This window comes from Grampus griseus (assembly GCF_964374135.1).
Source record: "Grampus griseus genome assembly, chromosome: 20".
Taxonomy (NCBI): domain Eukaryota; kingdom Metazoa; phylum Chordata; class Mammalia; order Artiodactyla; family Delphinidae; genus Grampus; species Grampus griseus.
In genome coordinates, this window is record NC_139014.1 from 57,622,928 (window position 1) to 57,693,378 (window position 70,451).

General features: G+C 55.3%; 1 protein-coding gene across 1 annotated transcript; it reads left to right on the forward strand.

Annotated features, from left to right (window-relative positions):
• Window positions 1-8,961: 8,961 nt before the first annotated feature.
• On the forward strand, window positions 8,962-59,605 carry TMEM132E (transmembrane protein 132E; the record flags this gene model as incomplete). Its single annotated transcript, XM_082679803.1, has 9 exons — window positions 8,962-9,028; window positions 47,941-48,871; window positions 50,357-50,503; window positions 50,765-50,957; window positions 51,616-51,759; window positions 54,226-54,431; window positions 56,250-56,535; window positions 57,484-57,675; window positions 58,550-59,605. 9 exons carry the CDS (start codon window positions 8,962-8,964, stop codon window positions 59,603-59,605), a joined length of 3,222 nt encoding a protein of 1,073 aa, XP_082535929.1.
• Between the last annotated feature and the right edge of the window lie 10,846 nt (window positions 59,606-70,451).

Genomic DNA, 70,451 nt, shown 5'->3' on the forward strand with positions numbered 1-70,451 from the left:
TGCTGCCCACCCCCACCTCTCCCTTAACCCCTGGGACAGGACCATGTGGGGTAGAAAGGGATGTTCATGATTTGGCACCAAACCCAGCTCCCTGCCTCAGTTTCCCCACAAGGAAGTGACCTCAGTCTCTGGAAGCGATGAGATGAGTTCCCTGCCCAGCACAGGTGAGGGTCAATGGCTTCTAAACTCAGTTGCCACTCTGCCAGTCCTCAGCAGGCTGGAGCCAGTGGGGTGATGGGAGGCTGTAGGATGGACTGTGTCCTGTGTCCTGGGACAACCATGCCCTCTCCCATGGCCCTCCTCTCAGCACAGGGAAGGGACCAGAAGGGATGGAGAGCAGGACAGAAACAGAGCTGTCAGCCAGAAATGAAGGCTGAGGTTTGAAGCTCTGGCATCTTCATCTCCATAATGCCTCCCACCATGTCACCCTCTCTCCTTGTGCCTCAGTTTCCCCTTTGCAGTAGGCAGAAGCCCATTGGGTGTCCTCCCTGAAGATACAGACAGGGGCTGGCAGCTTCCCACCACCCTGGCCTCCCCAGGGTCACTGGCAGACTCCCCCGCACCTCCTTCCCCGCCATGGCTGCTCCTTTGACAAGTACCACCGGGAAATCAATCATCCCAGCAGAGCCAGGCCACGGCCCCAGACGTTCCAATTAAACACTTCACTCTGACCCTGGTTGCATCATCTCGGCTTGGAATAACGTCATCTATCTTCCCTAGATGGACGGAGCCTACAGGCCAGGCAGGGGGGGACCAGAAGTGCCCCACCCCCTGGAGACAGCCTCATCACGACAGGGACACATTTCAATCAAGAGGAACTGCGGCCCTTTCAGGAAGAAAAGCTGTCAGCCTTCCCAGGGACAAGCATTCATCTCCCCAGGAGGAGAAAAACATCTTGGCCCCTGCCAAGGGGAGCCCCATGTTTATGCCTCTGCCCTTCCCATTTGTTGGGCTGTCACCAGCCAGCCGGCCAGCCGGGAACTCTGGAATCTCAGGGAAGTGGCAAGTGGGGGGATGGGAGACCAAGGACAGAGTCTGATGGGACTTAATTTGAGGAGGGTGGGGTCCCTGGGTGGGGTGCTCTTGCCTCATGGGGCAGCTTCAGCCCTTCTATAAAGCAGCCCCCAATTCGAGAGGGGAAAGAGGGGTCCTGCCCCAGGGCCTCTCCCGGACTGATGACAGTCTTGTTGGGGCAAGTCCCAGACTAAGCAGGGAGGCCTGCCCTTGGGAACCTCCTTTCTGATGGGGGCGGGGGGACATACCCCTGCCTCGTGGAAAGCCCAGTCTGAGAGATACAGTCCCTGCCCAGGGGACCTGCCCTCCACCCCCCGACCCCTGCTCCCAGACTTAAAGGGCAGACACAGCACCTGCCTTGGGAAACTCATTCTAAAGGGCAAATGCAGTTTCTGTCACATGAACATCCCCCCGGGACCTCCACCTTGTGGGCCCTGGGAATGGAGAGCCCCTCAATTCAGGGCTGCCCAAAGGATCTTTGGCATCAGGCAGACTTGACCTGAGTTCAAATTCTAACTCTATGCTTTCCTTCCTGTGCGTCCTTGAACCAGTGACTCAGCCTCTCTGAGCCTCCTTTCTTTACCTGGAAAACAGGACCTGCCTTGAGGAGAAGGTGGGGAGGCTGTGTATGTAAAGCACCCAGCAGAGTGTCTGGCACTCGGGGACCCACAGCGGAGGGCAGCGGCCTCCAGGGCAGGCTAACTCCCAGGACCGGGCAGAGAAGCAGCCCAGGGAGCTCAGGAAGCCTGGCCCTCGAGAGGGGAAAGGAGCCCAGGTCCCACAGGGTAGTAACCGAGCCAGCGGTGGGACCAGGAGGGGGGCCCCAACCTACTGCAGCCCTCCTTGGGCACCAGCAGATGGCGCAAGGCCGGATGCCCAGGAAGTTTACTGAATATGACCTAGAGGCTTAGACTGCGGGGTCGGGGGCCAGGACCCATCACCCAAAGCAACTCCAGATTTAAAATTAGAATCTATTACCCCAGAAGCAACGGAAGAGTTTCCTTGGACGCCCCCAACTCCAAGGGACTGCTTCTGTGCTGGCACTGCTTCCTTTGGGGTTATTTTTAGCTTGTTTTCTCAGTAATGATTCTTTTGGGTGGATTTCAGGGTTGTAGCTGTGTGCTCTCTGGGAGACGGGGAGCGGTATTCGTACAAAAAAAAAAAGAGGGTTTTTATTCATAGTAATTCAACTGGATTTGTAAAGTTATTATTAAGCATTTGTCACCACAAAAGTCACTTTGATTTGGCTTTCCTTGGAGCTGTTCTCCCTGCCCAGTTTTGCTTGCTTATCTTACATAGGACCCCTAGGAAGTTTAGGGGGCCCATCAAGGACACACAGAAAAAACCAGAGACCACTCTTCACAGAAGGAGAAAGGAGAAGGCAAACCGTTTGGGGTTTGCCTCCCAGGGAGGAACATGATACTGATAATAATGATACAAAACACGCACAGAGTACTCGCCAGTTACTGCTCCCAGGTACTTTGCAACACTGCCAGGTAGGTACTATCACTATCCTCATTTTAGAGCTAAGGAACCGGACAGGAGACGTTAAGTAAGTTGCCCAAGGTCACAGAGATAGTAGACAGCAGAGCTGGGATTTGAACTCAGGAAGTTTGGCTCCAGGAATTAGACTCCGAACCACCTATAGACAGCCCGTGGTACCTGTCCGTGAGATTCTGAGAGACAGATGGGGAGGTGGAAACAAAAATGCTTTCACTTAGCCTGAGGATGGGGTGGGGGGTGGAATCTCCAAGTGAGGAAAACACTGCGGTGGGCCCAGACTCTCTTTGAGTGTCCCCTGCTGTTGGATTCCAAGGTGGACTTAAGGAGTCCTCGGGATATCATCTTGAGAGGGCATTTTTAATCCTACGTGCTCTGAGCAGGTGAAACGAACACAGGCTTTACAGGCAGACAGAATCAAATCCCAGCTGTCTCACTTTCAAGCTGTGTGACTTTGAGCAAGTTGCTTTGCCTCTCTGAACCTCAGCTTCCTCATCACTAAATGGAGATAATATTTACATACTGCTCAGGATTATAGTGAAGATTCAAAAAGGTAATGGATAGGGAGACACTGCAGGACACTGGTGTCCAAACTATTGCCTTTTCTGCCGTTCATTCATTCGTTCGTTCGTTTGTTCATTTGTTCGTTCATTCAGTAAACATTTATTAAACACTTAAGGTATGTATGGGACTGTGTTCAATGTTGTGGGAGACTGAAAGATGAATAAGACATAATCTTCGTCCTTAAGGATTTTATAAGGAGAAGCTAAGAGAGCGGGTGAATTCCAACTACAAGGCAGACAGTGATTAATTCCCTCTGGAGTGATGAGTAAGGCTTTGCAGAAAAGGCCCCATAAGGAAGCAAGGAAGGAGGAACAGGTACTCCAAGCAGAGGCAACCACAGGCAAAAGGCACGAAGGCACAAAAATGTACAGCCTGTTTGGGGGAGAGTGGCCAAGGGGGGAGAAGGTATGTATCAAGCAATAAATGCAGATCTGAAGAATTGGGGATTAATCCTATAGGCAGTGGGTAGCCATAGATGGTTTTATAGCAAGAGTGAGACAGGAGGAAGCTGAGAATCAGATTTGGGAGGTGGGGTGGGAAATTAAAGCAAGGATTCCCATGTTAAGGGAGCAGGAAGGAGAACCTGAGTTTTGATCCCAGCTCTGAAATGAGTTCCCTCTGTGAAGTCAAGCAAATCACCCATTGCTCTGGTCTCATTCCCCCCTGTAACGCTCATGGATTTCCTGGATGGCCTCTGAAAATCATACAAATCTGTGGTGTAAGGGCTTCCTCCCCCTTCGTGGCTCCCCTCTCATCTTCCCCAGCAGCTTTGGGCAGTCTCTACCCAAAGCAAGAATCCTGGGCACTGCCAACCCCAGGAGCCAGGCGGAGCTGGCTCGAAGGCTCTGTGGCCTTGCAGGCGACAGCTGGGGAGGCTCTGGGGAGAAGTTGGGCCCCTGCTTCTTCCTCTTCCACCTGCACCTGGCAGCCAAGTTGGCTAATGAGAGAGGAGTTGAGTAAGTTGTAGGAACGTCATGAGTTGACTGCCATTTAGCTGCTGGGCTGTGGCAAAAAACGCACGCTTGTTCACTTTGTATTTTTCTCTCTCTCTGGCTCTGGCTCTCTACTTCTCTGCTTCACGTTTGATCAAAGCTCTGCCCTGGAATTAAGTGAAGCTCTGTTGGGGGTGGGGAGGAAAGGATGGGAGAGCACAGCACAGCCAGCATGGCCTGAGTCCAAATCCTCCCTTGGCTGCGTGCCCGGGGGTGGTCCTAGCTTACTGTCCCTGTGTGCCAGAGGGAGGAGGGATGGGGGACGCCTAGATCAGAGTTTGGCAGAGGGTGAGGGTTGGAGAGAACGTGCTGCCTGCCGAGGAACTCAAGGTGGAGTGCTCTAGGGAAATGAGAGTAGAAACCCTAAACAGTTCAGGGGCCAACTCATCTTGCAAAGAGTTTGTGTGCGTGTGTCTGTGCGCACGCATAAGCTGATAAGATGCTTTACAAGCATCTCCGAGTCTGCGACCATGTACATGTGAAGTTGTGTGTAACTGAACATAATAGCCCTGGGAGTGCATGTCATCACAGGCATATACCTTTGTGGGCAGAGGCCATGTGCCCACTTGCCTCTCCAGCATCCCTCCCCAGTGCCCCCCCTTCCCAGCTCTCCATGCTCCAGCCTTCCGTTTCCTGATCACACTGTATCCCCCCTGATGCCGCGCCCTTATAAAAGCTGCTCCCTCTTTCTGTAACAGCCTCCTCTCCTCTCTCTTCTCCCCTGGCCCACACCAACTGGTCTTTCCTTCAGCGCAGCTCAAAGCTCACCTCCTCCAGGAAGGCCTCCCTTTTCCTCTGCCAGGAACCTTAAGAATCTCTGAACCCCTCCCCAGCTGAGCCAGACTAGGATTCCAGGGGGATCCCAGGAGCACCCCACACACACACAAACAGTGAGCTCCCCTTAGTGAAGGCCCACATTGACCTGTCCTATCTTCTTCTGTGGGCAGGGGTCCTGAAAAACAGGGGCACATGTCACCAGGTCCACCGTCGTGGCAGGTCAGGCAGTTTCTGTGTGGGTCCCTGATGGACATCCATGCAGGGAACAGGGCCCAACTTCTGCCCGGCTGCCTGGCAGAAGGCTGGGGTTGTTCTAGGGTCCATGAAGGTGGGTCCACATAGAAGGTACCGGAAGAATCTGAGGCTGAAATTACATATTCCCTAATGATAGCAGGCTGCCCCCACCCCCAACCCTTCCTGACTCTGGGTCTCAGTCTTCTCCATAAGATGAGCAAAAATGCTTGCATGTTTATGCCACATACTTATCACAGCTTGTAATCAATCACAAGCTTAGTGTCTGTCTTCCCCTCTAGAATGGAAGTTCCACGAGGACAGGCTACGTCGGTCTTGTTCACGGTTGTGAGCAGTGGCTGTGATATCAGAAATATTCACCATATTGTGAAAGGGAGGGAGGGGGAAGAGAGGGAGGGAGGGAGGAGGGGAAACTGAGTGGGCAGAGGGAGATTGAATTCCTATTATCTAAGGGCTCTGGGTTACGGGGTAGGGCTAGAGAGAAGAACCGGAACACTGTGCCCAGTCTGCGGAGGAAGCTGGGAGAGTGGACTGAAATCTCTGACCCACATCACCGGAGCAGTGGGTCCTCAGCTCAGAAAAGCAAACTTGTGTCTGTCCTCTGGACTTACTCTTTACAAGCCCCGTGCCCCTTCCTTGTGGGGAGGTGGGCAGCGGTAGGAGACCTCCCTGCTTCCGTCCTCCTCCTCCTGGACCCCCACCCCCACCCCAGGCCAGTCTCAGGAGGTGGTTCCTTTCCCCCTTTCTCCCACACAGAGGCTGGCTCGCCTCTCAGTGGGATGGTGAATAAGCCCTTGGGTGACGCTAGTTGCCATCAGACATTAGGGGCCTAATGAGAATCATCTTCCTTGACGACTCCAGCACCTTCCATCCCCAGGGCCGCCAACAGCCCGGCCAGCCCTCCCCACACTGCACCTCCGAGCTCCAGACAGACGTGGGATATGGGGAGGGGCGAGAGCCGCTCTCCGCAGGCCCCTGTGCCAAGCTGAGGCGGCAACAGCCAGCAGCCCGGGAGGAGGGAGGCTTCCGGGAAGGCTCCAAGCCCATTTTCCAAAAAGAAAATGTCACTTTTCTAGATGAAAAGGAAACTCACAGTGTCGAGAGTTCTAGGACTGAGACAGGCAGATGAGGGACAGAGACGAAGCGCCCCAGCTGGCCTTGCTCTGACCTACCTCTTCCCACACTCTGTCTGGCTGAGTGAAGAGATATGAGGGGCGGGGGGGGGGGTGACCCTGAAGATACACACACACCCCCGGCATACGAGCTATGTCCATAGGATTGAAGACCCTCTTCCTCCAGAGTAGAGTGGGATTGAGAGCCGGTCCTTGGGGGTTGGGGCGTGATACCCAACGATGCTATAAAATCATTTCTATTGATCCAGTGCCTGGCTGACAGTGGACGGTTGACTCGTCTGGTCTGATCTGGGTTGCGCTCGAATGGAACGGGCCTGACGGTGGGAAAGAACGCCACCCCCACCCCTCCCCCTCGGCAGCAGGTGCCTGGGTGAGTGTGCAAGAGGACAGTTCCCCACCCCCATCCCCATGTCCCTTTAAAGGCTGGCAAAACAACTTGTAGGAAGGCATGTCCCCTCCTCTTCGTGTCCCTCCACCCCCAGCAGCGGACAGGTTTTGCAGGAGCTGCGTCCCGGACCCATCCCCAAACGGAGCTGAGCCGGCGAGCTCCGGCGCGGCCCGAGAGGGGCTGGGCGCGACAGCGCGGCTGATTGATTCCCACCCAGGGCTCCGAATAGCCACACGCAGACTCTGGGGGTGGGGATAGGGTACCCTCTATGCGCGCCTCTGTCCGAGAGGCCGTAAAACACCTCTGGCCACCAGCGAGGAGAGAGCATCCTTTGAAAAGGGACAACAGTGGCTGCGGTGGCGTCTTCCCCGGGGGAAATGTGGCCGCCGCAGCCGGCCGGCCCCACTGGGGCCCCAGCGCTAGCCTGCTCTGGGGAGGAAAAATAAAACATGAAACAGGGGTTAGCGGAATCGTGAGGTCGGCCCTTGCCCAAGTCTCATTAAGGAGACGCGCGCGCTCCCAGGCTGGGAATGCGGAATGGACACGTGGACAGGGGAGGGGAAGCTGGGGCGCGAGGCAGAGGTGGGGGGGCGTCTCCGTGGTGCGCGAGTCGTGGGCCGCGCGCTCCGGGGCCACGTGACCACGGGGAATCGGGGAGGGGAGGGGAAGGGAGCGAGCGCGCCAGGCTCCGCACCCGCTACTGCCGGGGTGGGCGCTGAATCCCGGACGAGGGAGGAGGGAGGGCGAGCGCGAGTGTGTGTGTTTCTCTCGAGTCATTTACGGCGGAGCAGCCGGCGCGATCGCCGAGGAGGCGGCGGCAGCGGCGGCGGCGGCGGCGGCGGCTTCGTGCAACTGTGGCTCCCCCCACCTCCTCTTCCTTTTTGCTCCTTGATTCTTCTTCTCCCCTCACACTCGTCCATGGGGAGCCGGCCCCCCTGCTGGCACCTCCTCTCCACTCGGCCCTGTAGGCACCAGCTGCCGCCTCCCTGGCCACGGGCTGCGCGGGCGCCCGGTGCCCCGGCCCCTGGCGTGGCGCCGGGGTCTCGCCGCCCGCAGCACAGGCAGGCGCGGCGCTCCGCTCACCCAAAGTGACTCCGAGAGAGAGAGAGAGAGAGAGAGAGAGAGAGAGAGAGAGAGAGATAGAGAGAGAGAGAGAGAGAGGGAGAGAGAGAGAGAGCGAGCAGATGCCCGGCTGCACCGAGACATCGGGCATCCGGGGGCAGGGCGGGGGCGGCGGGGAGGAGGAGACATCGGAGACTCTGAACCCCGGAAAAGTTCAAGGTTTGTGCAGGTTCCCCCGGGGAAGGCGGAGCAGCGTGGCCCTCTCCTGAGACAGCGAGACCAGGGAGGAGAGGGGGGCGACCCGGGGCTGCCGCGGGCTGGCCGAGCCCCTCTCCATCCTACGACGCTCACGGCCAGGAGGCTGGAGTCGGCGCACGGGGCAGGAAGGTCTGGGGTCAGGCGCAATAGCCGGGTTTCCCGCTCACTCGCTTCTCCAAACCCCATCTCCATGGGGCAGCCCGTTCCAGCCGCGCCACCCTCGCGCCAGCCGCGGTGCCGCTGCCCAGGCAGGCGGCGCTGAGCCTGCCTGTGTGGAGCCCGGGCCCTGATCGAGACTGGAGATAGCGCGCTGGAGCCAAGCAGGGAGCTCGGCGAGGGGACAAGCCGCGGGCTGCCCATCTCGGGCATTCGGTCCGGGCGTTGCCTCGGGTCGTGGCGACCCGCGTCGCCGGTCTCATCACTGCACGGAAACTTTTCCTTCTCCAGATGGATTAAAGTTGCCTGGATTTTCTCTTTCTCTGCGAAAGAAATCATTCATTTGCACCTAACCTGGGATTTTTATGCTGGAGGTGCTGCTGCAGGGCGTTCAGAGGAAGGAAGCCGCGATATCCATGTGGGGTTACTACCGAAACCGAAGAAACTGAGGTTTGCATCGGAAATCTGCACCCTCGAACGAGTTCGGATTCGAGCGGGACCGCGGGGCTGTGGAAACCGACACTTGGCCCTAGGCAACCCGCGAGACGCCAGTGGCCACCCGGCCCCAGGAGCGCAAGTGCGGCTCCCCCCTAGCCGCACAGATCCTGCAGGGGGCACCAGCCGGGAGGTGGAGGCTCCTCCCGCCTGGTGCTGCGACCCCACCAGTTCCGAGGGTGTAGCCGGCGGCGCCCGGGACGCCCCCTCCCCTCAAAGTGTCCCCGAATTTCACTCCCTGGCCCCCAGAGCCTCAGCAGAGACAGCCGGGCGCCACGGCCACCAGAAGTTGGATGTGACCAAGCCCAGCCTGGGGCCAAGTCGTCGTCGACCGTTGCCCCCTCGGCCCCTTCCCGCTCCTTCCTCGGCCATGGCCCCAGGGATGCCGGGCCGCGGCGGCGCCGCCCTGCTCTGCCTCTCGGCGCTGCTCGCCCACGGTGAGTATCGCGGCGCGGACTCGGGAGTGAAGATGCGGCGGGAGCCGCTGGAGGGGGCAGAGAGGAGCCTGGAGAAGGAGAACCTCCACCCCCGGGCTCGCAGCCGCCGTTGCCAGCTTAGCATCTCGGGCGGCAGCTCGAGTTACCTCCAGCCCCCAAACCCTTTGGCGGGAGCGGAGGCTGCGAGGCCCGCCCTGGGGACCGAATCCGGCCCCGGAAAAGGACGAGAGGGGGTATCACTGCAACCTCCTCCTGGTTAGAGAGCAGAGTCCAAACCCGGGAGTCTGGGGGCGTGTCCGCCCACGGAAATCTAAAGGGACCCGAGGGATCCGCTGGATCGCGTCCGGGCCGCCCCTCCTGCCACTCCCAGACCGGCAGCCGGCGGGGCTGAGGGCTGCTGGGACCGCGGTGATCGTGTCTACCCCCACCCCTGGCGCGCAGGCCGGTGCGGGGTCGCGCCGCCCGCTGCCTCGCTTCCTGCGGCGGTCCTGGAGAAGGGAAGTGGACAGGGGCCCGGGGATCGCCTGCCCGCCGTCCTGTGAGCTGCATCTAAATGGCCGGCTTAGCCGAGCCAGAGGGCGGGGGTCTGGGCTGCGGGCGGAGGGAACGGGCTCTACGCTCTTGCGTTCTGCAATCTGTTGCGTCTGCTCCCCAGGCTCGCCCCGGGCTCCGCGGTAAAGGGGGTGGGAGCCGGGGTTGGCGCTCTTTGGCAGTGGGACAGCAGGGGTATGGGTGGGGGACCTAGGGTCGCGGAACAGCCCCCCAGAGTGGGAACTCCGATCCGACGGGAGGAGGCTGCAGCGGGCCTTCCGCAAGCTGGAGGCTTTCCAGGAGGCGAGGGGCGCTGACCGACGGGGGAGAGAGAGAGCTGGGGGGGGGGGAGGGGAGAATGGAGAAAGAGAGGCTCTCTGCCCCCTCCCAACGGGAAACGAGCGGAGCGGGCACATAGTTCCCCAGCCAGCAAGGGATGGGGGACTTGGCTGCCCCACGCCGAGGGGTGAGCCTGGACAGCCTGGAGAGGGGCTAGGATGGAGGGGGCAGTGGGCTCTCCGCGTTGGCGGAGGACCTTCCATGTACCCTGCTCAGCTTTTGCCCACGTCTGCCTGGTCCCTAGGAGCCTGCCCAGGCGGACCGTGAGCGCGCCCAAGGTCTCTAACCAGCGGCTTCTCTCACCCAGACCAAGGCTCCTTCTCAAGGTTGAAAGAATAAGGAGAAGAATGGGCTCTGGGAAGCTAGGGTCCTGAGGCTAGGATGGAGTGGGGAACAGGCTGACCTCCCTCTACGAGTAGATTGGTTCTCCCCGGCTTCAGCGAGGGGGTGGCTCGGGGTTGGGGGGCTGTTTTGCGTTCATTTCACCAGGCACAGCCAACCTCAGTTCTTTATCAGAAGAATGGGCAGGGGGAATGCTGCTGGGACCCAGAAATCTCGGGCTCCGTGTGCAAGACTGAGGGTGGGGAGGAGGTGGGGAGAGGGGACTCTGGATGTCTGCACGCTGGAACTGCAGGGGCTAGGCTTGTGACCTGGACCCAGTGAGCAGGGAGTTTGGGGGCGCAGCAGGAGGAAACCCAGGTCAGGCCTGGGTCTAGGCGTGGTTCTGCCCCCATCCCCTGCGTCTTGCTCCCAGAGTTCCCTTCCAAAAGCCCAGCCATGGCCTCACCTCCAGGCAGCTCAGACACTCTTATTGGATTCCGACGGCCCACCTTTCTGACCCCTCAGCCTCCGATTAAGGATCCTTTCCCCTCCCTCACCTTCCAGAATCTTGTCGACGTCCTAAAACCCAGCCCCAGTAGGGCCTTGCTGTCCTTGCATTGCTTCTCTTGGAATAAATCTGCCTCCTCTTCTCCTTAGATATCGGTGTCTTCTCTGTACCCATTTAGTCCTGGAGTGGTGGAGGCAGGTGGTGGGCTTATTCTGCTCTGTCCCCCACACAGCCAGTGCTTAGCACAGTGCGCGGGACACCCAGGGCCCAGGATTGGCTGGCGATTAGAAGGAAGCTATTTGAGGAGGTGGAGCCTGGGTCCCCCACTGGGCAGGCATTTCCCCCCGCTGATTATCTGTCTCCCTTTCCAAGTTTCTTCCCTGAATCCCCAGCCCATGCCTCAGACTCCCCTTCCTTAGGGAAGGGTACCAGCAGATGCTCAAAGCTTGGGGACCCCACCCCAGATGGATAAGGCCAAAGAAGTTCCTCCCACAAAAATACATCTCGCCTGGGTTTCCCCTTCAGGAATACCAACACCCACCCACCCAAACGATGCCTTTATCAGGAAAAGGGTACATGGATTTAGTCTCATTTCAAGCTAACTCTTGGTAGGGTTTTCTGGGCTCTTCAAAGATGCTGGAGCGGGGGTACAGTTGCACTTTTTCATGCCTGGCAGGCTACCGAGGCCACAGGGCTCTGACCACACAGCCAGACGGGGAGCCAAATAGCCTGGGTTTCTGACTCTGGCGCCATCGGGCAGGGTGACCTCGGGCTGCCTCCCTCATGTTCCCCATCTTCCCCAACAGTGTGGCCCCTGGCCCATCCCTCCCCTTCTCACTCTCTGCCAGGACAACTGGGCAGATACCATGTGTGAACGGAGCCCCACTACCTTTCAGGGCCCAGCTCAGCCTCTGGGGTGGCAGCCCCTACACTGCTGTCAGTCTCAAGGCTTCTGTCAGAAACCATCTGAGAAGGCCACTTTCCTGCATCTGGTCTCTGGGGAGGTGTTCTGCTCCATTTTTAGTTTGGATAGGAGTTTAGCAAGGCATGGTGGTTGTTTAACCTGTTAGAGGACTGATTGTGTCAGCTTCCTACTCAGTATCCTTCACTGGCTCCCCACTGCCTGTAGGATCAAGGATATACTCTTTGCCCCCTCAACATACAAGGCCCTCTGTAATCTTGTCTCAATCTACATCTTCACTTCTGCGGTACTGCCCCCTCTCTATCCTCCGTGCATCTTATGAGATATCACTCTTTTCAACTTCCTGCCTTTCTGCTTTTGCACCCACCAACCCCTTCATCTGGATTACCTTGCCTCCGGAAATCCCTACCTTGCCTTCAAAGCCCAACTGAAACATCACCTCCTCCAGGGAGTCTGCCTAGATTACCCTTTGGCTGCTCATCAGCAGCTCCTAACCCCCAACAGAAGTAATTGGTCTTTTTCCTGTGCTGCCTTGGCCCTTCATGCTGCCTTCCCAGCACTCCTCAGGGACGGCAGTGTGTGTGTGAAGGGTATGTGTGGGCATATTTTTGGGCATATCTATACATGTACCCCTCCTGATCCCCACACACTTGCATTTAGGGCAAGAGCCATGTCTTCTTCGGTTTTGCCCCACTCTCCAGTGCTTGGCACATAGTAGGCACTCAAAAGAAATGAATGGGGTGTGAAGATAACTCTGTTGGGGGCCCTCGCAGTGTCAGTTGAAAAGGGAGCTCTGGGGTGTGAGGCAGAAGAGGGGAGTGGGAGGAGACAGACAGAGACACCAGGAAGAGAGCATGGGGATGGGGCAGAGTTGTGCCATACCCCTTGAGTGGCCCGTATAGGATATACGTGTCTAGGGTGACGTGTTGTAACACGGATGTGAATGTAGTGTCCCATGATGCTCCGAATACGTGATCTCAAATGCACGTGTCCTCACCGTTGTGGTCACCAGCCTGACTTCTCTTCCGGGTTGTGTCCGTGCTGTCCCCACCCCACCAATTACCCAAGTTCTGGGCTCCTTTGGAGATGGAGGGAGGACACAGCAGGAGGACAGGGTCAGTGCTGGCCTTGGGAGGCTCCCTCACTACTGGGAGTGAGGAATGCTGCTTCCCGCTCCCCCCTCTACACACACCCATTTTCCTGGCCACATGGAGCCTTATGCCACAACACAGCCTTGTTAATGTTTAAGACCAGTAGGTGGGGATGTGTTATAAACTTGGTGGCAGAAAATGAGCTGTATTGGAAATCCATTCTGAGGATAGTGCTTGGCTGAAGGAGGGAAGGCCACTTTGCAACACCAGGACGGGACCCGGGCATCTCCTGGCCCTCCCTCGGGGCTTGTCTGAAAGTGATAGACCCCAGGCCTGAGATCGGTAGTGAGTGCTTGTGATGCTGCAGAATCTGAGAACCAGAGAGGCACCAACTCCAACCTGGGGCAGAAGGGATAGGGGGCGGGGTGGTCTCTCTTTGTTGCCCTACCCACAGTGATGGCCATTCACAACACCGAAACTAAAAGAGATCACAGAACCTCCAAATCCAACCTTTGTGTGGATGTGGAAATGGACACTCGGAGAAGGAAAGGGACCGGCCAAGGTCATCCTACTAGTTCATTCTGGAACCAGGACCAGCACCAGAGCCCAAAGGGGTTTGCTAGATTGGCAGTCTGCCCCAGGCCCCTCGGCAGAGATTCCACCACCTCTGTCATCCCCTCTGTCTGAGGCTTCGGCTTCATACAAAGATCTCTGGCCTCAAACTAGCCTCGGGTCCCAAGCAGTCAAAGTAATCAATCACCAGTAGTGTTAATAAACCTTGCCAAGCGCTACAGAGGGCACATGGAGGGGCTCAAGACCTGATCTTCGACTCCTTTTCATGAGCTTGAAGTCCAGTTGGGGGGATGAGAAAAAGGCCCGCATTCTGAAATTCCAGGCGGTCTGGATCCCTGGGATCCATCATTTAGAGGTTCAAATCCTGACTTTGTCATCAGCTTGCTGCGTAGCCACAGGACGGTCACCTCCCTCTCCAAGTCTTGTTTTCCTCCTCTGCAGAGTGAGAGGAGGCGATGCCCGCCGAGCCCCCTTCCAGCTCACTTGTTCTGCCACAGAGAAGCCTCTTGTCGCCTCCCTTGTCTCTCCGCCCCACACCCATGCTCCTTCCACAGAGGCCAGCCACAGACGCTAGCAAATGGATGTGATTCTTCCTCCCCGTTCCCTCCCCGGGGTCTTCCTTACTTCTTCCTTGACAGTGCTCAGCACAGAATTTTAATAAGAGATTAATGAACCAGTTGTGGGGTGGCTTTTTTGTTTTTTTGAAAATAAATTAATTTTTCTATTTTCCTGCTCTGTCTTTTTAAATGAAAAGTGGGCCTCCTTATCATCAATTCAGCTGGCGGTGCCATAATCCAGCAGTCCCCAAGGATGGGACAGTGTATCCGGGAGCACCGACTCTCTGCCAACTACGGCATCAGTCTCTGGAGGACCAATGGGCTGCCGGGGAGGGGGCGGGGCACGCACTAAGACAGGTGAGGCCGGTGTGGTAACAGAGGGGACAAGCCACTCTTGGGAGATAGGCTGAGCGTCCAGAAGTCATTATCTCCTTTCCTCTGCCAAGTTTGCCCCTCTCTGCTCCTCCCCCACCGCCTCCCCCCCAGGTCCCCCCCTCCACTCCACTGCCCCAGGCCCTGCTGGCTGCCAGACAACCCAGCAGGATGAAGTGGAAAATGGAAGCAATTACCTGGATTATTCAATGCTTGTTGCACAAATGAATGAACGCAAGAATGAATAATTCAGTGCAGAAGAAAAAAAGGGTAGAAAAGGTAATTGAATAAAACCCTTTTTGGTCCAAATTATCTAGATAATTATCTGCCTTTGGAAAGTTCTGCTTTTTATCAGACTTGAATCCTTCCTGCTGCATTTTCACCCACACCTTTTTTGGCCTATGAGAATGGGCAACTGGTTACTCTCTTCTCTTGTGTGACTTCCTGTTCAACTCAAACTGAAGGGCAGTGGGCAGGTCGTGTGCTAGAGGAATTTCTCAGCTTCTGTTTCCTGAGCCCATCTCTCAGGATCCTTAGAGCTGGGAGAGTGATGTGCCCAGGATCACCTGGATAAATGGATGACACTCAAACTGGTCCGGGTTCTCAGAGGCATCCCCATCCAAGGATCCAGGTCTGGACAGCATCAGACCTTACAGGGCGAGCCCTTAACCCTGGGAGAGAACAGGCAACCAGGACACCCTCAAGCCCAAACCCCTCCCCAGGAACACAGCCCCAGAGGTGGTCAGCCCTTAAACAGAATCAGCCAGAGTCACGTTGAGTGATAATCTCTCTGCTTTTCTGTGGGACAGAAAGGGTGGAGGGGAAATGGTTCCTGCCCTTGGGGATCATTATGACAAGGGAGACATTCCCATCTTCAGAGAGGCCCTAATCTGATGAGGGAGGCGCAGCCCCAGCCCTCCGAGGTGGCCTTTGTCCTCTTGCACATTGAGTGTCCGATGGTGAGAGACAAGATGACTGCCTTTGCCCAGAGGTTGTAGGACCCCACCTTGCAGGCCTCACCCACCCTCCCCCAGCCCCCAAGACTGATGGGGAGCCTGGCTCAGGGCCAGGAGCAAGTCTATTTTTGGTGGCTTGGTACAGATGATGCAGCAGACTTGTCACAGCAGGAGAAAGGTGTCGGTGGGAGCTGGCAGTGCAGCGCACTCAAATGCACACCCACACGGTCATGGGTACTCACCCGTACACTTGAGGGTCCCAGCAGTTCTTTGGAGTTTAGATCCATGATCTCATTTGGTCACTGGGAGACCAGTGACCGCCAGGTAAAGGCAGCAACTAGGATCCCATTTTACAGAGGGTAAAGCTGAGGCTCAGTGGAGACCTGGCCACACCAGCTCTTGAGGTCAGGTTTTCTGACCACAAATACAGAGGTCTTCTTGCCGTACCCCTCTGTCTCATGCACACAGGGAATAAGCACAGATGGGGACTGACAGCCACACGCCCACATACCTAAGCAAGGCCCACCCATCTGGCCGCACTCACCTCTCCAGTCCTTTACATGGGTCACGTGCTTTTCCATGTCAGAGCCTCTGTACATACTGTTCCCTCTGACCAGAACACTCTTCTGCCCCATCTCCTACTCAGCCTTTAGGCCCAAGTGGATCCACACTTCCTCCTGGAAGCCTGCCTTGATTCTGAGTTAAACAAAGACCCACCAACCCCTGCCACTCATTTCCAATTTGCCCTTTGTAAACTGCACTGCCTGGCCCCTTCACTGGCATTAAACTTGAATGGACCTGGAAGTTTTGTGCCCTCTTCCCGGTGCTGTAACCCCCGGTGTCTATTGGGATCTCTGGAATAAAGTAGGCATTTGACAATTTGTCAGACGAGTCGCTGAATGTACACTTGTGCACATACATGTACACATAGACTGCTTCCCTGTCTCTCAGTAAGTATTCAGTTGTTGCCTACTGTGGGCCAGGCACTGTTCCAGGCACTTGGTCTTAATCCATGAATACAGCAAAAAGCCCTGCACTCATGGAGCCTTTATTCTTGCGGGGGTGCAGAGAGGAGGCCACAGTAAATAATAAATACATACAATAAGTAAATTATATGTCAGAAGGCAACAAGAGCTGAGGAAAATAAAAGAAAGGTAGGGTATGGGAATTGGGAATTCCAGCGTGTGTGTGTGTGTGTGTGTGTGTTGGGAGGGGTTGTGCAGTATTAAAATGAATGTTCACTTGATTAAATGTCATTAAGCAGACTTGAAGGAGGCAAGGGAGCATACTAAGCGAATATCTGAATATCACATTGGGACCAGTCCTAGGGCAGGGGTGAGCTTGACCATTCAAGACAGCAAGGAGGCCAGAGGGGCTGGAGCACAGTGCAGGCTGGGAAGGGTGCAGAGAGATTAAGTAGGGAAGGGAGGCCCTAGAAGATTACCTGGTAAACTGAGTGAAATGGGCAGACATAGCGGGGTTTAGAGTGAGAGTGACCTGAGCTGCTGGCAGCTGCAGGCTTGCAGAGCTCCAGACCTGTGGGGATAGGGACCCCAGCCCCCGTGCCACAGAGGGGATCTCTGTCTGCTCTCTAGCTCCTTGCCCCGCACAATCTTGCCTGTGGCTGTCTTTCCTGCCACCGCGCGGCCACCCCATCGGAGGCAGGACCAGGGTGTGCAGGGGACAGACTGCTGCAGAGACCCCCCAAGGATTTGCAAGCCTGGCTTCCAGACCCGACCAGCCAAATTAGCTATGCGGCCACCCAGGCCTCTTCCATGGACTCGAGCTTCCTGTACGTAAAATGGGGCTGCAGCAAAAACCAAGTCTGCCTGGATCTCTGAGAAGTCCCACAGCGACTCCAGATTACCTGTTGCTTTGACCTCTCTGCCTGTCCCTGTTTTATGTCTGCAAGTGCTCAGCCGGTGGCCCCTTCCTCCCACGATTGGCCCCCTGCCACCGCAAGACCACTGCAGCCCATGCCTCTTAGCCAACGAGATGACCTGCCCCGAGCTGACCCACTGCCCTGTCCTGAGTCTCCCCGGGTCACCCCAGTCTCCCCTGCCCTGTCCCTTCTGGGGAGAGACAGGCATGTGGAGCCTTTGTCCAATAGGAAGGATCTCTTGGATTGGAAATACGAAAAATTGCCATTTTCTCAGCTGCCAACACAGCAGAGAAATGATCTCAGTTTTCTGTGGCTGCTCCCGACAGGAGAAAAACTGCCAACCGCCAGCCCCCGTGCATGAGAGGTCTGAGATGCTGAGGAAAGGGGGCTGCAGCTGGGGGAGGTGGCAGGGTGAGAAGCCGGGGTGGGAGTGGGGCTGGCTTGGTGCAGAGGGCTGAGCTCCCCACTTGGCTGCAGCGCTCCTGCCTGGGAAGCCCTTCCCCACCCAGCACCCGCCGACCACCCACCTGGGTCTGAGCAGCTGTTGAACTATCTAGTTATCTTTTTTTTTTTTTAATTTATTTATTTTATTTATTTTTGGCTGTGTTGGGTCTTCATTGCTGTGAGCGGGCTTTCTCCAGTTGTGGCGAGCAGGGGCTACTCCTTGCTGCGGTGCATGGGCTTCTCACTGCTGTGGCCTCTCCTGCTGCGGAGCACGGACTCCAGGCACGTGGGCTTCAGTAGTTGCGGCACGCGGGCTCAGTAGTTGTGGCACACGGGCTTAGTTGCTCCGCGGCACGTGGGATTCCCCTGGACCAGCGCTCGAACCCATGTCCCCTGCATTGGCAGGCGGATTCTTAACCACTCTGCCACCAGGGAAGCCCTCTAGTTATCTTAATAGTCACTTCTACTAACTGAGCACCTAATATGCCCTGTGCTGGGCACCTTTGGAGCCAGCAGACTGTTTGGTCTCTCCTGACGTTCATAGTTCTCCTCCACCCTCACCTTTTCCCTGCACTCGGCTCTAACACCAACCTGCCTGGCTTTGTCCATCCCCTTGTGATTTCTGGGCAAGTTACTTAACCACTGTGCATGTTTCCTCATCTGCAAATGATTATAAAAATACTCAACTTAGAGGGCTGTTGTGATGAGTTGAGTCGTTATTCCAAGTCAGATATTGAGAATAGTGCCTGGCACAGAGTGTCTGAAAATGATAGTTCTCAGTATTACTGTTATTAATATTATCAGCACATGCCAGGCACTGTGTTAAGTGTGAAAATGAAGAAGATACAGGGCCTGTCCCACGAGGAGCTTCTAAGGCATTGTCCTGGGGAGATGAGCTGTTTCTCCACAGATTGTGATAAAATTATGCCATAGACATGTTGGAAGGGATACAGAGTTGTGAAGGGAGAAATCTCGTATCTGCTAGAGAAATCAGGGGAGACTTCATGGAAGAAGTACCACTGCAGAAGGCCTTAACCCAGGTTCAAGAATTCTGCCTCTTAAGACTAATCAGTCAGCATCCACTCTGTGTCCAAGACCCTGAGGAAGACAGAAACATAGGGCAAAAATTGTCCCTGGCCTACCAGCTCTGAGTCCAGCATGGGAAGAGCCACAGCTGCCTGTGAGGGAATAGCAGGCAAGGGGGCTAAATGCAGGGTTACCTGGATGATCTCTTAAGACCTCTCAGAACTTTGACCCTGTGCTCCCTGGAGCACTGGGGAGCTGTGGCGTATTGTGGAGCGAGGGAGTGGCTTGATCAAAGCAGGGATCTAGCAACAATGACTTGGCTGGGGGCAATTTGCAGATTGGAGCAATATTGAAGGAAGCTGTTCCAGCAGCTGATCTGGGAGTGAGGGCTCTTGGGATGGGGAATGACCATTAGAAATCGTCAGAGGTACCACCACATGGCAGACAACCAGGAAGACGAATCTGAACGCCAGCTCTGCCACTTAGCAGCAGCCTGACCTCTCATTTCTACTCCTTGGTTTATGCCTCTGTAAGATAGGATGGCAACTGGGGAGCCTGTAGCATATGGCTCAGTATTTGGAGCTTTTTTATTAATTTAGCAGCTAAAGCCCAGAGAGCAGAGGGACTTGCCTATAGCTCACAGCCAGTTCTGACCCCCTTGGGTGGGGACAGGAATGTCTTTATTGTCTGGTCAGGAGTACTGGGGAAGGCGGCCCAGTGAGAATACTGAGACAGACAGGATCTCTCTCGCAATTTTTAATAGAGGTCCAAGGCCCAGCCTCCCTCCTCTTCCCTCACCCTGGCAGCCAGAAGCTCGGGGTCCGATCCATCCAGGGTCACTGTCAGTGACTGAGGCTCCAGGAAAGCCTCAGAAGAAGCCAGTCACGTCAGACTGTGGTTTTCGAGTCGCCCAAAACCAAACATAGGTTGGAATCGTAGCCCTGCTGCTGTGTCGCTAGGTTACCCGGGAGCACTCGCCTGCCTCGGCTCCCTGAGCCTCAGCTTCCCCATCTGCAGAATGGGCATAATAGCATCACCTATCTCTGCTATGCTGCCACAAGGATAATAAACCAGTGTACATGGACGTGCCCAGAACAGAAGCTGTGTGCCTGCCCGAGGGGCTCAGGAAACAATCAGCAGGTTTGTTTCCTTCCTTTCTTGCCCGGTGCCAGGCCTCACTGCCAGGAAGCATGTTTAAGACAGTGCCAAAGAGTTCCCGGAGAGCTGTTTTCTGGTGGTTGGGTTTTTTGGTTTTGTTTTCTTTGGGGTCTTATTTTTTTTTTACCCTTGATGCCTCCTAGCAACATGCTGCTTGTTTTAAAAACAGCAGTGGCCAGCTGCTGGCCCCTCTCCCTCCCTCCCTGCCTCCCTCCTTCCCTTCCCAGGAAAACAGCTTCAAGCATCTCCCCCACTTTCCAGGGTCTCTCTACCCCAAGGTGGAGGAGGCCTTCCTGTGAATGCAGCTGGACCCAGAGCACACAATGCCAGGGTGGGTACCTGGCCCTTGAGTCCACGGCTTCCCAATATTTGCATCTCCTCTGTGGCAGCCCCCAAGGTGGGCATAAAGGCTACCTGTACACCATCAGGGCAGGCAGCCTGTGCCATTGCCAGAAATCAGGTCTAAGGATACAGGGAGATTCTGACGGAGCCCAGGCATCTCTGAAGCACTTCTGCTCCTGCAACCTGCAACCTGAAAGCTCGTGGACACCCTGGTCCCAGAGCTGATCCCTCCAGCTGCCCATCCTGTAGGGTTGTGGGGGCTGGGTAAGGAGAACAGGCAGAACTCAGTGTGTGGTCTCTGTAACCATTTATAATTCATCATGAGCCCTTAGGAGTCGCTCAGGTGTCCCATTCCACCCAGAGGGCCCTCATCTCCCCAGCCTCCCACCGGGTTCCTCTGTCCCGGGTGTTCTTTCAGCCAACTGCTTGCCTTCAGACAAATCTTTTCCTCCTGCTGCAGTTTAGTTTCCCTGCCCGTGAGAGCAGGGTTGCCGTGCTGGATCAGTGCTGTCCAACAGAAACGTACCACGAGCCACATGTGTAATTCCAATTTTTCTAGTTACCACGTGAGGAAAGTAAAAAGAAACAGGTGAAATGAATTTTACTACTATATTTCAACCAATATATTCAAAAGATGAACATTTCAACATGTAATCAGTGTAAAAACAGTTAATGAGATTTTTACATTCTTTTTTTTCCCTTTTGTGTTACATCTTCGAAATACCCCATGCAATTTACACTGTCAGCAGCACATCACAACTCTGTCACAACTCCATCACAACTGGCCCCATTTCAACGGCTCAATAGCCACACGTGGCAAATGGCTGCCATCCTGGAAGGTGCAGGGCTAGGAGCTCCCCAAGGGCCCTACCACATTCTCCCCTTGGAGGTATTTTCGGGGCCCTGGAGTTAGTGCTCTGGGGACCGGTGAGCCTTAGGGACTCTCTGGGGTCCTTCTCGGAGATTCCCTGCCCAGCCTAGAGCCGGCTCAGCTCCTCCCCAGCCCTGGCATGGTTCATGCTGGCCTTGGGGACTCCCATTCATGCAGGCAGCAGCTCCCAGATGCCTCCCAGAGGCCACGCTCCTTCCCCTTCTTCCAGGAGATGCTACAGACCATAGGCCTGATCAAGTCACCTTGAACTCACTGAGAGTGAAAGCCAGAGTCCTTCAGGGGCTGACAGGCCACACGAGTGTCCTTTTTCCTGACAATACCTCTCTGACCATATCTTTCCTGTCACCCACTCAGCTCCGACCACACCGTCCCTTTTGCTGTCCTCACCCATGCCAGGTGCCGAGCCTCAGGTCCTTCCTACCCCTCTGCCTGGTCTTTTCCTCCAAATAAGCATGACTCATCGCCCCCCTGCCTCCTTCAGGTCCGCGCTCAAATGCATCTTACCCGGGTGGCCCTCCCAGCCACGCCCTACTTAAAACAGCCCTGCCTGCCCCTCACTCTGCCCCGACCCTGCTCCATTTTTCTCCCCCTGACATACTGTATAGTTATGTTTCTTCTTGTTCATAGACTGACACCTCCCCCCCCTTGGAATGGAAGCCCCACGAGCAGGGCCACATCTATTCTGTTCACAGCTGTATTCCCAACACCTGAACCAGTGCCTCGCCAGAGAAGATGCTCAGTACCTATTGTGTGAAATGAATGAATAGAAACGTTGCTCCTTCCCCTCCCCTCACCCTTTCCACCTGGGGCACCACCCAGAAGAAACATCTGGGCACTAAATGAGTGACAGAGACCAGAGAGGGGGATGTTTATTCCTTCCCACCTGCCTGCCTTCAGTCACAATCAGCTGCCATAACCTTGCTTTGCAGTCTTGGAAAAATTACATCACTGCCCTGTGGCTCAGTTTCCACATCTATAAAATGGGATAATAAGAGTACCCTCCTCACAGGATTGTGGTAGTGAATAAATAATAAAGGCATGGAGTGTGCTTGGAGCAGAGCCTGGCTTGTAGTAAGTGCTCAGTAAAGAGTAGCTACAGGTTGATTCAGCTCGTGTTTTTGAACACCTGCTCCACACCAAGCACTGTGACAAACACTGATCATGCGGCAGGAAGACACGGTTACCAGCCAGTGTGAGTCAAGGATGCAAACGATTTCAGTGCAGGGGGCAGAGGGGAAGGCAAACAGAGACTGGCTCACCTGGATTTCGGAAAGCGGCAACCACTGCCAAAATCTCTGTGACCTGGTGTGTTGAGCTCCACATGGGGTGACCTTTGTCCATCCGCTACAGCAGTGGAAAGACTACAGCACTGCAGCCAGGGAACCTCTACTCTGTCACCGACCTGGAGGGAGTCACTTCTGTTCCCTAAGCCTCAGGCTTCTTATCTGTAAAGTGGGATAATAACAAACAGCACCTGCATCTCAGATCATGGGGATTCAATGAGCTGATGTGTAAAGTACTCAGCACTGCCCAGAGGCTGGATAGACAGGAGATGCTATCAGTACCCTCCCTGCTAAAGAACTGGCCAAAGGGAAGAGAGAAAGTGTGAACCTCCTTGAGTGGTGCCCTGTGTGCAGCTAGCCCTCCATCAGCGCCTGTTGGTTTGCACTCTGAAATTCTCCCTGGACTGTGGTGCAGAGGGGCCGCTCAGTGGGGGGAGATACTTAAAGTTAGGGGAGGTAGATGGGAACTTCAGGCCCCTCTCATCCTGGAACCATCCTTATCTGAAAAATGGGGAGATTAAAGTCCAGACAGGGGAACAATCTTAGCCCAGCACACAGCAGTCAGGTGTGGCAGAGCCGGACCTGAGACTCAGGTCCCTGCTCCCAGGCCAGTGGGCTTGCTGTTGTGTCTGCAGAGGTTTCTCGTGAGGGTGTTGGAGGTTGGGGGAAGCGTGGCCAACTATTGCTGGAGGAAGCTGGTTGGTCACAGATTGGGGCTCCCCCCAACACCTAGTTAGCTTCCCCAGGGGCGTATCCAGGGGAAGAGCCCAGCAGGCATGATCTTTACATGGAGTAACCAGATTCCATCTCCAATAATCACATCACAAACAGCATGAAATGTGACATGTGGGGAAGACTTTGCTAAATGTATGACTGTTTTTCTCATTTTCCCTCCGTTCCCCTCCCTAGGACCCCCCCTCCTCTTCCACATCATGCACACATGTACACATACACCCCTGCATTCCCCATGCATCCCATTCGGGCCTCTGATACCAGCCCAATGAAGGCCACTTTTGTCCTTGTCCAGCCCTAGAAGTGTGACTTCTCTGTCTGGGTGGTAGGCAGGAGATGTGAGTATTTGAAGGTCAGGTTCTCAACCTTGAAGTGTCCTACTGTTCCCCACCATGACCGAGGCAACTGGAGCCATTGGCAGTTGAAAAATGGCTACACTTTATGACTTTATTACAGGTAATCCTCACTGCGAAGTTGATAATCATGATGCCCATCATGTGGATGAGGAACCTGAGACTTAGAGAGAAGTGATTGGCTCAGGTAACAGGAGAAGAAGAGGCAGAGAGACTATGTCCTCCACTCCCCCGGGGCCCTAATCTCCTGACTCTGGAGCTCTGGGTCCCAAAGCCCCTCCTCCAGGCCCCAATATCATAGAAGAAGTGACACACTCAATCAGCTTGGTCCCGGTATGGTCAACTCACCCATGCAGGTGCCCTGATCACAGAAGGGGAAACCAAGGCAGGGCGGCTGGCTCACCCCCCCGTGCCCCTTCCCTCTTCCTCATGTGTCTCAGCTGTCTCTGCCCAAGATACACTGCCCCCCCACTCCAGCCATCCCTTTTCCTCGGTCCCTGGCTGCTGCCTGGGGGGCTCCCAGGCAGATATGTCAGACCAGAACCCTCCCCCAACCCACAACCTTCAGAATCCAGAACCTCCTTCTTTCTCCGTAGCCCTGCAAAGCCGATCTGCATAAAACCATCCCTGGGCCCTGCCTTTAAAACTCTTCATCTTTTCTCTTCCCTAAACGGCCCCTAAATGATTTCTGTAAATTGCTCTAAGTAGCTCAAAAAAAAAGAAATAATAATAACTCAGCGACTGGCTGCCTGACCGGAATGTTGATGGCTCTCCTCCTGCCTGGCCGCAGCTCCCAGGTCCTTGCTGCTGGGCACCCAGACGCGTGCCCCTCTGCTCCACACCCAGGAAGGGGTGCATTGTCTCTGAGACCCAGCCTTGCCTCCTCCCTCAAGCAAGAGGCTGCCCAAGTCAAGTGCATCCCCCATGAGACAGGGAGCTCCCCCGGGTAGCAACATCCTTCCCTTCCTTTCCCTAACCCCAAGACTGCAGACTCTCCCAGGAGAAGCTGGGCCTCCCTCATCGCTCTGGGGCTCCTCCAGAGAAGACTGTGCCTCTCTCATCAGACTATGGGCTTCCCCAGGAGCGACTGTGCCTGCCCCATCAGTCAGGGGATTCTGTCTGGGCAGGGCTGCGGGGGGCACTCAGCAGCCCCCTCTGATTCTAACTTTCCTTGTTCTGCAACCATTTCCCTTACAGGCCTCATCTCATTCACCCCGGATTAGAAATCTCGGTCCTGATTCCTAAACTGAGATCTGTTCTATTGATTGATTCATTCATTCATTCTACACAGCTTTCCTCAATACCTACTGTGTTCCAGATGCTGACCAGACATGTGTGTCCTTCTATAGATTTGGCCCCTTTGAGGCACTCACCCCGTGACCAGAGCCCCAGACATGGCCTGGTTCTCCATGGGATAGGGCATCCAGCCAAAGGGCCCTGTGGACATGAACCCAGCCTCAGCCCCTGGTCACCATCATGACCTCCTGGCCTCTTTTCAGTGTGGACCAGAGAGGGGTCCCTCTTGGGGAGCAGAGGCCAGAGGTGGGAGGGAGGTGCTTCCTACGAGACCCCAGCCTGGCTCACCCTTCCATCCAGCCCCCTCCTCACTTCCTGCCCATGGAGCTCCACCATCTCCTGGCCACTGGGGGCTGAGATCAGGGCCAGGAGACCTTGATCCAAGCAACTTAGTCCCCAAAATGGTGGTGTGGCCTTGAGCAAGTCCCTTACCCCTTCTGGGTCTCAGTTTCCCTTTCTGAGATGTGATAAGATTGGACTCAATCACTGATTTTCTGGGTTTTTTCTTTTTTGGCCAGAGAAATACATAATATATATGTAATATATAATATATTATAGCATACAAAATGTTATATAGAATCCAGATGATATATCATGCAGATCAAAGCAGAGCTGCTGCTGATTGAATGGAGAGCAGCGGTGTCTCACTGAGTTATCTGTCCCACCCTCTCACCCCATGGCAGCCCTGGAGACCCCCAGGGAGCCTAGCTGGCAAGCTCTGGGTTCACTTAGCCCATCCCTGAGGCCCTACCACTCTGCCATTGGGGGAATCTGGGTGGTGCTCCCAGGCCAGTGGGCTTGCTGTTGTGTCTTCAGCAAGAGGGTGGTCCCTTCACTTCTGCCACCGATTCCCTGGGACCCCACTCTGTTTCCCAGTTGCGGGGGAATACCGTGAAAAGAACGGGCTCTTGCCAGCACCCCCTAGGACCTTAGAATGAGCCCAGCCCCCAAGTAGAAAGGCAGGCATGGGAGCTGCTGGCAGCAGGTGTGGCCCAGCCCAGTACAGAAGGCGGGATTGTTGCAGATCCACAAAGCCCTTTGTCATCCTCCCTGCACTCTCTTTGATGTGCAGAAGAAGGAAGGAGGGGAACAAACACAGACACCGCCCTCCACTTCATCCCGATTTAATTGGAACCCAGTTAAGTGAATAATTGTTACAAATGTGAAATCACCTTCCACCAACTTGGGGATGGGAGCCTGCATTCAGCGGTGAGCCTATGAGACCCAGGGTGGGACCTGGCCCTGCCCCAGCAGTTTAGGGTTTCCTTGGGGTGGGGAAGTGGTGACCTGCAGAGCTCCTAACCCCACAGTGGGAAGAGCTGCAGGGCGGTCCAGTCCAGCCCCTTTTGCAGGAGCACAGCCTCGGGCCCCCAGCCTCCGATATTCATGTTCAGCCAAACTGTATTGACCCAAGATGTGGACTCGCCATCCCAGGTCCCACAGACCCTTGCAGATGGAAATGAGTGTCACCGTGGAGGCATGAGCGTGGGTCCCAAGGAGAAACAGAGACGGGGAGGGGAGTGGGGAGAGAGGGCAGGTATGAGTTTGGTCATCTGTGGGTGCAGGGGCAGGGAAGGAAAAACTTTGTGAGAAATAGAACAACCCAGGCAGTGGTTCTCAATCTTGGCTACACATTCAGGATCTTTTCTTGAATAAATGCTGATGCCTTGGGTCCCAGCCTCAGAGATTCTGGATTCACTAGCCTGGGGTGTGGTCTGGGCTCCCAGGTGATTCTAAAGGGAAACCATGATTGAGGCTCACTGCTAGAGCAAGACTCCCTAAAAATGGTAGAGGGTATGGGAATAGAGTAAGATTCACCTCTCAGGACACATCCAGAACTTCTGGATTAGTTTGGCTGGGGAAGGGCCTGGGAACCTGCATTCTATAAAGCTTCCTGGAATTAGGATGATCCTAGAAGGGTCGCCCCAATGCTGGGAGTCCCGGTGGGGAGGGGAGACTTGGAAGCCCTAGAGGAGAGGGGCCCTGGGAAGGAGGAGGAGTGTGGAAAAGGTTTTGATGATTGGACTTAGCCTATTTTTAAATGATTTGCACAGAGACGTCTTTTCACTTTCTCTCTCATTCCCTTGCTCACCCTCACTTAGTCCTCTGTCCCAGGACCCAGAACTCAAGGTAACACACTTAGAACCACTATTCAGTCTCATTATACACACAGTAGGTGCTCCATAAATATTTATGGAATTAATTATGGGTGACGTCTCTCTGGTGGGCTGGGCTGAAATGTAACTGCTATTGATATTATTGTCTCTATAGAGAAAGGTGTGGAAGTGTGTTTCCCAGTTCTAACAGCCAATTTTCAATGAACTTTGATAAGTGGCCCATTTATAAGTTGGAGCGAGAGAGAGAACGTTTGCTCTCAATGAACCTAGCATGGACTCCACCCTTGGGGGTCTGTACTGTGTAATATCAGCACCCAGATCGAAGCCAGTGGAGCATTTATGGAGACAAAGAGAGGAGCGTGGTCAGAGGGAGGGGGGCCTGAGTGGTGGATGAGGAGAGAAGCAGGAGGGAAGAGTCCAGAGAAGGGCTGATGCATAAGGGCAGGCAGAGCCATGGGTGGGAGGGGCAGGGGCTAGAGTGTGGCCAGGGCCAGGACGGATCAGTGAAGTACACAGAGCGCGAGGGTACTTTTCGAATGGCCTCAGGTCTTGGTCAGGGATGCAAAGACAGGTCTGGCAGATCAAAGATTCCAAGCAGGAAAAATAGAGATGCAGCTGGAGAGGGGGTGAGGTCACAGGAGGCCCTGAGGTCACAGGACCGCTGACCTGGAGCTCCTGGGCCCAGGCCCCGCTGCCAGTGGGTATTGTGGGATGGTCCCCACCAAGGAGCAGGCAGACACCAGGAGGGGATTCGTGGCAGGGGAAAGCATGTCCTTCCTGCCTTCTCACGGCACAGGATTTTTTGGCAGTAACAGCCAACAGTAATCTTGGTAACGGTGTCACCAGAGACCAAGGAGGGCTCTGGCTCTAAACCTTCTAAGGGTTTGCAGGAGACCCCGATTTGATCACCACCCTAGCATCATCCCAGTCATCAGGGTGGAAAGCAGAAAGAGAGGAGAGAAGCCGGTCCAGAGCCTGGGGGCACCTTCCCTTCCGTGAGCCTCTGTAAAGTGCAGGAATTGGGCAGCATTTCCGAGAAGGCTTGCTGGTCATTTGGCCCCAGTGGATCCCTCCCTCTCCGAGGGGTGGCCATTGAACTCAGAATGAGGGGCTTGGGAAGAACCCCCAGCTCCCAGGGCTGCCCCCCTCCCAGATCAGGCTGTCTCTCCTGAAGCCAGGCTCAGCTCTGCAGGGTGCTCTGACCTCTGGCCTAAGGCTGTCTTTGTCCCCAAAGTCCCAGCCTTACTTCCTGCTGATGGAGGACTCCAGAGAGGCGGCATTCACAGGGGAGATGACCCTAACGGCCTTGGGGGAGGGGGGCTGTCCCTGATCACACAGGGGTGACAGTGATTAAATGTACCAGCAGCTGGGCCATTGGGGCCCTCCCTGCTGCTAATTTGGGTCAATTAAGCCAATTTGTCTTTGTTGACTTGAAGTCCCTTCTCTGTAATGGCTCTGGCCCCTCTGGGGCCTCCGAGGAAGGAAGGAAGGAAGGAAGGAAGGAGGGGGCAGTGCCCTGGCTACACGGCTGCCTCTCTCCCACCCTGTCCCAAAGCCCTGGGTTCAGGGACATTCCTGAACCTGTGGCACCTGCCGTGGCACTGCCCGAGGGCCTCCACAGCTGTCCTCCCTGCAGCTGCCCCATAAGGCAGTTCTGGCAGGGTTAAACCTCCTTCCACAGATGAGCAATTGAGGGTCCTCCAGAGAGGAGGAAGCACCAGGTTAGCAGAAGGGAAGTGATCTGAGCCCAGCACTGGGTGCCTTGGGCCAGTGCCCCTCTTGCTGCATCCTTTGGACTCTACAATCTCCTCCAGGCGCTCAGTCTGTGCTCTGGCCCCAGGGGAGCCCTGCTGCTACGGCCCCCAAGGGGTTCCAAGGAACACAGTTTGGAAAGCACTCCCTTACCCCATCAGGCTCCACTTTCCACAAGAAAAGGGAGACAGGACCAAATCGGTGTCTCCGGAAAAAAGCCAGCTGCCTCTGCTGGGCCTCCCAGCCAAGGAGAGGTCAGTCTTCTAGCAGGGGTAGGAGTGCTGCCTGGAAGCTGGGCCCTGTGAGTCAAGGGCCTGTCTGTCTCTGGAGCAGAGGTAGTGAGGCTGTGCCCCGGCCTGGCCTCACCCATAAAAGGGGCGGCAGCAGCAGCGTTTTAGGTGAGAACTGAATCAGAGGCCCCATCCCCAGACTGACACGCAGCTCTGTTCACCCTGAGTTATGTGAGCTGGGACAGGCCCCTTCACTCCTGTGGGCCTCAATTTCCCATCTCTAGTATTGCAGGGCCTGAAGAAGTTAGGCTAGGACCCTACACCTCGCCTCTGACAGCCCTCCTGGAGGCGATGGGGGAGGAGGGGGAAGGGGCTGGGAAACGGAGTACTCCCTCTCTATCTCCGTTCCCAACGGGTGACACTTGTCACATTGGGAGACTGGCAGGGAAGAGGAAGATCCAGAGCTCCCTAGTGTCCCCTGAAGCTCAGGTTTCATCCCCATGGAGCCAATCTGGGCCTAACACTCAGGGCAGAGGGAGGGCACAGCCCGGGCAGTGGTTTCTGGAGAGGTCCGTGGGGGAAGAGAGTCTGGGTGCCGTGCACGAGCAGGGCCAGCATCCACCATGCAATTAGCTGAGCTTCCCTTTCAGACCCTACCAGTTGGCTGCCTTATCCTGTCTTGTGACTGGAATCATGTACGCCAAGGGCAGAAGATGGGGAAGCAGGTCCAAGTGGGAGGGAATAAGTGAACTATCTGCAGAGAAATGAGAGCCAGCTCTCAGGAGATCTTTCCGGATGTGCTGGTGCAAAACAGCGAAGCAGCTGCAGGGGGCTGGATGGTGGTGCTGTCTCTGCACACCCTCAGCATCTGAGTCAGCTGCCTGTGGATCCGTCCCCCTCAGAGACTACCTGTGACCTCTCTGTGCCCCGCCTGGCACATGCAAAGCCTTTGAAGGACCGAGTAAAGGAATGAATGCATCTCGAGGAAGATAAAGTCCTGAGTCTAATGAGAATGAGTTATTATTAATAGCCCTGCTCACTTGTATCACCAAGCACTTCTGTGCCAGGCACCACGCATAGGACTTGCATTCATCCTCATGGCAACCCCGTGGAATGTCTACTACTGTTGTGGGCCCTTTAGAGGAGAGGTGGTAGAGGTTCAGTGAGGGTGAGCAACTTGCTTAAGGTCACACAGCTGGAAAGAAGCAGGCCTGGGATTCAAAGCCAGGTTTACGTGAGTCTGGAAGCTAAGCCGCAGACTTCTAATGCCCACAGCCCAGCTACCCAGAATCCCAGGGCAAGCCTGGAGGGCCAGCAGATGCCGAGGCAGCACTGAGAGGGACGTGCTTATCCCCCGCTGCCTAAAGAGCTGCTTGTATTTCCTTATGTAATCAGCCATGAAGTCTTAAGTGAGCCGACTCTGGTCCCTCATCCCCGACTTTCACACGGGCAATTGCGGCCCTCAGAACATGAACCGTATGATGAGTGAGGCTCAGCAGAGCTCCAGAATCATGTGGCTCTTCAAATCTCAGCCCAGCAAAGGTGTCTCCTTTTGGAATAAGGCCAGGTGTACTCAGCACCCTGACCTCGGTGGTGGGGTCAGCAGCGCCGATGGAAGCCCTTCCCTCGTTTTCCAGAGCAGGCCCCATTGAGCCAGCCTCCCCGAAAGACACTCCCAACCTCAAAGCAGCCAGACTCCATCCTGCTGTCCCCCTTGGGCTGCAGGGAACTGCCTTGTCCCTCCAATAAGCTATGGCCTTATCTCCAAGCAGAAGAGGGCTGAGACAACCCCTCAAAGCACAGGATTCCATGCATCCAGGAAAGATTTATTAGTCAGCTACTACCATGATAATGCCGCATAACATACTGCCCCAAAATTCAGTGGCGTAAAACACGGCACATTTATTTCTTGTAAGTCTGCAGGTGTCTGGGGTTTGGCTGTTCAGGACTGGGCTTGGCTGGCAAGAGTCCAAGCTGCTGGTTGATTCCTTCTGTCCATGTTTCTTGCATCTTCTTTGGACCGGGCACTACTTGAGGCTTATTCTTCTCCTGGCGAAAAGACCCAATTCTGCAAGTACATTTCAAGCATCTATGTGTGTTTCATTTGCTAAAATTTCATTGGCTCAAGAAAGTCCCCATGACCAAGCCCCGAATCAGGAAGTAGGGAAGTAGACCTCACCCACCACAGGCCAGGGCAGGGGTGTGGCTGCATCATACTACTGCAGGGCCCAGAAGAATGGAGATGCTAATTCTGTCTACACGCAGGAAGAGAGTGGTCCACAGTAAGAAGTGGAAAGGGCCAGAGCGGTCACAGGCATAGAAGCTGAGGCCCAGGGAGGAGACAGGACATGCCCAAGTCACACAGCAGAGGCCAGGCAGAGCTGGATACTCAGGGCTCTAGATTGGTTCTGCCTCTCGGCCCTGCTTCTCCATCCTCAGGAACTTCTATGAGGCCCGGTCCCTGGGAGGGGGTGCCCGGGGAGCCATGGGACCCAGCCTCATACCCTTAGTTTGTGCTTGTGTCCCCTGGCAAGAGGGGGGGACTGGGCCACACCAATCCCATGACCTCTCCAAATAAGCAGAGATGTGGCTATTTTTCTCTAGCTGTAGTCCCATCTGCCATCCCTGGCTTCACCTGCCCTGCCCAAAGGACAGCACAGGGGCCCTCTTCTCCCCAGCTCAGCATCTCCCACTCACCCCTCCCTCTCTCCTCCTTTTCTTGCCTCCTTCTTTCTTCCCATGCCTTCCACACAGCAGACGGCAATTCCTAAGGACGGCAGCCTCACAGAATCTCACAGTTGAAAGGTCATCCAGGCCAACCCTCTGCTTGTACAGAAGCCCCTGCGCAGCATCCTCGATGGAGATCATCAGTCTCAGGTGGCTGGGATCCTCTCAGGGACGGGGATACCTCACAAGGCAGCCCCTTCTATTGCTGGGCAGCTCTGATGCCAAGAAATTACCAACTCCTTCTTAGTTCCAAGTCTATCTCCACCATAATTCTGTTCACTGATCTTAATTCAATCAATATTTAGGGAAACCTTACTGTGTGGCAGCTGGGGACTAGAGATACAGAGATGAGAGTCACTGACCACATGCTTAAGGGGCCGCAGACCACAAGGGGAGGCAGACAAGGGTGCAAGGTGACAGGTAGGGGATCCATGGTTGTCCTGGGAAGAACACCTAACCTTTCAGAGGCAATAGACAGCTCTTCCCCAGGATGCCTTGGTGCTAGTCAGACGTGGGTTTGAATTCTAGATTTGTCATCTGTTATCTGTGACCTTGGACATGGCTAGGCTGTAGCATCCTTCTGCATAAAATTGGGATAATGGATACATGCTCTCATGGAAGAATGGAAAGTAGAGGACAGAAAGCACTTGGCACATGGAAGAGCTCCATGAATGGTATTGTCACTGTTATTGTTGTTAATTGCACACCCCAAGATGGAATGAGCATTTGGCATGTCTGCACTCGTGAAGTTAAAACTTTGACCTTCAAAGTGGAACTTTACACTGCCCCCAAGTTGGAGTGAGCAAAGAACTGTTGGGAAGGCGACTCTTGTTTTCTGTCTTCTCGTTGCTTGCTCCCAGAAATGAGGACCAGCAGCGAGACCCCAGCTATGGGTGATCAGACCACAGAAGAGTTAATGCAGATCTTTTTAGCAGAGATGGGGGAGGAGGTGGCCTCAGCATTGAAGAGGATATCCTCTGTTTTTGTGCAGCCTCTTCCAGAATCTGAGGGCGGTAGCGACCTCAAAAATGTCTCGTTGTATACCCCCCCATCTGATGCTGGGAATCAAGAGGGTAAAGACGATAAAGATGTGACACAGAAGCCACAGTTCCTATCTGGCACTCACAGCAGACATCATTCATCGATTATGGATCTCTTCTTCCCCTGAGTGAGGACTCAGAATCATTCTCAGCTCAGATTTTTTTATAACAGCCCAGATAGACTTCCTGGAAGAGGTGGGATTTCAGGACCTTTTTAAATGGTGTGTGAATCACAGTGAGAAGTGGGGAAAGCATGATCTAGGTGTGGAGTTTGGGGGATGTCTGGGGAGAATCCTGTGTTCAGTTTTGCACATGGGCTGGAGGAGAAGCCTTACGGCTGCTCTGCTGTCTCAGCACCCTCACAACAGGTGCTGGGCAAGGCCAGAGGAAGGGGTGGATTAAAGTGGAGTGGGATGGGGATGGGAGAAGGAGGAAGAGGAAGGCGACTGGGAGCAGAAAGGGCTGTCAGGTGGGGAGCGGGGCTTAGCTGGGGGAGGTGCCTGACAGGGGTTTCTGCCCCTTCACCGTAGGATGCCAGGAGCTGAGCCCGGGGCAGAGAGCCCAGGCCGACCTGCCAGGTTGTTGAGGTAACTTAAGCTCAGGGAAATTAATTACAGCACTTGCTTCTCACGCTATGTATCAGCCCCTCAGAGCGGCAGCTTCATCCATCTCCCCTGCTTTTGCCCCACTGTCTTGAGTGTATGTAGTGTGTGTGTATGGGTGGGAGCGGGCAGGGAGACAAGGCCAGGTACCACCTCCTGGCATCACTCCCCTGCTCAAGAACCCTAGTGGCTCCCCATCGCCCATGGCATGATGGGCAGACTTTTAAAGGCATAGGAGCTATTATTCGTGTAAAAGCCTAGGTGACTACAAAAGCTGATCAGAATGGCTGTGAACCCTCCTCCTGTTGGGCCTGAGACACTTCCATGGAGCCCCAGGGCTCCACAGAAAACAGTTTGAAAACCCCTGGGATAAAATCCACAGATGCCTTCGCCTGGCATTCTAAGCCCTTTGCCCCCTGATGCCCATCCAGTCTCAGCTCTCCCTGTGACATGCCACTCAGTCCAAAGCTGCCTTTAACCCCTGGCCCCTTTGCCACCCTGTTCTCTCTACCTGAAAGGTCCCCGACCCCCACCTAGGCCCCATCACACCCAGGCAGTTGTTGAATTTCCACCCATTCTTCAACACTCAAATCACTCCACCTTCTTCAAGCATTTCTTGTGTAGGTATCTGGCTTTTCTTCCAACACCCAGGGAGCTCTGCTCTTCTCCAAAGCCTTACAGCACTTCCTACCTTTTATTTATGTGGTTATTTATGTACTTGTCTGGTCTCCCTGTTAGCCAGCAAATTCCTTAAGGGCAGAAAACATCTTCTCTATCTCTGTCTCCCTGGCAGTTCCCAGCAGGGTCTTGAGCAGAGAAAGGGCTGAATAAATATTTATTTGTTGAATATCTTTATTGAGTATTAGTTACAAGCCCTACTATTGTACTAGGCAGTCAGGCTGCATAGTGAAAGGCCCGCTCCCTGCCCTCAGCCAAGGCTTCTGTCTAAGAGAAAGCAAACTCTGTAAACCAATGGTGGCAGCACAGAGAAAAAAAGTACAGAATGATGCATGTGAGCAGCTCAGAAGTCAGGTCCTAACCCAGCATTGGGGGAGGGTCAAGGAAGTCTTCATGGAGGAGGTGACACCTGGGAGAAGTCAAAGGACTAGTGACACCTACCAGGTGGAGTGTGAGGGGAACAGCACAGCAGGCAGAGGGAACAGCATGTGTGAAGGCACGGAAGGCAGGGAGAGCATGGCTGGAGTTGCCCAGACCCAGGTGTGTGGGCTGGGGAGTGGGAAGAGGTAGAACAGGTAACACAGAGTACTGTGGGAAGAAGGAAACATTCATGGGAATGCTGGACTGGGAAGCAGGAAGGGAAGCATCCCACAGGCAAGAGGAATGGGCTGCAATGGGGCAGTAGGGAGATGTGAGATCTGGGCAGGGCTTTTCTCCTCTCTGAATCTCAGTCTTCTCATCTGTAAAGTGGGTGGTTTGAACCAGAGTCTCGAAGACCTCTGTCCAGCAGAGTTAGAAATACCAACGGAGCAGCAGCTAGACAATCAATGTGATGCCAAGAGAAACCAGGTACAACAGGGCCTAGGCTTTGAGAGGTGGGCAGGGCAGGACAGGGCTGATCAAGGAGGGCTCCATGGGGGACATGGGGGCCACCTGTGAGCCAGGGTCTGTGTGAAGCACTCTGCATGGATCCCCACGTTTACTCTTCACGACACCTGTGTTCATTAGCCCCATTTTGTGGATGAGGAAGTCAAGGCTCAAAGATTAAGCAACTTGAATCCAGGGCTGTGATTTTGATCCTCTGAGTCTCTCCCCAATGGGCAGGCAGAGCTCATCTTCCAGGGGCTCCCATCCTGCCTGGGAAACTGGCCCAGGCCTCAGAGTTACCCCTGCACACACTCAGTTCTTCCTTTCAGGGCCCGTCAGTACCCTGTGGGCAGAGAGAGGGATGGTTGGCCTCCTTCTTAGGGTGAACAACTGTGCCAGTTTGCCCAGGACTGAGGGACCCCCCCACACCCCACCCCAAGGATCAGGAGTCACTTCCAAACCTCAAACTGCCACTACACCTCCAAGACCTCGAACAAATATCTGCCTGTCTCTAAGCCTCAGTTAAAATGGGCATCGGAAGAAGGCTCCTGTCTCTGGACTGTTGTCAAAACATCAGAGATGGTTCACATAAAACTCACTGTGGACCAGCAAGAAAATCTTACCTTCATGCCCACCTCCAGTGCTGATCTTGGAGCATAGTTTAGTTGATTGCCTAGTCAGTCCCCAGCTTCCAGGCTCCTTATAGATGAGCTCAGGGAACTCAGGAGGGCTGACACAGAGCTGTGTGTCCTTGGGCAAGCCCCTTAGCCTCTCTGAGCTTTGGTTCCTTCATTGGCAAAAACAGGGATGCTAGGGCTTCCCTGGTGGCACAGTGGTTGAGAGTCTGCCTGCCGATGCAGGGGACATGGGTTCGTGCCCCGGTCCGGGAAGATCCCACATGCCACGGAGCGGCAGGGCCCGTGAGCCATGGCCGCTGAGCCTGCGCATGCGGAGCCTGTGCTCCGCAATGGGAGAGGCCACAACAGTGAGAGGCCCGCGTACCGCAAAAAAAAAAAAAAAAAACCACAGGGATGCTAGTTCCGGGGGTTATTGTGAGGAAGGTGGGAAGGTGGGATCCAGCCCAGTGCCTGCACTCCATAAGCAGCCTCTAAATATGAGCTGGCCCACCCTATACCTCTGGGGCCCTGCTGTTTGCTGCAACCCTGACCCCTGACCTGGTGGAATGAGCTGAAAGAGTGATGTGGTTCCCCAGCTCCCCCCCACTCAAGGCCCAGCTCCAAACCCACCCCCACCCGTCGTTCTGTCTCTCTCACACACACACTTTCTTTTCCTGTTGTTTGCAGCTAATTGTTTATTAGGAGATGCAGGCGGCTGTGCCAGTGGGAAGGCTCAGCTTGCTCCGCTATAATTAGGATAATGCACATTAGTCATTTAGTGTAACTCAGAGAGCAGCCCCCTCCCCCGCGCTCCCCTCCCCCGCTGCTCCCGCTGTAGCTCGCTCAGCTCCCAGGCTGGGCTGTACAGGTTTACAGGGGTTCCTGGGAGGCCTGGCCCCCAGCAGCCTCCCACTGGCCACCCACCAGGCTGGGGTTACCTCCTCTCTCTCTCTCCCCACCCTGACTCTTCCCTCCTGTTGCCTTTCCCTCTGTACCTCTCAGTTCCCACCCCCATCCTTGCCTATTTCTGCTCTTTCTCTCTCCCTCCCCAAGGCCTCCCTGGCAGCCTGACCAGCGGTCTGGTTAGGTAGGTCAGCCGAGTAGGTCAAGCCCGGTTTCCAGGTCCTTGGGGGAGGGGCCCGTTCTCCTATACAGGGTGACCTCCCTCAGACCCGCTCCCTTGGAGGGTGCCCGCCCCCTGCTGCTGTCCACCCCTCTTTCCTGCCCGAGGTCCCTGGCCCTTGTTTGCCTGAGGACTGGACTGGCAGAGGCAGGCCTTTGTCCCAAAAAGGCCTTTCTCCAAAAGACCACATCAGGTGGCTTCGCACCAGGCCCCATGAGAGGCGAGTGTGGGGGGTGAAGGTGGGGTTCAAGAGGGCTGTGGGAGCAGAGGGCCATCTGTCCACCAGGGACAAGGAGCTGTTCCCACAGCTGCCTTCTGTCCCTGGTCCCATAGCCACCGGCACACCTGGCAGCAGATGAATCAGACCCTCTCCCTCCCCCGCTGAGCCCCACCGAGCCTTCTGCATAACAGAAGGGACCTCACATCTGGCCCATTAGGCTGGGGGACTGAGGTCTGGGGCCAAGGGTGTGCCCTGGCCTTGCCGGTTGTTGCTGCGGGCAGGGGTGAGGATGGGGCCCCTCCAGATTTTCAGAAATAAATTATAAAAGAGATGTTCCCGGGGTGAGGGATGCTTGCCTGGAAATACAAGGCCTCCTTGTCTTCAGGAGCCTGTTTGAGCCTCTGGTCCTGATCCTGAGATCACAAATGTAGAAGGACTAACAGACAGACACATGTTCACAACTTACAAGGGCAGGATTGCTGTGCACTTGGAAGGGGTAGAGCTTCTGTCCCCGGAGCTGATGCCCCTCCTTCCTGCCCCCCTACCATTCCCGCCCCCTCCAGGAGCCCTACCTCTGAGCTCAGGCTCCTCCAGCCCAGGGACACCATCTGAGTTGTCCATCTCAAGGTCCTCGCCCCCAAGAGGTCCATATCACCGCCTCCCGGGTTACCCTTATCTCACCCTCTCTCTGTCACGGGCCCCGAGGCTCTGCACCCCAGTGTCACATGTAGCTTACAGGATCCCACGAGAGCAGAAGCTGGAGGAGGAGGGAGTGATCCCCGGCCCAAACAGTCTCTCGGGACCAGGAGACCTTTCCTCGGGCTCCTCTTGGGATTGCTTTTGTCTGGCAGCAAGGCTCCGGAACGGTAAGAAGGTGCCCCTGGGATGACCAGGGAAATGAGAGCCCTGTTCCCGTGGCTGTGATCTACCTTGCTGGGTACCCAGCAGGCCTTCCCCCAACCCGCGCCCCCCCCGGGGGCCTCAGGTGCCCTCCAGGTGCTCTGGAGCAAGACTAGATGGTCATTTCCAGCACATAGGGGCTGTCCCAGCAGTAACTTCTCGGGGACCTGTGGCTGCCTGATCTTCCAGTGCCCTGGTCCTCCTTTGAACCCTGGGAAGCATCCCTAGCTCCCAAGTCAGCTGAGCTCGGTTCCGCCAGTATCTGCTCCTTCCCTCCTCTCTTCCTCCACCTACATCTCTCTGATTTCCTCCTTTGTTCTCCAAGACAAGAAGAGACAAGGGGGCATAGCTGAGCGGTAGCATCCGGTCCGGTGGAGGGAAGGATTTTAGGCTGAGGAAGCAAAAGAAACGGCCAGGAGAGCCCTGACTCAGGAGGTTGTGTGGGGATCTGTTTCATAATGGTGGTAATCACACCCAAACAACAGCTGACCTTTAAAGAGGGCTAACTGGGTGTCAGGCATGGTTGAAGTGCCTGCAGGTAATCTTATAACATGAGCATTTCATTCTTAAAGCAACCTGCTCAAAGAGGGGCCACTATCACCTCATTTTACAGTTTAGGAAACCCAGTAGAAAGATGCTAAGTCACTTGCCTAAGGTCACACAGCTAATAACTGGCAGAGCCAGTCTGACGGGAGCCTTCCAGACCCTCAGTTTCTTTATCGGTAAAATGTGGGAGTAGGGACCCTGCCATCCCTTTAGCTAAGACATGGGGAGTTCCGAGGTAGATAGGAGGAAATGACCTGGCCAATCACCAGTGCTGCTGGCAGTGAGCAGGCAGGAGGGAATTTAGGGCCAAGTGGGGGAAGGGGACCCCTCCGCTGGCCCCTCCCCCAGCTTACTTATTCCAATGTTGTGCTCCAGCCGGGTGGGGCATGGGGACAGTATGGGGAAGCTGGCTCCCCAGGATTTACAGCCCACTAGGAGACAGCAGGAGCCACTGGGGGCTGTGGATGGCTGAAGCCTTCAGTGGTCAGCCCTCACCCCGCCCCCACGCTGCAGGGAGTTCTCACGTATTCACTGGCTGGATGTCCTCCCCTCTGCAGTTCCTGCTGCCCTCAGCCCAGCCCAGGCTTCAGGCACACAGTGGCCCTCAGTGTTGGGGACACAGGGGCCAGAGGACTGGGTTGATAGGTGACATGCAGCCCTGCCCGGAGCTGCTTTGGGAAGGGGCAGAGCCAGGTGGAGGAGGGAGATGCAGTGGCGCTCAGGAAGGGGGTGGATGTTAGGGAGTCACCCACTCCTCGGCTGGACTCCTCCTCCAAGGGGTGGATTACCGCAGTCCCGCCTTGCGTGGGAACACGCCGGTATGGACCAGCCTATACGGCATCTCTGTCAGCTTGGAAAAAGACAGAAGCAGCCCCACACTAGGTGCCGGGCTTGGTGAGCAGATCTGGGGCTGGGTTTTAGCATTTTTGTGCAAGATCCAAACTGCTCAACAGTACGTAGAGGCCCTGTCCTAGTGGGGCAAGGGGAGGGCCATGTTTGGGACCACTTGGCCCAGCTGTCACCTCCCCTTTATCCAGCCGCCCCTGCCTGCTTCAGAACCCACCAGGCTTCCCTGCACACATGGCCCCTGCCCAGCCCTAAGTCATATATGGCAGGCTGAGCAGGGACCAGCCTCTTCTCCTAGATGAGGAAACCGAGGCCCAGAGAGAGGAGGAAACTGCTCAAGGTCACACAGAGTTTCCTGGTCTGGGTTCTTCACAGCCCCCAACAACTAGCCCTCCTTCCAGCCTCAGCGCTGCTTTCGAGGTCCCTGGGACATTCTGCTTCATGTGCCTGTCACCTCTGTACTTGTCCTATTTAACTTAACACACTTTGACAGGGGACCTACCATGAGTTAAGCAATGCACCAAGTGCTGGAGAAAAGCAGGTCAGCGCTTCCCTCCTCTCAGAACTAAATAACCAATAAGTGATGAATGAATGAATGAATGAATGAACCCTCATCACTGACCCTGTTCCAGGGACTACACCAAGCAATTTGCTCATTTAGTCATGACAACTCTATGAAATAGAGTCTATTATTCCCATTTTACAAGTGTGGAAGTAGAGGCTCAGATGGGGTTATGTAACTGGCCCAAGGTCACACAGCTAAGAAGTGTCAGATCCGAGATTTCTATATGAATTTGTGTGGCTCCCAAACCACACAGGTTCTTTCTTCCTTTCTTTCTTTTTTTTTAATTTCCTTTTTTTAAAAAAATTCTTGCAATAGCTTCAAACACTTTCCTTCATTTTTAATGACATTTATTGTTTTCTTTCTAATTTTACAAGCAATACATGTTCTTTCCAGACAACTAGAAATACATAAAAGCATAAAGTAAAAAATAACAATCATGCGTAATCCTCAGCCCCCCAGAGACAACCACCAATAACATTTTGATGTATTTCCTCCCAGTGTCTACATAAAAACTGATATCATGCCATATAGCCAGTTTCTCACCATCCTTTGTTTAGTTCAAACTATTTTGGGAGCATTTTCCAACCTGAGTAAAAAATTTTTGGAAACCTGCATGCTTAGCCATTTGCTTGTATTTAACCATACCCTGCCTTTGGACATTTAGGTTGTTTCTAATTTTTTACTAATAAACAGAACATTGTGGTGAATATCTTTCCACATAAATTTTTGAGCCGATTTCTGCTTAGTAGATTCCCAAAGGCAGAGTTACTGGGGCAAGGAGCATGAACGGTTTCAAGGCCTTCAAAACATATTTTGAAATTGCTTTCTAGAAAGCTTGCCCAGTTTACCCTCCGACAGCAGGTCATGTGATCGCCCCATATCTTAAAGCCCTTACTAACACCGGGTATCACTAATTGAAAAAATAAAACCTTTCTCAAGACATAGTGTTTTTCTACTTCAGCACCCCGCTCTGGAGTAACTGGTATATCGGTTGCTAATTCCCCATTTTGCTGATGGAGAAATAGGGCCTTGGGCTGCAGAAATGACATGCTTGCCCTGGGTCAGATCCACCCAGCAGCCAAGGAAGAGCAGTGCTGGAACGCAAGCATCCCTCCTACCGGTGAGAGCCCTATTCTAGCTCTTCAGGGTCCTCAGTGCAGAGTTTCCTCCACTGCCACTGTCCTGGGCCAGGGGAGTGTACCCCCTAGGTCACACCCCTCCTGTGGGCCTGGAGGTCTGGGTTGGGAGGGGTCACTGTGCATAGCCCATCCCTGGCTTCTTGATCCTGGACCGTATGGCCCCTAGTGCTGTCAAATCCAAGTCCATGTGCCCGATGCCAAGTGAGGCCAAACAAACTGAAACGTTGGAGTTTGGAGCAGAAAAGGTTTACTGCAAGGTCCAAGCAAAGAGAACAGGCGGCTTGTACTCAAAAGACCTGAACTCCCCGGTGGCTTTCAGGTGAGCGTTTTTTAAGATGGTGCTAGGGGAGAGGGTCAGAGGATGCCTGATCAGCTTGTGGACCTTCTTCTGATTGGTTGGTGGTGAGGTAACAGGGTGATGTTTCCAGAATCTCAACCTTCTGGTTCCAGCCATTCTGAGGTCTACACGCTTGTGGTCAGCATGTAGTCACCATCCTCCACCTGGGTGGGGGTCTTAGTTTCAGTAGAACAACTCAAAGGTAGGCATCAGATTGTTGTTTACATCCCTGCAGGAGGAGTTAGGAGCGCTGTGACTCTATTGTCCAAATCACTAACTGCTTGTGCCTGCTCTTGTGGAACTCTGGGAAGGCCTAGGAGACCAAAGCCTTTTTCCTACAGACAAGAAATGGGGGACAGGGAAAGACTTTTGTACCCCGGAGGGCCCTCCAGGGTCCTGCTCGATTTCACTAGGATCCTCACCATCTGCATCAACCCTGGCTCTCACCTCCTCTCACCCGTTCATTCATCCCTTTGTAGAATTGGCACCAGTGCGTGCCCAGCACTGTTCTGGGCTCTGGGTGCTTCATCTTGCACCATCAGCATCACCACGTTATGCCATGCAGGTCATGACCCCTTCAGCATCTCCCAGCCCTTCCTGCTTAGCGCTGTGTGGTCCAAACTCCTATGATAATATCAACGCCTGGCATCCTTAATAAACACAGATTACCAGGTCTCTCCCCTGGACATTGTGATTGTGTCTGCCTGGATCCAGCCCGAGAATCTGTTTGCTATTGCTGTTTTGTTTTCTCTGGCTGATTCTTAGATTCAGGCAAGTTCAGGAGTAAGAGTAGAAGGATCCCCAAGCACCAGACCTGAGGTGTGGCTCTTACACACACACACACACACACACACACACACACACACACACACACACACAGGTAAGCAGGCCAATCCCTCTCCCAGCACAGCCTCGTGTCCTCTGGCCCTGATGTTCCCCTCAGCCTCAAACTCACCAAAGCTGATGACAATCTTTTTTTTTTCCGATTTACAAGCGATTAGTTTTAATTTGGGGACAATTAGAGATAGAAGCAGGAGGCATCTGATCTTGATTAGAAGCAGGGAGATGGCCAGAGGTGCCCCCTCCCCCAGACTGCCTGGCCCTAGCCTCCACGCAGATTCATTTATCTATTCTATAGGTTGGGGAGAGGGACTGGCCTCTGTGCCTGGGGAGAAGGTGTGAAGCTTATCTGGGGCTGGGCAAAGGCCCCTGCTGCATTCCCAGACACCTAGGGCCAGCCTGAGATGAAAAGGGAGGGCCTCTATCCAGCCAATGGCCCTGAACAGGTGCCCCCAGCCTTATAAGAGGGTAGAACTGACATCTGTTAAGCACCGACCATGTGCCACGCCAGGCACTATGCAAAGCTGGTCTAGACCCAGTGTCTGCCCAGATCCCAATCCAGCTGGAAAAACAAAAGCATAAACAAGTACCTGCCTTCTGGTGTTGGACTGGAGATGGCTTGAGAGACGAAGGGGTCCATGGACCAGCATCCTGCCCCCCAGGAAAAATTCACAGAAGTGGCTGAGACAGATCATTGATTACTTGCATCTCACACTTATACCAGGGCCAAGCTCCTGATCAGCCAGAGCCAGAGCTGGACAGAACAAAGCAGTGGTGGCAGTGGAGGTATCTGGGAAGGCTTCAGGGAGGAGGTGATGCCTAAGCTGGGCATGGAAGGATGAGGGGACCCCCACACCCCACCTCCTGGGCAAATGTTCTCTTGGGTGCTGGTGGGTCCAGTGCCTTTCTTTAGCTCCAGTGAAGCCTCTCTTCATGCCTTAGTCTCGTTCTGGAACAAGAAGGGAAGGATGGCTTCTGGCTCTCAGCTGAGCATAGTCTTGAAGTGGCCCCAGGATGGTGCTCCCAAGGGTCCCTGATGTGGGCAGGTTCAGGGCCCAGGGGAGCTGGTGGGAGAGGGGATGGTTGGAGGTGGGGGGAGATGGGAGTTCAGACCTCTTACATCCACAGACACCTCATCCTTAGTTACCAAGCTGTTAAGAGCTGGATGTGCCCTCCAGGGCTGAGGGAGGAAGGAGCTGGCTCAGCTCAGCTAGGAAGGGTCACATGCCAGGCACAGTCAGGGGAGGCGCTGGGAACGCCTCAGCCTCCATCATTATCCCTGTCTGCAAAAGCTGCCTGATCCCAGCCTGTCTTCCTCCTCCACCCCTATACGGTATCTCCACATCTTACTGGGGAAACTGAGGCCGTGAGGGACAGAAATAGCTCATCCCCATCTATTATTAACCTGCTCGGGCTGCCATAACAAAGTCCCAGAGACTTTTACAAAAACAACAGAAATGTCTTTTCTCACAGTTCTGGAGGCTGGGAGTCTGAGATCAAGGTGACAGCAGGGTGGGTTCCTTCTGAGGCTTCTCTCCTTGGCTTGTAGACGGCCGCCTTCTCCCTGTGTCTTCACATGGTCTTCCCTCTTGTGTGTGTCTGTGTCCCAATCTCCTCATTTAAGGACACCAGTCATATTGGATTAGGACCCACCCGTATGACCTCATTTTAACTTAATTACCTCTTTAAAGACCCCCATCTCGAAACACAGTCACATTAGGAGGTGCTGGGGGTTAGGACTTCGACGTATGAATTTGGAAGGGGGGCATGTAATGCTAACCATGAGACATGATGAGACAGGGAGAGCCCCTTCCCTAGGGAGACAGAAGCAGGGAAGCCAGACCCATATGATTCCTTAGGCCCAAGGCCACCTAGACGGAGGGAGAATCCGACTGCTGCTCCCAGGAGAGGGGAGGCTGCTGACAGGAAGGCAGTACTAAATCTGGTCCACAGGGCGAGCTGGGCTGAAACAGAAGTCAGCAGGTGGAGCCTGGGGTCCGGGGAGCCAAGTGGGGCAAGTGAGAGGCCCGGGGGTGGCCGGGATTCAAAACTACCTGTCATGGGCTTCCTGGTGGGGGGCCTGACGAGCAGGTGTGTGCCAGGCTGTGTATGAGCATGGGTGTGTGAGTGTGTGTGCGTGCGTGCTCCCCCCTCAGACTGGAGGGAGTTGTGTTGGGTGTTTCCAAGGCGGGGCGGGTCCAGGCCAGCAAGTCCACCCGAGCGGCACCCCTGGAGCACTCCTCCTTCACCTCTGGAACTGGCTGAGCTCGGCTCCGGGTTGACCCTCCCTTACCCCATCCGTCTTCCTTCAGGGAAACTTCTAGAAGCTTTTCCTTCCCAAGCCCATTCCACACTCCGTGATGCCCGGAGCTTAGAGCTTCTTGTGAGATGCCGGCCAGCGTGCAGCTCAGCACACGCATGTGTGCACACACATTCACACATCGTGTCTCCAAAAACTCGATCTGCTGGCAACTCCCCCAGTCTCCCCTTCCTCCTGGCAGCCCCACCACACCAGACAGCTTCCAGGGCCTCCCCTACCTCCCTGGGAAAACTGGGGCCCAGAGACATCAAGCAACTTCCTTTAGGCTCCAGAGTAATTGAGCCATAGAGCTGAGATTAGTGCTGGGGTCTCAGGAACACCCCCGCCCCTACTCAGCCCACAGAGGGGTCTCAGGGCCCCAGAGGATAGAATGATTCATGGATGGTGATGGGGGGGCAGTGCTGTGTGTCATGATGACATCAGTACAAAATGGTAGTACCCTAATACCATCTTTTCTGGCTCCCTTTTCTAAATGCTAGTTGCCTTCTTAATATAAGTTGCTTCCTGTTTCAGAAACTCAGTCTCCTTATCTGCAAGGTTGCTGAGAGAGATCAAGAACCCCCAGCCCAGCAACCCTGCCCTGACTGGCCATCCAGTCTCCTCTGGGATGCCCCATGGAGGGCGCTTTCATTAGCCCATGGCATCCCAGTCAGTGCTGGGCAGCTCATTCAGAGAATTGCATTCATTCAACAAAAATCTGAGAGCGGAGGGGTGCACGCAAGCACATTTCTCCAGTCCCTTTCTCCACGCCCCTCTGAGTCTGCTGCCTATCTGGTGGCCCCGCCCCACTGTGCCTCCAAGGGGTCCAGGTGGCTGGCCCTGCCTGAGGTTGGGACGGTGAGAGGGCCAAAGGGGACTAAGTGCCTTAGTCTTAGTAGTCTCTGGGGTCTCCTGGGGATGGTAAACGAGACAGGGCCAGTGGTTCTGACATCCACATCCCTACCCTGTCCACCCGGCCTGAGCACTTACAGCTCAGGGACAACCGGTGCCCTTCTCCAACCCCAGCAGGACAAGCACGGTGGCCTCTCCCCATCTCAGCTCAGTACCTGCAGGTCCTGGACATCCCACCACCTGTAGCAGTGCCCCCTCCTCCCCTTGGTCTTTCAGCTACTCTCAACATCCCTGTGAGGGGGCTGATGTCACCTCCTCAATTTTAGAGATGGAAACCGAGGCTCAAAATGCGAAGCAAGTTGCCTCGTGAGCGTGGCAGGGAGAAGCCTTAAACTTGAGTCCTGAAGCCTCCGTTTGCCTGCTTCCTGCTGCTTAGAAAGCAGTTGGTTGGCTGCTGTGCCTGGCGCAGGTCATTACCCCAGATCCCACACGTGCGCCTGGGCCAGCTTCGCCCCAGGCAGCAGGGACACCTTCTCAGAAACTCCAGTGGTAACCGTGGGGCAGGGATTCTATGCAGCAGCAGGGAAGGCTCCTGTCTCTCCAAACGCCTTCCTATTCTCATCTGGGACCAGGCTGCGCATCTCTACCCCATCATCGGCAGCTGGCTTACCTTGCAGGGCTGCAGGACGTCTAGTGGAGAAGGGTGGCCTGAGAACAGAGTTCTCCTGGGAACAGAGGGAGCAGTCTGATGGTTAAAGCATGGGCTGCCTAGAGGACCAGGGACCAGCTGGTCCTAAGGACTGCTCAAGCAGGGCCCTAAGGAGTCACACAGACTAGGTGCCACTCCTCTTAGGACACTTGACCCAGGGCCTTTGTTGTGACCCAAGCCAATTGCCTCATTTGTTAAATGAGAAAATTAAACCACAAATTAAAAAACATCAGACATAGACACCAGAGCCTCAAGGGCAGGGAATTTTTAGTTCATCGCATTTATGAGGAATTGGGTGTGAACATTTGTGGAACCATCAAGGTTTCATTGATGGTGGTAACATGATAATATGCATAAGTGGCAAGTAACCACCGTAGCACTGATTAGGAGTCTCCTTGGGACGGAGGTCTCTGCGAATCACTCAGTGTAGATCAACAGTGATTTGTTAAAGACTTGTTCAGTGCAAGGCCTCATAGATAACTCTCACGCAAGGCAGGATGAGCGGTTCCCTCAGAGAAGGGCAAAGCTCTGAGGAAATTCCCAGGAGTAGAGGTCATATCTTGGAGGGCTTCGTGGAGGAGGTGGCATTTGAGCAGGGCCTTAGAGGAAGATTTGGATTTGGATGTGTGCAGATAGGATAGGAGAGAATCCAATGCAGAGGGCACAGCATGAGCATAGGAGGGACGGTAAGGCAGCATCGGCCAGCGCTAAAGCCAGAAGTTGTCCAGTTATGCTGGCAGCAGGAGCCTGGGAAGAGGAATACTGGGGAAAGGCGAGCCTGGAGCTCATTGTAGAGTGCCCTGAATGCCACGCTCAGGCGCAAGGTGAGTTCTGTAAGCAGAAGGGACAGTCTTTAATAATACACTTTTGCATTGTGTTACATAAATTATAGAGCAATTTCTTGATTCTCGAAAACAAATGACAACACAACATCAAAGGCGAGAAACATGGCTCAGGGGTCCACTGGAGTCTCTGAGAGCATGTCCCTGCCCCCTAAAGGGAGGCTGGCTGCAGGCACACATGTGGGATCAGGGGTAATGACCTGGGCCAGGGCACAGCAGCCAACCCAACTGCTTTCTAAGCAGCAGATCCAGAACTGGTTCTCAAACCTCAGACCTCCCCATCTTGGTCCTTCCTGTTCCTTAACAGTGTCCAACAGGTGTTGAGCTGGGAGTAAGGAGCCAACAAGGTCCCATCTGTGTCTGGGAGAAACAAATCCCTCTGGCTCCTATAGGGGGGAAGGGTATGCCAGGGACGGGAAGAGCTGGGGAGAGGTGAGACCCACTTAGACAACGTTATGTTGTCATAGCAACAGGAATGAAGCCAAAGCTGGAGCAGGGGCCTGGGGATGGAGGTCAGGGGCAGCCGGGGACAGACCAGAGAGCCAAGAGGTAGAATTGCTACAGCTTGGCGGGATCCTGCGAGGATGGGTGAGTGGCCAAGAGAAGGGAGAAGTCAAGCCCGAGATCCCAAGGCCCACGTTTGGGTTTGGTGGACGAGGATCAACTTCCCAGTGTGTATTTGTGGGGTGGTACATATAGGGGGTAGGGGTGATGTGGGATCCCTGGGGACCCTGCACCATCTGAGGCAGCTGGAGCAGTAAAGGAGTAGAGGCTTCGGTTTGAAAGCCAGGTGGCCCCAGGTTCAACTCCAGCTGCTGGCCCCTTTCACTCATGTGACTTGGGTAAGTTATTTAAGCATCCGGCACCTTCATTTGTAAGAGGTAAGAATAGGCTCTCCAAAAAGAGAAGTTACTGATAGAAAACTGGGTGAATCAATGGAGAGCATAATAATACCTGGTTCAAAGACTTGATGAGGATCAAATAAGCCACTGCCTGTCATAATAATGCATGAATAATAGTTTAATTTTAATAAACAATGTTAAATCGTTAAATACGTACTGTACTGTACCATTAATAATGGTAAGAGTGAAAACTTACCACCTCGGCATCACACTTGCTCTTAGCCCTCTACGCACATGACTTCGCTAAGTCCCTACAATAGCTCTTTGAGGCAGAAACAATTTTTATACTCGTTTTACAAACGAAGATGCCAGAGGATAAAACCTCTTTAAACCTTCACAATGCTTTGTACCGGCATTAGCTTTACCCCTGCATCGCAGATAAAGAAATGAATCATCAACAAGAGGGCAATTAACACACCAGCAAAGGTGGAGCCTGGCTTGGAGCCTTGAGGTTGGAGAGCCGGGCTGAGCTCGGCTCGGCTGGGAGTGGATTGCCCTCTGTAAGGGTGGGAGGCTGGGGTGCCCTGGAGTCCCAGCACAGCCTCTCCTGACCACTCTGGGGTCTTTCTTCTGTCTGTCCCCAGCCTCTGGCCGCTCCCACCCAGCCAGCCCCAGTCCTCCGGGGCTGCAGGCCAGCCCGGTGCTGCCGGTCAGCTACCGCCTGTCACACACGCGGCTGGCCTTCTTCCTGCGGGAGGCGCGGCGCACGCCTCCCACGGTCACCAACGGCTCCCTGCAGCGCTCCGAGCCCTTCGTAGTGTTCCAGACCAAGGAGCTGCCCGTCCTCAATGTCTCCCTGGGACCCTTCAGCACCAGCCAGGTGGTGGCCCGGGAACTCCTGCAGCCGTCCAGCACCCTGGACATCCCCGAGCGCCTGACGGTCAGCTGGAAGGTGCGAGCCTTCATCGTCCACCCCCGCGTGCCTGCCTCGCAGCCCGTGGCCCAGGTGCTGTTCTACGTGGCCGGCCGGGACTGGGATGACTTCGGCGTCACCGAGCGGCTGCCCTGCGTACGCCTGCACGCCTTCCGGGATGCCCGGGAGGTCAAGAGCTCCTGCCGCCTCAGCGGGGGTCTGGCCACCTGTCTCGTGCGCGCCGAGCTGCCCCTGGCTTGGTTCGGGCCCCCGGCCCCAGCTGCACCACCCACTGCCCGCCGCAAGTCTCCAGATGGGCTGGAGCCCGAGGCGACAGGGGAGAGTCAGCAAGCCGAGCTCTACTACACTCTCCACGCCCCGGATGCGTCGGGAGGCTGTGGAGGAACACGGCGGGGTGCCGGGCCCGGGGGCGGGGCCCGGGCCGAGAGCCCGACCCAGCACCCCCTGCTGCGCATCGGGAGCATCAGCCTGTTCCGCCCGCCCCCGAGAAGGACCCTGCAGGAGCACAGGCTGGACAGCAACCTGATGATCCGCCTGCCTGACCGGCCCCTCAAGCCCGGGGAACTGCTCAGCATCCTCCTCTACCTGGCCCCCAACTCCTCCTCTCCCTCCAGCCCCAGCCTGGAGCACTTCACTCTCAGGTACGGGGGTATGGGCGGGGGTCTGGCTTCCCTTCCAAGGTCAGATGCACACCTGACCCCTTGTAGAGGGCTCGCCCAGATCTGCCCATCCAGTATCCTAATCCCAGTTCTTCCAGTTATCACCTGAGCAACTTCAGGAAGACAGCTCACTTATCTGAGCCTCGGTGTCCTCATCCGCTTGATGGCCACAAAAATGTCTGCCCTGTCCTCCCTACCTCACAGAAGTGGTGTCATGGTGAAGAGGAAACATCCGTTTCCACAAGCATGATATCCAGAATGATAGAATCGGGACTGGAAGGGCCCTTAGACATTAGCGGGTGCAACTCTTCTATTTTACAGATGAGTAGGCTGAGGCCTAAGAGGAGAAATTGAGATCAGAGAGCAGCCCCTTGCCTGGGAGCCAAAAGATGAACAGGAGAGTGTCCGTGTGTCAGGACATTTGTCTAATCCTGGAGTGGGGAGAAATATTTTCAGGAGTCCTAGCTCTTTCTTTGTGAAGGATACAGTTCAGAAATTCAGAAATGCCTTCAGTCATAGCACATCCCCACAAAATATAATGATGTCTCACAGTAGGAATCCATGGTTTGAGCCATGTTGGGTGATTCTGAGGATATAAGAAAGGCCCCACCAAAATGCTCCCCACAAACCCAAGCACTATACATGGGACCTGAAACAGCACCATTAACCTCCGGCTTCTTTAAGTATTGCCTTCTGTCCTGAATGTACTACCTTAAAGTTCAAGTATTCCTGGAGAGAGTCATACCGAATTCAGTGATTAATACCTGAATGTGAATATGAGTTAAATCAGTCATCAGAGATCCTGGGCTGCATTAATAGGAGTAAAGTATGTAGAATTAGGGAGGTGATAATCATTCTGCTTTAGTTAGTGTTAATTAGAGCTGAAATGTTGTATTTAGTATAAGACACTACACCTTATGTATTCAGAATGTCCAGAGGAAGGTGACTAGGATATGGGCGACTTGAAGCTATGGCAAAAGAGCAACAATCGGAGGAACTGAAGAATTTAGGCCTGGAGAAAAGAAGACTCAGAGGACACCTGCTCACCTCCCCAGATGTCTGTTCAGGTGGAAGAGAGCTGTCCTCCCTTCCCCCAACAGAACCCACGGCTGTTCTATTTCAGCTACATCCAGGGAAGAAGTTTCTCCTTTTAGGGACTTTCTAAAGATGTAATGGGATGTGTGCAGAAGTAGTGAGTCCCCTGTCACTAAGATATGCAAGTAGAGGTTAGGTAAAGACCTGGCAGAGATATAATAGAAGGGACTACAGCTTCCACTAGGGCCAGAGGTTGAAGCTACATGATACCAGATCCCCCAAATTAGTTTCAGGCTTTGAGTCTAGAACTCAGGGTAACTTACTCACCTGCTCGCCCTTCTCCCAGCCCCAGCCTAAGGATGGTAGGCAGGTGGGCAGCCCTTGGACCCCCAAGCTGACCCTCTCCCTCTTCTTCTTCTTGCTTTGTCCCAGGGTGAAGGCCAAGAAGGGCGTGACCCTTCTAGGAACCAAGTCACGGAGTGGCCAGTGGCACGTGACCTCAGAGCTGCTGACTGGGGCAAAGCATTCAACAGCCACCGTGGATGTGTCCTGGGCCCAGGGCACACCGCTGCCCCTCTGGTGAGCCAAGGTGGCTCCTCTGCCCACCTCTTTGCAGGACAGCACCGGGGAGGGGTGGGGGAATTCTTGACGGGGGAGGCCAGGCTGGCGCAAGGGCTGGGGCATACTTTCTGGGGACCCTGGAGGCCAGGCTGGGGAAGGTTCAGAGGACCCCGGGGAAAGGCCACTGAGGAGGGCTAGGGTCCTTAGCGAGGGTTTCAGAGCTCCTGAGCTTCTCCCAGCCCTTCCTCCTGGGCTCTCCTTCCTTCCCCCACCGCGCAGGGAGGACCAGGGGCCCCTGGAGATCCTGCAGCTGGACTTTGAGATGGAGAACTTCACCAGCCAGTCAGTCAAGCGGAGGATAATGTGGCATATCGACTACCGTGGCCACGGTGCCCTGCCTGACCTGGAGCGGGCTGTCACCGAGCTGACGGGCATCCAGCGGGACGTGCAGGCCATCCTACCCCTGGCCATGGTGAGTGCACTCACGGGAGGCAGGCGAGCTCTGCGCCTGGCACTGGAGTGGGCCAGCGGTTGCTGAGGGGCACGGAGGTGGGAGAAGTCCCCGTGGAGGGGGCACTTGGTGGGGGGGCTTCCTGGATGAGGTGACCATGCAGTGGAGCCTTGAAGGTCCCGTGGAGGAGGGGATCATACAGTAGTCAGAGAAGATGAGGAAGGTGCTTTAGGCAGGGGATCTCCTGGGCAAAGGTGTGGTGATGGGAATGGGGAATAGTTTGTTCAAAGGAGCTATGGGTTTAGGAAGAGTGCCGTGGAATGATTGTCTGGTGCCCAGGGGCACGTGGAATAGCCAGGCAAATGTGCTGGACGTTACTCTGAGTCCGGAGGAAAATGGAAGATGTTGAGAGGAGATGGTGGAGGATTGGGGAAGCATTGTTTTCTGGCAGCAGAGTGGGGTAGACCCTGAAGGCTACCATGGGAGTCCAAGTGAGCAGAGCGTCTGAGAAGGCACACGAGACCGGGTAGATGCATCTGTCTGCCCACGTCCTCAAGGGAAGGATACGCATCTGAGGAGTGGGGACAGCTGGGAGCTGCCGGGGCTTGGCTGGTGGTCCTGGGAGAGCAGGGGACCTCAAGCAGCTCGGCAGAGCCCCGCCCTCCTCTCTTCCCTGCAGGACACAGAGATCATCAACACAGCCATCCTGACTGGCCGGACGGTGGCCATCCCTGTCAAGGTCATTGCCATCGAGGTGACCGGCCTTGTCCTAGATGTCTCTGCCCTGGTGGAATGCGAATCTGACAATGAGGACATCATCAAGGTGAGCTTCCTGGAGGTGGGGGAGCCTGGGAAGAAGGCCTCGGGCCTTCCGGGGGAGTGGAACCCCAAACCAGAGGGGAATTCACATCCCAGGCAGGTCCCCTTGGTAGGCAAGAGGAGGGGAAGTGGCAGGGGGTGAGGGGAAGAGCATCCCATGTCCAGCCTGAGCAAGGGGAGGTCCTGGAGGGCTTCCTACAGGAATGTGGAAGAGACCTTTTGGCAGGCTGAAGGGAGAAAGCAGCACTGACAACTTGAATTCAATCCCCAAGTCATTACTGAGCCCTTGTTGTGTGGCAGACACCAGGTAAAGCAATAGGGGAGGGGGTCCTGGGGGGGATCTCAGAGACATGCCCTGAACCTGGGTGCTGGTGACCAGGTGGAGGAGATCCAGCCCAAGGAGGAAGCCTCCAGAAGCTCATGAGTTAGGCCAGGAGTGAAGGTTGTGTAAAAGGACCCACTCCAGGAACACCCATCCCAGCCCTCCACCTCCCAAAGGCCTTGCCCTGAGCTCCTCTCCAGATGCCCCCTCTGGGCAGTGGGTCCTCCACAGCCCAGCAAACAGGACATTGATCTGACTTGACTGGCCCAGTTTGCTACCTCCCCAGGAGGGCCTCCAGATTTCCTCTGGCTTTGGACAGTGGTCAGAGGTGAGATGTGGGGAGGAGGCAGTGGGGCAGGCAGTGATGCAGGAGGGCATCCAGCCCTGGTCCCTGTGGGATTGGTGAGCTGTTTGCCGTGCCAGCCTCCAGCTGGTGCCAAAATCAAATGATTGGGCAACAGAATCTGTTTTCTGTTCCTGTAAATCCTTCAGCAGGGGGAGTGGGGATGTGGGTGTCCTCCCTCCCTGGGAGTGTGTGCTTTCTCTCTCTCTCTCTCTCTTTCTCTTTGCTCTGCTCTGCTCTGCCCTGGATCCCTCCTGGTCTCTGGACCCCCGAGGCTCACCTCGTCCATCCCCCCCATCCAGGAAGAATGTCCCCCGAGTGAGCCAGAGCAGACGGCTTGGTACCACACACCCACGGCCTCCTGAGGGCTGGAAGCCTTGTCAGGCCCATGGGGCTTGCCACTGCTGGCAGGCTGGGACGGGGAGAAATGGGCCTGCTCCCAAGAGCCCTCACCCAGCACCTTCCTCTACCACCCAGACTCCCACACCTCCGCCCCAGAGCAGACCAGAACAGTCACCGTGGCTTAGATACCAAAGGGAATTAGCAAAGATTCGAAATGGAATTTGTTTCTGTTCTCACTGAAATACACTCAGGTTCTTTCGGGAGTTTGCCAACATTCTAAATGGGATTTGCCAGCCTTCAGCTGGAATTCCCTGCCTTCCGAAGTGGGAAATGAGCATTTCTAGCAGAACCACTGTCCCACTCCTCTCCACCCACCCCCTGAGATGATTAAGAGAGCTCGAAGGAGTTTGGGACCGTCAGGGGCTCATCTGCACGGATGAACCACAGTCCCAGCCCCTCCCCACCCCCACGAGAGCATTCAGGTTGTCATCAGCCCATAGGCTGCCTGATAGACCCTCCTCCAAACTCAAGGATGTGCACCCTGGGGCGTGTCCCAGTAGGAGCACCTAAATGCATTGCACACAGGATTCACTCCAGGTGTGCCAGGTGTGTGCGTGGGCACTTACACAGACACCCGTTGCATCTGCCCTGAAGTACTAGCAGGGACACCTCTGTGAGTGGGCACAGCTACCCACCAAGATGTGTTCAGTGAGCATATGCTCATCTGGGGAACCGTGAAGAATGCAAGGTGATGTCCAGGTGGGCATGCATTTGCAAAAGCTGTACCCGTGGGTGGCAGTTGTCCACCTGTCTGTGCTTGGGGTTCTCTGGTCCTGAAATTTCCTCTCCCTTTCCCTCAGTTCCACCCCTGGCTGGAGCAGCCCCCTCCTGGAAATTAACCAGCTGCCCAGCTGCCTGGGACCACTGGGCCAGAGTCACCTTGGAGGAGCTGTGGGCCTGCCCCTTCTCCCCACCCCCTCCACCTCAACCTCCTCCCCGCCCAGTCGCACCCCAGTGTCCTGCTCAGGACAGGCTACTCCTGTGTACCGTGGAGGACTCTACCCATCAGACACCTGCTCCAGAGCCCAGGTGGTCATGCTGGGGAGGGGAGCCAGCGCTGGGGACCCTCAGCCTGAAGACTCCCCCAAGGTGTGGCCTGCCACATCAAAAACAGCCCCTTACAAAAATATTGGCACACTGGCTTCTTGCCAGGGAGCAAAATCCTCCCAAGGTAGCCACTAAGAGGTGATCTCTGGAGCAATGGAGTGGAAGCTGACACCTCCCAGAGGAATTAAATTAGAGGCCTTCTCCCACCCAGCCTCTCCCCTTCAGCCTCCTGTGACTGGCACTTTCTCTGTCCAATGGCCTTCTGGCCTTCCTTGTCAGAATGAAGTCCTCTGCACTGCCCCACAGGATGACCTGTAGGGCAAGACAGGCCAACCAACCTCTCTCCCCGTCCCCAGGTATCCAGCAGCTGTGACTACGTGTTTGTTAGCGGAAAGGAGTCTCGCGGTTCCATGAACGCCAGGGTCACCTTCCGCTACGACGTCCTCAATGCCCCCCTGGAAATGACAGTCTGGGTGCCCAAGCTGCCCCTGCACATTGAGCTCTCGGATGCCCGCCTCAGCCAAGTGAAGGGCTGGAGGGTACCTATCCTTCCTGACCGGAGGTATGACCCTTCCAAACACAGCAGATGCTGGGGATACTCACGGGTGACACAGCCCTGGCACAACGTCTGATCTGCATGTGTGTGTAAGGCCCTAGGTGTACACAGTCTGCAGGTCGGTTTTGCAATCAACAAACTTATTGAGCAGCTACTGTGTGCCAGGCACGGGTGGGGGCAGGGAGGGGAGCAGGTAAGTGTGGCCAGAGCCTGACCCAGTTGAGCTCTGGGTCCATCAGGAAGCGGTCTTATATATATCATGGAGCGTGGTGGATGAAGGAAGCCCTGAGTACAGGGAAGCAAGTGGCACAAAGGAAAGAACCACCTCTTCCTCCAGAAGAAGTCAAAGCAGGCTTCCTGGAAGAGGTGACTCGGGAGTTAAGTCTTAAAGGATGAGTGGAAAGGATTTGGCTAGGGAGACAGGGTAAGAGCAGTCAAGCAGCAGACAAAATGGAGCAGAAACACCAACACAGGTGCTCACACACCTGCACACGAGTGCCCCAGCCTGGGCACACCAGGGGCACACTTGTGAGTACATCAGTCAGGCACACGGTGACTGCCACTGGGCTCCCTCACTGGGATACAGGCTCACACACCTGGGTGCCCATCTGTGGGGCAGGTCCAGGTGTACTCAGCACACTCCACTCACCCACTCATCGCTGCTGGAGAGAGAAGCCAGCAGGGAAGAGAAGAAAGGCAGAGTGACAGGCAGCTAAGAGCGGGAAGGGTGGAGCTGGAGAGAGAAGCAGGCGGCCTAGTGAGAGTTGGGATCAGTTCAGTTCTGCGGAGATTTGGAAAAGCAAGGCAGCATAGACCAGGGCCTCTTGAACTTGCGCGCGACTTGCCCAAGGATGCTGTTGAAATGCAGAGTCTGATTCCGTGAAACTGGGATGGGGCCTGTGAGTCTGCATTTCAGGCCAGCTCCCAGTGAGGTTGATGCTCCTTTGAGTAGTGAAGGACATAGTGAACTCTGAAGCTAGATGGCTTGGGGTGAAATCCTGACTGCTATTTGCTAGCTGGGTAACCTTAGGCTACTGTGCCTCAGTTTCCTCATCTCTAAAATGGGCACGTTTACACTTAGCGGATTGCTGTGCGGATTAAATTAGTTAACACAGGTAAAAGAGCCCTCTGTGTGAATGAATATTCTGGTGGTTTAATCCTTCTGAAGCACTAGCCAAGCACTGGCCACACCCTTCTCTCTCTCCACAGCCTGCTTTCCTGGGTGAATCTCCTGATTTTCGTATTTTTGGCAATCTGGACAGGCTGAGAATTCCCCAAATTGTCAAGTCCTGGTTCCATTCTGCCTGCCAGTTCCTCCCTCCATTTATCTGTCTCCTCTTGCATTTTACTCTGAGCAGCCAGAGGAAGCCAGGACACACCTCCCACACTCTGCTTGGCAATCTCATCAGCTGAATATCAAGTTCTGTCTGCCACACAGCTGTAGGACACGACGACGCAGCTAAGCCTCCTGGCACTTGAGCAGGGATCACCTTTGATCCAAGTTAGAGCTGAGCCCAGGGCCCAGCAAGTGCTTAGTGCTGAGAAAGAGCCAGTATTTGCTAAGATTTGATGCCAGCTATTCACAGGTGTAGGCGCAGCCAAGCAGGGGACACGGGGTGGGGTGGGGAGTCAAGAAGGTACCTTTCTAGGAGAGGAAAGCCTGGGACTTCGGGCTCCAAGCTTGTCAGAGACAGAAGGGGTGGACCAGGGAAAGCCTTCCACCCACGGGAGCCAGGGAGGGGCTGGTGGGGCAAGAGGGAGGGAGGGACTCATGCAGGTCAGAGCCGGGGTGGGGAGCCCTGACTCCAGGCCTCCCCCACCCAGATCAGCCCGGGAGAGCGAGGACGAGGACGAGGACGAGGGACGACGGCAGAGCGCGAGCCGTGGCTGCACTCTGCAGTACCAGCACGCCACCCTGCAGGTTTTCACCCAGTTCCACACGACGTCGGCGGAGGGCACCGACCAGGTGGTCACCATGCTGGGCCCAGACTGGCTGGTGGAGGTCACCGACTTGGTCAGCGACTTCATGCGGGTGGGTGACCCCCGAGTGGCACGCATGGTAGACAGCAGCACGCTGGCCGGGCTGGAGCCAGGCACCACCCCCTTCAAGGTAAGCACAGTGGGGCGTGCCGGGTGCCGGGAGCCTTCACACAGACGTTCCTAAGACAGGATTTCCAGCGCCTCGGCCTTGGGGAGCAACCCCAGACAGGCCCTGCAAACACACTTCCCCACCTGCCCTTCTGCTTGAAATTCTACCATCGAAGGTCAAGAACCTTGGAGAAGCTTCTCTCTCTGAGCCTCATCAGCCTCTGTGAACCTTTCATGGCTCAGTGTGGTCGCTGAGAGATGTGGCTGCGGAGCGGAGGAGGTGGGAGGGCCCAGCCAGTGTAGAGGCCAGAAGAGGAAATTTTGGAGATCTAGGGACTCAACTTTGACCTTCCTCCTTGATAACTGGGTGCCTGGGTAGATATCATCCATCTCAGAGACTATACATAGTGACCCATGGGCTGAAATCTGCCTGCAGACATATTTTGTTTGTAAAACGATTGACCCAACCGTTTAAAAATTGGGAGTTTCTCATTTTTTAAAAAATGTAAATTTCTGGTTTTAGAAAATATGAATCTGGCAGCACAGGGTCTGCATTCCCGCCTGGCAATCATCAGCTGGAGTCAGTACTGCTGCCTTTTTTACATGAGCATGAGTTCTCCCATTTGCCCCAGTGCCCACCACTCCCTTTTGTCTCCCTGACACTGAGGCTGACCATCAACTGTGACTTATCACTCTACGGGAGGGCTGTTGTTTTCTTTAAAATCAACTCACCTCACTCATCTGTGTTCCTGCCTGGGTCCTGTGAGCCTTTGACCCTTGCTTGGCCTCTGGACCCTGGTTCCCGGTTGCAGACCTAAGGCAGAGCCCAGGAGTCCTGCCTCCCAATCTGCCCCACCCCCTGGGCTTCTCTTCCAGCAGCACTCAGATTCCTCTCTGGTTGGGAATTTGGAGAGGGGTGGGGTGTCCTTCTCTCCTGGCTCTCACCCATCCCCACCCCACCCTGCCTCAGGTGGTTTCCCCCCTGACGGAGTCCGTGCTTGGGGAGACACTGCTGACAGTGACAGAGGACAAGGTCAGCATCACACAGCTGCAGGCCCAGGTGGTGGCCAGCCTCGCCCTCTCCCTGCGGCCCAGCCCCGGTAGCAGCCACACCATCCTGGCCACCACAGCCGCCCAGCAGACCCTCAGCTTCCTCAAGCAGGTAACTGGATGCCCAGCTGGCCAGCCTGGGGGCTTGGGGTGTGGAAGGAGGACTTGCAGTTTCTGGCCACGAGCCCCCCAGATAAGGGATTTGATAATGGAAGATCTATCTACCCTTTGTGCCCTGTGCACCTGCCCTACTGGGCCCGTGCCCCACCATCTGCCTGGGAGTCTGGCCAAGGTCTCACTTCCTGCACCTGCCATGGTGAGATGCTCCTGTTGAAGGTTCCCACTCCTGCATTTCCCAGAGGGCCCATCACCTCTGCCTCTACCCCCCAGAATTACCCTCACCCATCTCTGGACCCCCAGCTATAGCCCCCCACTGATACGCCAGGGCACTGGCTATGGGACAAAGGTGGAAAAGTTACAGGTGGGTGTCACAGGGGGGGAGAAGGTGGGCACTGAACACCGAGCCAGAGGTCAGGACACAGGAGTCCTCTGCCCCAACTTGCTTCGTGACCTCAGGCCAGTTGCTTGTCTCTGAGCCCTGCTTCTTCATCTGCAAGGAGGTCAACTCTCAGAAGGTTTAACAAACAGAGGACAAGGCTGGGGTTGAGTATATGTGCGTTCTCAGTCTCCACGTGTCTGCTGGGGATGATCAGGCATGGAGATACGGTGTGACTCCTGCAGCAGAAGGGATCTGAGTTAGACCCAAGGCAGAATTTACCATCAACTCACCCAGGGGAGAAGGGCGAAGTGGGCAAGGACGTTCTTGGGGCAGTATGGAGCCATAACTCCCTGTACAGAGTTGAGTGGGAGAATTCCCCCTCAAATAACCATTCCCGAGCACCCACCACCTGCCAGGCACTGTTCCAGCACTGGGAAGTCAGCAGGAGTAGATCTCTGATTCCTGTCCTCTCCTCTTCCTCCTCCAGGAAGCCCTCCTGAGCCTCTGGCTCTCCTACAGCGACGGTACCACGGCCCCACTCTCCCTCTACAGCCCCCAGGACTATGGGCTGCTGGTGAGCAGTCTGGACAAGCGCGTGGCCACAGTGACCCAGGACCGGGCCTTCCCACTGGTGGTGGCTGAGGCCGAGGGGGCCGGGGAGCTGCTCCGTGTGGAGCTCACCATCGCTGAGAGCTGCCAGAAAACCAAGCGCAAGAGTGTGCTGGCCACGACCCCTGTAGGCCTGCGGGTGCACTTTGGGCGGGAAGAGGGGGACCCCACCTACGACTACCCCGGCCCCAGCCAGCCAGGGCCCGGCGGGGGCGAGGACGAGGCCCAGGGAGCTGGCCCACCGGGCACTGCCGGATCCCCACCCGAGGCTGTGGGCCCGGGCACGGCCAGCCCGGTGGTGCCACCCACAGAAGATTTCCTGCCACTGCCCACCGGCTTCCTGCAGATGCCGAGGGGGCTGACGGACCTGGAGATCGGCATGTACGCGCTGCTGGGCGTCTTCTGCCTCGCCATCCTGGTCTTCCTCATCAACTGCATCGTCTTCGTGCTGCGCTACCGGCACAAGCGCATCCCGCCCGAGGGCCAGACCAGCATGGACCACTCTCACCACTGGGTGTTCCTGGGCAACGGGCAGCCGCTGCGGGGGGAGGGGGAGCTGTCGCCACCCGCCAGCAACCCGCTAGAGGCCGTGCCCGCCTGCTGCCACGGCGACCACCACAGCAGCGGCAGCTCACAGAGCAGCGTCCAGAGCCAGGTGCACGGGCGGGGCGACGGCTCCTCGGGCGGCTCGGCCCGGGACCAGGCCGAAGACCCCGCCAGCTCTCCCACCTCCAAGCGCAAGCGGGTCAAGTTCACCACCTTCACGGCGCTGCCCTCGGAGGGGCTGGCCTACGACTCAGTGCCCGCCGGCGAGGAGGACGAGGAGGACGAAGAGGCCCTGGGATGGGGCTGCCCAGAGGCGGCGGGCACCGCGCGGCCCACTCCGCCCCCTGACCTGCACAATTACAGGCGCAGAGTCAAAGAGATGGCATAGAGGTGCGTCCCCTGCCCACCATGGCCTGGGCTCCGTGTGGGACAGAGCCGGGACCCAGCTCACAATTGACACGGGCCGGCTGAAGTGGATCTTATGCTCCGGCCCCGGCAGCTTTGCTCCTCCCGGACGGCCACCTCCTTGCCTCGCACCCTACCATCCTCCGCCCCCAGAGGTGGAGGGGCCTTCCCCCTGGAGCTTGCTAAGAGGAGAGCAATCCCAGCCTTCGTTCTACCCTTTCCAACCCTCCTCCTGTCTTAGACCCCTGCCCCAAGACAGGGGCAAGGAGGCCGAGCTTGCGCCAAGGGTCCACACAATGCCCCGCCCCATCCCCCCACGTCCCCTGCTTCCCCCTCTGTGGGGGGCTCTGGGGGGGGTCTTGTGTCACAAGTTGCACAAAGACTTTTCTCAAACCGCTATTCAGGGATTTCTGGCCTGCAGGGTGGGGAGGCGGCGGCTGTCTGCCCTGCCAAGGATCTTGCTGTGGACAGAACATTTGGGGGGCAGGGGATATTTGTAGCATCTGCTGGCTTCTGGGTGCCCCCCACTCCCTTCCCAGGACCTGGGAGCTGACTCTCCAGAGGGGTCTGGGGCCAAGCCAGGCACCTCTCTGAGATCTCAGGACTCCATCCTGTGCCCCCAAGGGCTGTGGGCAGGCCCTCAAGGGGGAGGAGTCCTCGGTCCACCCCAGAGCACTGTGGTCCAGGTGCCCGGGAGCCCTGGGTGCCCCGCGTCCACCCCTCAGCAAGGTCAGCACTACGCCTTAGCCGTCCCTCCTGCTCTGCTGAGCACTCCTTCCTCTCTGCAGGGGCAGCCACCCGCCCCGCTGCTAGGCGGAATCCGGTGGGAAGGGGAGAGGGCGCCAGGCAGTGCTGGGAAGGACCCTGGGACAAGCAAGGCAAAAGGGAGCCCACGGCTCCCCTACCCCATCCCACAGCCACCCCTCTCTCGGGTTCTACCCACCACTGTGTCAGATTTTTCTTAAGTAAATGGAGGCAACCAGACTGGGAATGGGGGCAGCAGCAGCTCCCGGAGAACAGGCAGTACATGGTGGCTGGCTCTGTGTCTCTTCCTTGCGTGCAGGCGCGTGCATGCACACACACACACACACACACACACACACGTATGGAGGTCACGCTAAATGACATGAGACGGAAACACGGCTGAGCCACCTGCGGTCCTGCTCCTCCTCCAACATCCAGGTCCCTTTAAACCCTGTGGTGCTGGGGGGATGCTCACCTCTGGGGATAGAGGACCTGCTGACCCAGAAATGTGCCCTTCTAAAGAGATGTCTCCTCTAGGAGAAGGGTAGGAGGGTACAGAAAAAGAAGGAGAGAGGCGAGAGGGTTGTATGCACACCTGAGCTCACTCCAGTTTCCTCCTCTGCCTCAGTGCACCTCTCAGAGGGCATCCCTCCTCGTCACCATCACCACCTCCCAGGGAGGCCTCTCTTCTCCAGGGATTGATGGAGACAGTCTGGGGGTCTCCAAGTCAGAAAGCCAGGCAGGAAAGAGCAATGGCTGTTGGGGGGCTCCTCCCTGCTCGGTGGGCCATGGGCTGGCCCCTCGCCCCTCATGGCCTCCCATGGACCTGGGAGACCTCTCCCCAGCACAGGTAGCAGCCCCAGGGACCACAGGAGACCTGGGGTGGGGGAGGAAGAGCTCGGCCAAGGCTGCCTGGCCAGCCTCCAGTGCCCTGGACAGGTGGCTACAGCAACCAGCATCTGCCCCAGAAGGGACCAGGGGCAGGACTAGTGCTGTGTTGGCACCTGCCCCAAATAGCTGTTGCCCCCACACACAGAAGGAAGCCTGCCTGTCACGATCCTCTGCTCAACCAATCAGGGCAGCCCCGGGGCTGTCGTGAGAATTAGATGAGATCGTGTCTGTAAAGTGCTGTGTGCGGTGCCCAGAAGCAGACAAAGTTCCCGGCACAGACCCTGGCACACAGAGATGCTTAATAAATGGAGTTTGTTGCATCCAGGTCTTAATGTTCAGGTAAGATGTGGGCCTGAAAGAAAGACTTGAGATTGGCCAGCTCTGCCCAAGATGTGTTGGCAACAGAGAATAAGTGTAGCTCAGCGGCAAGGAAGCCGGGAGCTGCTGGAAAGCCATGCAGAGCAGAGCGTGAGGCCTCTCCTGGAGTGTCCAGGACATCAGGTACCTGCTGTTCAAATGTGCCCTGACGGTGCCCTCCTAGAGGGTCCTAGGGGGTGGGCAGGGGGGCCCTCAGTCACTTTTCATCACCCGTGGTGCCCAGAATTGGCAAATGCTCAACAAATATTTGCTAACTCAAGTTCAGACGCAAACTATCAATGGCTTCCCTGTTATCCCTCATTTGGGGATTTTCCATACTCTGCCACCTCACCACTTACCTGCACAGTGTTCCAGAGAGAGATGAGGAGGACATAGGTGTGTGTCAAGGAAGGATGAACATCCCAGCTTGGGTGTGTGTGCACAGGAGGGGTGCTGGTATGAAAGCTGGAAAGTGGATGCAATTCATTTATTCAATGCATTAAGCTCCTACCATGTGCCAGCTCCTGCCAGGAAAAGAGGAGGCAAAACCGTGGGCTTGTCGCCCAACCCCGAGGGGGAAGATGGACATAGCGGCTAGCCATGTTCGCCTGGGATGATTGATGATAGAGCTTTGCCCTGGGTTGGTGGGGCACAAAGAAGGGAGGGGGAGGCATACTCAAACTGAGTTTGCTGAGGCCAAGGCCAAGGACATTCCAGGAAGGGAGAATAGTGGGTGAGGAGGCCCAGAAGCTGCATACTTGACACCATGGGGCTTGCTTTTGCTGCCTTGTCTCTGCACACGCTTTCCTCGTGCCTGGGCTTTGGGTCCCTGATGATAGAGAAACACATAAAATGTATACGCCGAAGAGAGGAGGCCGGAGGGAATATGGTGGGTTCAAAATGGATGGGGAATCAGGATTGATTTGAGGTTCAGATCATTTCCCTCTTGCTGGGTGAAGGAAAGAAGGGTGCGAGGGGCAAGGGGACCAGTTAGGAGGATGCTGCAGCAGAAGGACAGTGGCAACAGAGAGCTGGTGGGCACAGTAGCATTCACTGCAGGATTTGCCAAATGCATTATCCCACATGGGAATGAGGGGAGGACATCAGATGCTGCTGACACCGAGATCTCCTTCCCAAATGAACCTCAGAGAACACGCTGCTCCAGGGGAGACCACAGAAGCCGGCCTCATGGTGGTTGTCAGCATCCATGCTTTCACAAATGGGGAAACGAGGACCCCGAGAAGGGGAGCGGTTCGTTGATAGTCACACAGCAAACCTAGCAGCAGGGCCAGAGCTCTGCCTGCCACCCTGGCTTGTAATTTGTGTCCCTTTCTCTTCATTCCTCACCCCCTGTCTGAAGGCAAGAACTCAGAAGCAATTGCTAGAAATGGCGAGACCTGACCCTCACGCGGTTCAAGAGGCAGGAAGCTTGGAGGCAACGAGGCGGGACATTAAGTTAACAGCCCCTGGAATGGCCCTGGCGCTGAACTCCTCTTTAAAAATTTGTATTCAACCCCAAAACCGAATCAAGGGACCTTGTAAAGAATAGTTACTGACAGAGAGCTGCGCAGGGAGCGCCAGGGAACCAGGCCCATGAATCAGCTTGCTGGCAAAATGAGATTTCTCCTACAGCTGGGGGGTGTGGAGAAGCCACCCTGAGCCTGTCCCCTGCCCGAGGTCAGTGCTCGGCTCGGCTCCCCGTTCACCCCCACGCCACCCAGGACATGCCTACAAACCTGTCTTCAACAAATATTGACAAGCACCTACTATGTGCCAGGCACTGTGCCCCCCTTAAGAGAAGGCTTCAGGGAGAAAGGGAGAGACTTGGAGCCAAGCTGAGAACCTGGGAAATACAGTATATGGGCCAGGAAAGGAAACTCTCATTTAAAGGGATAAAACTTCTTAAGACAGGTTGGCAGGGACCCCTGGGGTCTGATGGTGCATTTGCTGTGTGACCTTCAGCCAACACAAAACCAGCTCTGGGCTCTCATTTCTTCATTTGTATAAACATGGAAGTCACCGCTACTAGACAGTATTCACTGACCTCTCTGAAGGGGCTGTGCTGTTTTAGCACCTGTACTGCACAAAAGTCCAGGGATATAGGAACTACTAACTCCTATTTTATAGATGAGGAGACAGGCACACAGAGAGTGATGGTAATCTGCCCAGGGTCTCCAGCTTAGAAGTAACCTCCGGGCAGCTACAAACCTACCCTCTTTCTGCTACATCCTGAAGCAACTGATGATGTTGGCAACGGAAGGGAAATGATGTTGGAGAGACCGGAAGGTGCGAGGGGCATACAGAGGGGCCTCTAAGGATTTGATGTGCTCAAGTGATGGGGGCAAGGCTGTGGGACCCCCATTTAAGGTATAGACCATGGATAGTGTTGGGGGGCAGATGGAACACAGTAAGCGCTACGGCCTCTCTCCCATTTTTATAGGGAACACTCTCCCTCCCCTACTAGAAGCTCCACCCCCAGCTGACTGTCACAACAGACAACCATCCAACCCTCTCTTGGTCACCTTTGGAGCAGAGAACCAGCAGGGCTTTCCTGAGCAAGGTGTTGAGCTGGGCTTGTTAGGAGAGCGGGCAGCACACACAGGGAAGTGGGTGTGAGTTGCACCTGTTGTTTCCCTTGGGATACTGGCTGTCCCTTCAGCCTCTGGAGTATAAGCAAGAGAAACTGGGAAGCTGAGGCCATCCCTTAGGCCCCCACCCCGGCTACGGTAGCACAGTGAGTGTTTATTAAATCCTTATCATAGATCAGTCAGAGTGCCAAGCACAGGGGAATCAGGAGGATTAAATAGCCATCACTAACATTTCCTGAGAGCTCACTCCACGCTAACCATTTTATATCCATCATTCCATTGAGTCTTCACAATAACCAAATAAGGTAGGTGCTATCATTATATCCATTTTACAGATGACAAAACTGAGGCTCAGAAGTTATGTAACTTGTCTCATGTCACACAGCAAGCAAATAGCAGCACCAGGATTCATACCCAGGTTACATTGGCTCAAGTCTCCTGTCTTCCCTCTGCCCCACACTGCCCTCCTCTGTGGGGACCGGGAGTTCAGAGAATGATTCTGACAGTGTCAAGCGCACTGGGCTGGGAGTCCAGGGCCTTGGTGGGGGTTCTCTCTCTGCCATTGACTAGTTGTGTGGCCATGAGCCTGGCACTGCCCATGTCTAGAACAAGCCAGGACCCTCAACTAGAATCCAGGGCCAGATGGCCCCCTCAGTGCCTTCAGTCTTAATGGTTTTCAGGTCTGCAGGTGTGAAGCCCAGGGCACTGCCCAGCCCTGCTAGTTTATACCTTCCACCCTCCACCCTCCACCCTCTTAGAGATGCTGTGGGCAGGAGGCGGGTAACAGTTTCAACGTCCTCAGCGGTTCTCCAAGCTTTGCCAGCTCTGCCGTCCTCTACTTGATGCTGCCACAGGTAGCTGCTCCTGTGAGTTTGGACTTTGCCAGATTGCGGGGGGGGTGTCCATAGGGAAGGAGCATGGGGGGATGGGAACGGTAACCATCCCTGTGTCTGCCAGAGAAGCAGCAGCTAAGACAGAGCTTGAAAGTTCAGCTTGTGGATCCTCTGCCCACAGGGAGCTCCCAGTCTGATGGAAGAGGACTGGGCCCGGTCCCATAGCAGCTTCCAGTCTGAGGGGGGGAGAATGACACACCCAAAGAAATGCCACCATGCATTCAGTGAAACATACGAACAGGTGCTAATAAGTGCAAAGTAACCTAGGTATGCACTTAGCCCACAGAGCAGAAGAAGTAAAATAAATGTGGAACCTGGGAAGTTAATCCAGAAAGGCAGCCTGGACCAGGGCTGTAGGTGGGTTGAGGGGAGGCATTCAGAAGGGTCCATCAGATGGCCAGGAATTCAGACACAAACAGTTAAGGGTAAGGAGGTGGGGTGGATTTACCCCGGTGGCTGGGGGATGGAGCCCCACAGGGGCCTGGCTAAGAGGAGTGGGCGTGGGAAGCGGGGGAAGGGACCCTCCCTCAGGTGACCCTGGAGAAGCCCTGGGCTGCTTAGAAGAGAGCTGCTTGGCTTCCAGTCCCCTGGCTCCCCCGCAGCTGCAGTGTGACCTTGCACAAGTCTCTGGCCCTCCTCTGTGAGAAGAAGGGTCTGGACTAGATGCTATCTGAGGACCCTCCCCGGACTGACCCTCTGTGCCCCCATCCAGAGGCCAACTGTGAGCCCATCTATCAAGTGGATTCAAACACAGAACTCAAAGTGCCTGCCAGGACTTTCCTGGGGCACAGACGGGGCCTCGGCCCCTGGCGGAGTTCCCAGCCCCATGGGGCAGGCCACTATGGGGCTCCCAAGAAAAACAAGGTCAGAAGGGCTTGAGCCCCAGTTCTGCTGCCATCTTCCTGTGTGACCTCAGGCAGCCCCCCAGCCCTCTTTGGGCTTCACAGAAGGGCTGGGGGTGCCCTTTCCCTCCCAACCTTCTGCAGTTCTCGAATGACTTTCTTCCTCCTCCATTGCAAAAGCTCCCAACAGGTCTCCTATGACTTGTACTGGGGCAGGGGCTCTGGGGCTGCTTCCTGTAGATTCTCCCATCAGGAGGGGTCCTGCCAGTTAGGACAGCTGATTGGGAGCAAAGGAAAAATGAGCAGTGTTCTGGGAGTGGACCCCTGTGCTCCTACTCTATACCGAAGCCAGCAGCCCAGTCCTGGCCCTGAAATGGACTCCACCTGCAGACCCCCACCCCAGGCATGTCAGGGAGGGGGGAGGGTGGAGGGATGCCGTTGGTGGGAGGTAGCAGGTGAAGGGTCCTTCATGCCTCCCCTTTCTCTGCCCCTTCTTATCGTGTACACCCTACAGCCACCTCGATGCACACAGTCCGCCCCTCCAAGGGGCACAGAGAGTGAAGCCCACCCCTCCCCTGATGGGATGCAATTCATCAGCATTGACAGAAGCTGGGATGCTGTTCCAGGGCCTCCTCCCTCACACACACTTGCCCACGGGGTCCTTCTTCCACAATCTGTTCCCTGCCCCCTCTGGGCTCCGTTCCAGATTCCAGATCCCCTGTGAGATGGCTCTCTATCAAGGGAAGGGGCAGGCCCAGGGGAGGGGAGCTGGACTGTGGCTAGCCCACCGGGCAAGGACCACATCCCTCAGGGAGGGAAGAGAGGAAAAGAGGCAAGGAAAGAACACTCCAGCAGCTGCAATATCTCGAGGAAATCTCCAGTGACGCCAGAGCCACGGGGTGACCCTCCGCCCCAGCAAACCTTGTTTCAGGAACAGACACAACAAAGCACCAGATGCATCCAGCAATTAAAGTGCTGCCTTTGTTAGAAGATGAGGAACTGGGCTCTTGTGGGCGGGGCACGTAGAGCACGTGTGCACACACTCCATACGCACACAGAGCACGCATCACAAATGCACTCTCTCCGAGCATCCCTACTCGTTCACACGCCTGCCAACCTCACAGATGTGCACAAGCCGGGGCATGCCCCTCACAAACACACACACACACACACACACACACTCCCAGGGGTGGTGGTTTGTACAGAAGCTTGTTGGAAGGAGGGAGGGGTCAGGAGCACGTTTATCCCATACCTAAAACAATAACCAAATAGTCTCACAGCACTCTGAAGAATACCCATTCACATGCAAGCCATCGCTGAGTTAATTACAAAGATTCTTATCTGTTCATTAAAGCAGACTGGAGGGCCTTCTATTTGGAAACACTTTGCAGTTAAAGGGACTATGTTATTAACTCTAATGAAATGATTTATTCTGGGCCCGTGCCTGGTGAGGTAGAACCAGAAGCCCTCATTCAGAGGGTGTGCCCTGGTTCCTGGGCTGACATTCTCTGCATGGAAGCCAAGAAGATTTCTGGGAGGAAAGGGACAGAGATCCTGGAGAGATTATTAAAACACCTGTGGATGGAGAGAGCCCTGCTGAGGCTGGCTGGGAGGAAAGGGCACCCCGGGTGACTTGGGGGTCACCCTAGCCAAGCTGGCCTAGCATGGAAGGCAGTGGAACTGACTCCACCCTGATTCAGTTCCCTGCCTATGAAATGGGGATTCAACAGCTCGTAATTCAGAGGGTTCTCGTGAGGATTAAATAAATTATTGCACGTGACACCCAGATAGAGGGAGCAAGGTGGTCTAATGAGGCTCTGTCTCAGACCAGGGTCCGCCACCAGGAAAGTCTCCTTCCCAGTGTGGAAATGTAACCCAATGTAACAAGCTCCGGGCGTCCTCCCAGCCTCCAATCCAGCATCCCAGCTTCATCCAGGGGCAGCTTGACCCTGGGGTGGCCCTGGGTGTAGGAGGCAGCTGAGGGTACTCCCAGGTACGGAGGGCCCACCAGCAACAACAAGGAGCAAGGATCCCAGCAAGGGTGGAGCGAGCAGGGTGGGGAACTCACAGGGGAGAAGCGGCGCTGAGAAGGGAGGGCCCGGCTCAGGGGAGGTGCACCAGGTCTGGGGTCTGAATTCAAGCCTGAGAGCAGGCTTGTTAGCTGGGCGTTTGTGGATGGGCTCAGGGAGTCCACGACCTGTTGAAATGGTACCTGAACTTGAGGTAGGTATGGGGAAGAGTGTAAGTCATCACTCCAGGCCCTACGCAACCCCTCCTTCTCCCTGTAGGGTCCCAGCAGAAAACTCTCCCCAGGTCACACCTAAAGGGGGCATTTCTACAGTCAATGAAGCCACTCATCTCAACAGGGAGTAGAGGTCACAACCAAACTAAAATGGGACCAAATCTCCAGCCCCAACTGGCCCACAAAGGATTCCCAGGTTAAATGGAAACGAATTGGCACGGGATTCTCTTTGGGATGCTCTATACTCTGGGGCCGCCTGCTAGACGGGGAGGAAAGGGCAACAACTTTGATTCTTCTCCACTGGGGACCCACGGAGGCTGGGAGGCAGCCCCAGCTGGTCCCCGACCTACACAGTGGGCAACTCCCACATTTCCTGGCCCACCCAAACCCACAGCCACTAGGCAGGCATGACAGGAGCAATCTTCAAAGACCAGATTGGAAGAACCCTACCTTCGACTGTTCAGGCTCACCCCTACCTGTGACTCAGTCTCCTGTGAAAAGAGGTTCTACTGTCTCACCTGGATTGTTTCCCCGGGGGGTAGGATGGAAGAATGGGAAGGAACAAAGTCCAACTGGCCAAATAGATAGAAAAGGTATTAGGAAGCTCAAAACTTTCTTCTGGAAACAACAGAAGGAGAACTTGTGCTGGTAAAGGGAGAAAACTCAGAATCTAGCAAAGACTCAGAAGCAAGAGAAGGGCCTGGGGATTTTGGAAATACACCAGTGTTCTCCCCCTGAGCTCGTGAGCAGACTGGGAAGGCAGACATGGCCCAATAAGACTTTGGACTGTATCCCAAGGTCAACGTGCATCACTGGAGACTTCTACAGAGTGGTCCAGGGAGACTGGGTTTTGGAAAGACGGCTATGATGCAGAGGGATGAGGAAGGACTGGGGCCCGATGAGCGATGGAGCTACGCTAGGTGTCAACTGAGGCCAGGAATGGAAATGCTTTCCCAAACAGCTCTCTTGAGGTTCTCAAATCCCTCCTTTCAATTATTTATTCCTCTAGATTCCCTAAGGTCCGGACCCCCAAGTCTCTTTGCCCTGGGATAGTCATATCATTTAGTAAGAAGAAAGGACTTTGGAATTAACAGGGTGGGTTTGAATCTTGGTTCGGCCATTTACTTCTTGCAAGTCATTTCAAATCAGTATCTCAGTTACTCAATCTGTAAAATGGGGCTGAAGTGGGCCTCTTCCCAAGGTTCATGTGAAGATCGATGATCTTTTCCACACAGTCTTAAGGCAATAGTAAGTGCTCAACAGATGTTGGAATATTACCAGCATGTCTTTAAATTCCCAGCACATGACCCATTACCAGCACTGGAAGGAATCCATTCCAATTCTGGAAGAAAACAAGACCCAGAGCAATGGAATGATTTGCCCAGATTCCTAGAGTACATTGATAAAGGAGCTGGGATTCGAATCTAATTCTCCCGACCACCGTCCCATCTTCCCAGCTGCCTCACTCTCAGGCAGACTTGACCTTCAGGTATTTTGGTGAAATGACTGCCCCTCATCATGCTTTCAGACTGTGTCGGTTGTCAGGTCTAAATCCAATGCCTTCTCGCCACCTCTCCCCTGATCACAACCCCATCTTCTCTCTGTCAGGGAGCATCTGCTTCCAAGTGCCGTTAAGACCTAGGCCGGGGGTGTTGCAGGGGCCGCTCGGCGGAGTGGTTGGATCTGGGGGAGAGGAGGTGAGGCACCAAGGAAAGAAGGATGTGAAATGTTCATCTCGTCTCCACGCTCTCTCCTGGGCTCGGAGCCGGGCTGAGGGATGGGCCTGTGCTCTGTCAGCAGCCCCGGTCCACGATGGATGCGGAACCTGGTAGGATGGTGTCGGCAACACTTGGTGAGATTCATTTTCCTGCAGCGAGGGGAGAAAAATGCAGCCTCTGTGTCATCCATCTGCTCTGCGGCGAAGTGGTAAACAGGCGAGCCTCACGGAGAGCTGCCTGGAGCCGAGCCTAGCTCAGCAGGCCTCCCGCGGGGGCTCAAGGCCGGGAGGAAGTGCCGGGATTCATTTCCTTGGGTGCCCAAGGCTGGGAGGACTCCTGAGCGTGGCCCTACGGGGTGGGACCCTTGGTGGAGTCACACACGCCTTCAAGAACCAAAAGTTAGATGGACCATGATTCCATTTCATAACCCAAGGGGAAATGGCTGGGGTCCCCCACGTTCCTGAAGCCCTGCCTTCCGGTGTTGGGCTGCTCCTTTCCCCGTGTTACTCTCGGGATCCTACCCATGACCAGCTCACAAGTCACCCACTCCAGGG